Source organism: Amblyomma americanum, chromosome 3 (assembly GCF_052857255.1).
Source record: "Amblyomma americanum isolate KBUSLIRL-KWMA chromosome 3, ASM5285725v1, whole genome shotgun sequence".
In the NCBI taxonomy this organism is placed as follows: Eukaryota; Metazoa; Arthropoda; class Arachnida; order Ixodida; family Ixodidae; genus Amblyomma; species Amblyomma americanum.
Window position 1 is genome coordinate 143,745,889 of NC_135499.1, and position 72,089 is coordinate 143,817,977.

The window sequence follows — 72,089 nt, forward strand, 5'->3', positions numbered from 1 at the left end:
TCCGCCGCTGCGACTGCCGTTCACGCGGAAGGAGAATAACCCGCGCTCGCTCCCAGTTCGGCCTGCGTCAGTGGTAACCGTCAAGCCTTTATATTTTACCTCTTTACGCAAATACCGCGTAGTCAGCCCCTTTGCCATGGGAGAAATCTGAAACAATGGATTAACGATTGCGCGCTCTCTCGTTTAGCCCGACTGTGTATGGTCGAACGTACTGCTTCGAGCACGGATGTTAACGCGTTCTACCCTTATATTTGGCTAAAAAGCAAGGCTATCGGCTTACATAGTTCGTCTTCCGGCAGGTTCTTTATGAGTGTGTAGAATGATATGTGGCATGTAATACTTGGATAGCAAGTTTCAGAGAGTAAATGATTCTGCAGCGTAAATATAGCTCCTGAAATTTCAAGCGCAGCTGCCTTAATTTTGCACAACAGCGGTGTTAGCAAGAATTCATGGTGCTCCCCAGGAAAACGCATCATGTCATTCACGAAACGAACGGGTATATATAGACGGAACCCAACCCTGGCCGCAGGAGCAGAGCACGTTGCACGCACGCGACATCCAAGATCTCCTCTTGGAACAGCATTTTGAAGTTTGGCACAAAAATTAAGTCAGTAGTTGACAGTAACTGCAATCATGAACTAACTGCCAGCAAAGCAAAATTTTGTTCGGAACTGCGTTCTGTCAATAAAATCGGCCTTTACGAGCGAACAGACTTATCTGAGAGGCGATGACTACAAAAGCTTTGCATATACTCTTGCATTTGTGTAGCCTCGTCATCGCTTTCGATAAAACTCTTGAGGGCACGAACTTTCCTCACGTCACTCAGGAAACAAAGTAGCACCCCAAAAAATGGTTTTAAGCAACCTAACGGAGCTCCACTAAAACTCACAGCAATGCGCTTTATACCAGCTGGCTTAGCTTACAATGCAAGGAAATGAAAATTAACATTTGCGATGCTTACATCTTAATAAGAGTCCCCGAATTTAAGAGAATAACGGGCATTGGGCATTCAACTGCATAATCTGAGATCTTTGGCAAAGATATTTTAACCAATTTTTTTAGGCAGCTTCAGGACACGCCGCAGGTTGAATACACGTGGACAACAAAAAATGGCGCTCTTTATGGTGTCTGAAGTCAATCACTGGACATACATACTCTCTGAAATTGCAATATTAGTGCGTGTCAATATCTGTGGCAGCATACGCAGTTTGTACTGGTTGCTTTTGTTACGTTCTGGTAGCGTTAGTCAGGCCAGAATGACGACAAGGAAGCTTGCGTCCAAGTCGAAAATTGTTTATTGGGCGAACTCGTGTCCTCAAACAGGCGGCGCAGCGACAAAACAAGATTTAAAGGTGACAAGGCACTTGAAGCATTAGACGCCTAATACGCTTACAACAATATTGAACATGAAGAGAGACTTCTGCACGGTTACAGTCATTCCATAGAAATCTGGTGGCCTCTACAATAAAAGCCGAAAGGCCGCGTGCCATTGGCTTCGAGCACGGAACAATGCATTACAGTTTTTCTTGACACTTGCTCGCACATTAGTAATTAGCATTCTTTTGAGTTATCGATACAGGCCTCTCGTTCAAGGAAGTTGTGATCTATATGAGGGTGAAAATAGGTACATTCAGGACGTGCGAAAAGCGATATCGGCGAAATCGAGTACTATATACATCTCCCAGCAATTAGTTTATTTGACAGTTCAACGTTCAACCAGCTACGGCGCTCTCGGATTTGCGGTTCACGAGTGGTAGAGAATATTTTCCTCGATATAGTACATTTTTATGGGACGAGTGCGACAGTTTCGTTCTCCAAGATTTCATTCTTTTCCTCTTAGCATTAACTTGTCATTTAATCACACACCATGAGACATACGCGAGGAAGTGATCAGAATATTTCCTTCTGTATTTAAAACCACAAATGCTCGACATAGTTCTGAAAAATGTGAGTGATTCCTTATTATAAATGTTTTCATCGAGGAAAGTTTGTGACGAAGAATCTGTGCACAAGTGGATTGTGTTGAAGACACGCAGTTTAAGCATCTGCGTTTTGCTTTCTTTGATTTCGGTGCTGCGCTCACCATGAACCAACGGGCTGCAGCGCGAAACCAGGCAAAAGCCATTCGCCGCCGCAGATGCAGGCGTGGAGCCAGCGGTAGGGCCGTCGCGCCTCTAGCGGCGGCGGGCGGTGTAACTCTCGGAGAAAAACTCGCATTGCTTCCGCGGCGAATGCGAAGGCCGTATGAAAGAGCGCACGCGCCTACCTCGAGACCGGCCGTGTCGTCCCTCGCCGGACTCGGAGCACTCCACCTGGGAGGAATGGGGACCTCCCTGTGCGCGACAGACCCGCTGGCAGAAGACCGCCACAACGCGGGCCTCAAATGTGCTGCAGCGACATGGACTGTAAGGCATCTAGTGCAGTGAGGCTGTGCCTGGCCCGGGCTAGCAGCCCACACGAGTGGACAATAGTTTTGTCTCTCTTCGTGCATAGCCTATATTCGTGTCACGAGCAGTTTACCCAAGCCTCCGCTTCTCTATGAGAAACTAGTTTGCGCGAACTAAGTGCCGGTTCACGGCATTTCCCGGAACTGCCCTTACAAATTTTGCCACGGAAAACATGAATTATGAAGCGCAGGGCTGTCCTACCAAATGTAAGTGACGGCCGGGTTCAGTGCAACATGCGGGTATTTCCGTTAATTAATTCATCAAGTGAGAATCGTTCCTGCGTGCAATGCGCAGTCACCGGAAGTCTTCGTAATGAACCAAACGGAATCCTCGGCGAGTACGGTTGACATAAGTAGCGCTTGTCGAAGTATTTTGTGCTTTTAAGGTGTCTCCGAGACTCCTACGAGAAATGTGCAGACTGTTAACGGCACCAGATTACTGAGTTCTCAGTTAAACCCTGTTTTTTTCTTCCACATTTCAATGCACAAGTGGCACAGGTTCGTGCAAGGCAAACCCCAGCTTCCTACGTAAATGGCACACAGCGAGCGCGAAACTGACTTTAGACCTATAGCAAGCACCAAACCCTGTGCTCAGCTCATTTCGAGTCAAGCGCCGTCGGATGCTTCCGGTCTCAAATGAACAGCGTGCGTAGCTGCACTACACAACCACAAAGCGCACGAAACATCAGTAACAACTGCAGTGGTGAAAACGTAACTGAACAACCAAACAAATCTATACCGTAGCACAGTCCAGAAGCCAATAGACGTCAATCTAGAGCGCTGTCTTCCCGGAGTGTCTCGAGCGTCTATAGTGGATGAAGTGAAAGCCACCAGCTTTCCATCTAGTGCACAGTAAGAAAATTTACGGCCAGCTCCACTGGCTAAATATAAAACCGCCAGCCGTTGGTGACAGACGTATGCGACAGATGCCGGCAGCTGTCTCCTCGTCGAACCAGATCGCGTCTGCGTCTCCCAGCTGCGTTTGTTTTTAACCAGTAGCAGACGAATTTTCGCTACTTCCGGAATGTGTCACATCTTGTGAAAAAGCCGTGCCACGCAGAATTTTCCGTCCCGATTGTTGTAAAGCCTGGACTCCGTGTACGCGAAAACTCACGCGAACGCGAAGGCGACGGCGGCAAGCGACGAGCGACGCCGTCGCGCGAAGCAAAATGCATGTGTCGCTTGCCGTGTCGCTCGGATCTGCACCCACAGAAAATTTCGCTCGTCGCCCGGAAGTCCCCCACGCGACTGGCCAATCATAGCCCCCCAAAGCCGTTTCCGGTTTGTCTACGGTTTCTCACGGGTACATCTCACGAAACCCGCCCGTCGTCTTGGTCATCGCCACCGTCGATAAAATATTTGGTTTTGTAGCTGAGAGGCAGACCCGCATGATTTAAATAATTAAAACAATCTACTTGTTGAGTGCGGAGGGCTAACAGCATTTGGAGCGGGCTACGCAAGCGGGCGTACTGCAGGGAGAGATGCGTTTCAAGCCGCGGGTACCGGCGCTCGATCCACCGTGCCGCGGCGCTCCAACTGTGCAGAAACACTCGCGGCGCGCATTCTCACTGGTAAATTATAGTTTTCTCACTTACAATCAAACTGCGGTGACAGTTCATGGGAGTGTTTTTACTAAGCCGGAGTGCACAGGCACCAAACGAAAGCACACCTCCCCCGTGAACCCGTGATGTGACTTCGTCTCCGCAAGCACGCCGTTGGTTATCTCCAGTGCCGCTACACCGCTGCCGTAGAGGAAATATTCCTTTGGCCCTGACTATGAGGCACACTCACAAAATTTTAAGAGAGAGAACAGGTTACGGGCGTGTTTCTAAGCTTGAGTGCGCAAAGCACGGAGTCCGCTGCGCACGTCGCGGGTTCGCGTCGCCTGCCGCCTTCGCTTGCATGGAGGTTGCCCACAAGCGACGGAGCGAGCGCCAGCCGTCGCCGCCGCCGTCGCCTTCGCGTTCGCGTGAGTTTTCGCGTACATGGAGTCCAGGCTTAAACCAGAACCGGCTTCCGACGCGTACGCAAGCGCCCATGCGCTGGCGCCGATATCTAGCACGTTCAGATATCGGCGCTTCGTTGAGGTTCGCTGGCGTCTTCTGCAGCGCGCATGCGCAGACCAGTTCTGGCGGACGCCAAGAGCGCCGTCGCTAGGCTCGTACGGCCAGGAAGAACCCATGGAGTTGGCACTCTACGCACTGAGAAAGCAACGCTTATCCATTGTGCCGCTGAAGCACCAGGACAAAGATTTCTGGCCGCAATACCTCAACCGCCGAACATCAAAGAAGACGGCGCGGGAGAAACGCACTATGCTGGTTGGCTGTCCGAGAATTCCTTGGCTCATATCTGCGTACGCTCGCACACACAAGCAAAACCCAAGAAAAAATCGACACCTGTTTCTTGCAGCGAGTGGTAGCGGAGCACTCCAGTGTTGCACCCGAAAGGTCGGGACCGCGTAGCCGCACAGTGGCAAAGCTCTCAAGGAGTGCGGCTGCTGAAACCACACTCGTTCTCTGACACATGTAAAAACACTGTCGCACGGGCGTTTTCTGTCCTAACTGCCTGCGGTGGCGATTAAACTATCGAGCATGTCCAACTTGCAACTCTCTAAACATTCATATTGGATCCTGGTCAACCAGCTGGCCTGCTAATCAGTGAGGTTGTAAAGCATAAATAGCTCAATCCCAAAGTTGTTTCTTCCAAGAGCAAAGAAAAACCGTTTTGATCGCGACACGGGCATGTAAATTTTCGTAAGGACCATTTTCCAGTAGTGCAACCCTCTAGCGACTGCCAGGCGAAGTGCAGCCACGGCCGGACTCGACTGGCGGAGGTGGCGACAAACAATTCGAGTTGGGCTCCCTGCCGCTGCAAGAGGAACGATCCTCCGGCCTGCCTGCCTCTCTAGCGACGAAGGCGCCTAGATCGGCTTATCTAGGGACATTAGAAGCGATGGTTATTGCGCGCCAGGATTCGTGCCTTCGCGCCCACATTCGCGTGAGGCAGCGTGCTCTGCAGAGGTTGCTTTGGCTGCAAGCTTCTCTAAAGGAAATTTATTTTAGTGCTCAATCATCTCTGCATCTCTTGCTTCATCTCCGTCGCAGCCCTGGGTATACGCCATCCCCGCTTTGTACAGCATATCTAGGCTATACACACAACTCCTGTCAGTCCTTGGCAAGTACATCTGGCCATATAATCCCCCGAAGTTCCAGTCATTTTTCTGGGAAATGGCTTCATTGCTGCTTGCAAAGGTTTTTGTCTCGGGAACTTACCGGGCGCAAAAAGTGAATTTTGAAGCTTCGAAATTCCGACTGGTCCAATCCGCGAATGTGACTGCGCATACCATCATGGCGGTTGTTGCCAGCCTAGACTGTACATGCCGTCACCTCACCAAGATGGTGGCGTCCTTGATTAAAGGTTATCCGTTTTCTCATTCTAACAGGACCACCTGATCAATCCTCAAGAAGAAAGGCACTGTAGTCGTGGCCTGCCCGCCACAGATTCCAGCGAGCATGAGTGACCTCTGAGGTCGCATGATTTGGAACCGCAGCAAAGCATACCTTGTTCTAACTCTCACCTGAGATTCACCAAAAAGCTGGGATTCTGTTTCGCGAGGCCGAATCGGGCGTCGTAGCAAGGAAGCGTAAAGGCCGGGATACATGGAGCGTTTTTACGGCGGCAAGTCGGCGATTTTCGCTCGACGGCGCGCACTCGATGCCCGGGGTCAAAAAATGCGCCCGCCGCCGTCGATCCGTACAAGCCAGATTTTTGACGCGCGGCGTCCGACGGCCGCCGGAAGCGGCCAGCAGGAGCAGCCAATCGGCGCTCAGACTGCCTCCGCCACTTCCGTCTTCCCGCCTGCTTGGTCTGTTTTGTGTTCCACGGTGTGCTTGTGTTGTGCTTCGCGCGCGCGAGTTCTACACAACCATCCTGCATCAAAATGGCCACGTTCTCAAAGGCAGCTCGTCTCGAATATAACGACAGATTGATCACCGCCGTCCAAAAGCATCCCATATTGTGGGACTCATCGTGGATGGATTACAAGGATCACAGAAAAAAGGCCGTGGCGTGGGCCGAAGTCGTCACCGAACTAGGATGCGACTCAGACGGTATGTTTACATTGCTATGAATGTTCATATTTCAATGCTCGTTATGCTCGCTAGAAACGAATTTCGTGCCGGCAGTGGTCGGAAACCTAGCTCGCCGCCGAGCGCAGAGCGAGCACGTGAGTAGCACGTTGTAGAGGGAACGCTTCGACGGTTCAATGAATCAACAGCGACATGCTTGCGCGCTACGGCGCTTATTTTCATGACATATTTTTTTACATACGCTGGTGAGCACGTTTGTTTCGAATGCTGAAGCGGGGGTCCTTTAAGCTAGCGAATGGAATCTGAGGTACCGTGCTTCTCAGACACAATGCTGGCACTCGATCGAAGCCGCAAATACATGCGAGAGATGAAGCCCGAGAATCGTGCAGCAAGGAAAGCAGCTACAAAAAGGTTTTTCTTCCATGGCGCATCACTCGCTGTCTGAACAGACCAGCTCATAGGTGCACTACTCGGCCGCACGTAGTTTGCGCGCAAACGTCTAGGCATTCGATTTGGTACACCAGCTTTGCACTAAATGCATTTTATTTCAGACTGTAGCATGATGAGGCGAAGGTCAGCTAGCCGCATGTTAGTGAGACAGCTATTGTTGAAAGTGGTGCGAGAAATATTCACTATAGCATTTGCACTTTTGATGGCATTGTGGTGACCAGCTGGGTTTAATCTGTGAAACTTGCATACAAATTGCTCATCTCACATGTAACGTATTGTCACCTTGTATGGGACTGCAAGCAACCTAAAAAGAATTGATGTGCTTGAAAGAGAGCTATACTGAGTATTGTTTTGTTTTTCTGCAACCAAAGTACAAAAAGAAGCATTCTAATGATGCACGCATAATCACTATTTCTTTTGTCACAGTTTTCGACCCATTTCCATAAACAGCTCTTTCAGCGCATACGTTTTGAAACATTAGCCTATAGAACACCGAACAGAACACTGATATTAGACATAATCTTCATGGCATATGAAAACTGCTAGGACCAATTATTGCCACCAAATGGTTGCTTATCGGCTACCCACACAAACATGTTACATGAAAATAATGTTGGTGTAGTGACTGTGTCGACCCACTAGCTTTTCGATCATTTTCTGCATTTACACGAGGAGCTTGGCTGCATTTCATTTTCTTGAAATGTATCACTCACTCTGTACTTCTTTTCTATCAATGTGACGTCGCCTTATTGTATCTGTAACTAATTCTCGTCTGTTGTATGTGTACTTGTGTCAACGGCTGGTCAAGCCCTTGAGGCTTTTTTCCTCAGCCCTCTTCACCCTCTCAGGTGAATAAGTGTGGTATTCTTAAACCCTACTTGCAGGCTCCAATGTCCAGGCGCGGTGGAAGAGTCTGAGAGACACATTCATAAAAAAACACCGCGCCTGGAAGGATGGCGCTCCGAGCGGCTCGGGAGCTGACGCGGCGAAGCAGGTGCGATGGCCGTATTTCCACCTGCTCATGTTTTTGAAAGATCAGGTGGATATCGGCAGGTATGTCTCCATTGCTTCATGCTTACAGTTCACTTTTCAAAACCATTTATTCTCTCATCGGGGCCCATAGGAGAGTGTTACATAGGGGGGATTCACATGGCAACAACCAGATGATGTAAAAGGAGTTTCAAAAATACAAAGTTACAGTAGTTGCAGTAATAAGGCAAAAATATATTCACCAGTTTGAGGTTTTACACTGTAGTGAGTGCAATCCCTCCTTTTAGGCTTGAATGGCATTGAAAAATGGTGCGAAACGTGTTATTGAACTTATGCTTGTGTGAAACTGTGAGGACGATGACTAGGCTAAACAATAACAAAACACCGCACAGTACTGGAGCTGCTGTTTCCAAACATTCATGAAGGAATGTTTGCAAAGCTAAGGTGTTAAAAAGCTGCAAGCACTGATTAACCTTACGGAACATACATTTCTTTTTTCAGCACCTTCTCCAACAGCCACCAGTCAAATGAAGCAGCGTGTGGAGCAACAGCTGAGGCAGTGCTAAATGCAATGTTCACCGACTGTGACGGTAAGAACGTGCATTCAAGTTCCTTACCGCCTGTTTACAAAGGTATATACAACATCCAAAGGTACATACATACAGCAGATCCAGGAAGTACTAAAGCCATACAGAGACATAAAGTGCGCTCGAGATTTTCACAAGGATCATCCAGAAACATCACAAGCTGGTCTTTTAAGAGGAGGAAAATACCATTGAATGTAGTGCAGTCAGCAGGGTCGGACTTTATCTTTGCTCATGTGCGTTCATGTCTGGAATGCATGTTCATTATAGACATTTTGCTTCAGACATTTTGCTCTCCTTAACTATGTCGCATAATATAAAATGCTTTGCAATGATTCAGTTCTACATTTCTATTTTTTTTCTATACGCATTGGTAGAGCCGACACAAGAGAGCTGCGTCCTTGGCAGAGTCGAAAGTCCAGAACCAGGCACATCTTACGGCTGCCCAAAGACCGCCCCAGCAACCCCTCTGCGAGTGCAACGCGCTGCAAAAAGGAAGCGCCGGAACGATGAGAGGGCACGACTAGAAGACGACATGGAAAAAGTGGACCAACTAATCAAGGACGACAGAGACCAGGCCTCTTTGTATGGCCAAATTGTGGCACACAAGCTGCGCAATTGCCCGACACAACACAAACAAGAAATGGAACTGGAGCTCCTGCAATTCATTGCCAAATACACGTTCAATGAAACGGAGTGAAGTTGAATAAACACATTTTCAGTAGCACGAGCACAGAGCACTAAGGCGTGAAGACAAAACAGGCATTGCACTTCAACTTAATTCGGAGAATTGCCAAGCCACTGCACATACACCCCCTGAAACATACAAAACACCCACCAGGGTTTGAAGAAAAATTTTGTAACCCTGGAAGGCATTTTGTTTTTTCTGGGAGTATATATGCATTGTTTTGGCAGTTCTCTGAATTAAAATTGAAGTTCAGCGCTGGTTTTGTCTTCATGTCTTCAGGTTCTGTCCTCGTGCTACTACATGCTGCTGAAAATGATGCAACACCAATTACTTAGATAGCTTGTTTCATTCAATAAATGATGGTTTATGGGGGTTTAACGTCCCAAAGCGACTAAGGCCATGGGAGACGCCGTAGTGAAGGGCTCCGGAAATTTCGACCACGTGGGGTTCTTTAACGTGAACTGACATCGCACAGTACACGGGCCTCTAGAATTTCTCCTTCATCGAAATTCGTCCGCCGCGGCCGGGATCAAACCCGCGTCTTTCGGGCCAGCAGCTGAGCGCCATAACCACTCAGCCACCACGGCGGCCATTGAATAAATGAATATTTCGTCGAACCGAGCACATTTTGTCAGAGCGGACAGAATAGCAGGCAGCAAAGAGCGACTGTGGTTCATTGTCTTGCGTTTCAGTTTGATATGGTACACCACCTAACCCTTTCGAAGCCTGACAGTGTAGCAGTAGGTGCATTCTGTATTTGTATTTAGTAGAAAGTGGGTACATATCATGAACAAGAAAGGTTAAAAGAATATTGTACCAAGGTAGATGAGGCAAAAGGCACTCCAGACACACCTGACAAGGCCTCGCCTCCTGGCACAGTGAACACTTAATTCTAAGGGATATTACTATACAAAACAAATTTTATACAAACAACAACACAGATAATCAAAGGGCACACAGTAAAGTGCATAAAATAGAGTGGCAACCAGAGTTAAATGTATTTGAAGCATACAAAATTCAAGAAAACAGTAACAAATAGTATTATAGAGTACAAAGGCTCCCAAGCAAGTTATAAGTAAATTGATGGTAGCACCTGCTAAATAAATATTGTTGCGGGAAAGAATATATTTACAGTTATTTACAAAAACGAATGAACAGCTACGGGCGGAACTCAGAACACAGCCAGAGATGAGTTCTCGTCTTCTTCCTCGTTCACTCGCTCAATGTCGTCGTCGTCGTCGTCTACCCGCTGCAGGACCCCCGGCTGATGAAACGCCGTCTCGGCGTTAGAGTGGTGGCGTAGGAGCGTCGTGATAAGGTTTAAGGCGGCATACATGGACGACGTCTGTAGAGGGGCCAGAGGACGATGGAGAGGACGCAAGGGGAGCAATTTCATAGTTCACGTCGGTGACTCTGCGCACCACACGGTAAGGGCCACGGTAGTGAGAAAGGAGCTTCTCGGAGAGACCGACGCTGCACGACAGCGTCCAGAGAAGGACGAGTGATCCGGGGTGATATTCGACGGCCCGGTGCCGGCGGTCGTAGGCGGACTTCTGGGAAGCTTGAGAGGCACGGAGCCGACTACGGGCTATTTGGCGAGCCAGCGTGGCCTGGGCGATGGCGTCCTGAGCGTAAGCAGTGGTGGGGACTGAAGAAGGCGGCATGAGTGTGTCCAAAGGCAATAGGGGGTGCCTACCAAACAAAAGGTAGAAAGGGGAATATCCTGTTGTGTCATGCCGTGAAGAGTTGTACGCAAATGTCACATAAGGCAAGGCTGCGTCCCAATCGCGGTGGTCCGGTGAGACGTACATTGCTAACATATCGGTGAGCGTGCGGTTGAACCGTTCCGTAAGCCCGTTGGTTTGTGGATGGTAAGCTGTCGCGAGCTGGTGCTGCGTGGCACATGAACGAAGAGTGTCATCAATCACTCTGGACAGAAAATAACGACCGCGGTCGGTGAGCAGTTGACGAGGGGCGCCATGGTGAAGAATTACGTCTTGGAGAAGAAAATCGGCGACATCGGCAGCGCAGCTGGTGGGCAAAGCACGCGTGATGGCGTACCGAGTCGTATAATCAGTTGCGACAGCGATCCACTTGTTACCGGAGAGGGACGTGGGAAAAGGGCCAAGAAGGTCGAGGCCAACACGGTGAAAAGGTTCCGAAGGTACGTCGATGGGTTGTAGAAGACCAGCAGGCAAAGTGGAGGGCCTTTTCCGGCGTTGACACAGGTCGCAAGCGGCAACGTAACGCTTGACGGAACGATACAGACCAGGCCAAAAGAAGCGGTGCCGCACTCGAGCGTACGTGCGGGACACGCCAAGGTGGCCGGCTGTCGGCAGATCGTGCAATTCCTCAAGGACAGAAGAACGTAGATGTTGGGGTATGACGAGGAGCAGCGGAGGACCGTCGGAGCGTAGGTTGCGGCGATACAAAATGCCATTCTGGAGCACATAAAGTTGCAGAGACGGAGATCGGTTTGCAGAGCGGAGGCCATCAAAGATAGGTTGTAAAGATGAGTCGTTGCGCTGTTCGTTGGCGATATCGGTGAGAGCAGTGATAGCTAAGAGGCAGGGTTGGGTCTCAGCTTCTTCGAGGTCAGGTGGCTCCACAAGGTATCGGGATAAACAGTCAGCATCCTGGTGGTGACGACCGGACTTGTACACGACAGAGTATGAATACTCTTGAAGGCGCAAAGCCCAGCGACCAAGGCGACCGGTGGGATCTTTTAGTGAAGACAGCCAACAGAGAGCGTGGTGATCAGTGACGACAGTGAATGAGCGGCCGAACAGGTACGGGCGGAATTTAGCGACAGCCCAGACAAGGGCGAGACACTCGCGCTCAGTAATGGAGTAATTTTGCTCTGCGGCGGAAAGTAGGCGGCTGTCATAAGCGATGACGCGATCTTGGCCCTGTTGACGTTGGGCTAGCACGGCACCGATCCCATATCCGGAGGCGTCGGTGCGAATCTCTGTGGGAGACGACGGGTCAAAATGGGCTAAGATGGGCGGAGAGGTTAGCAAATGAACAAGGGAGGAAAATGAGTTTTCTTGAGCAGGGCCCCAGATAAAGGGGGTGTCGTTCTTAAGAAGGTCGGTGAGGGGGCGAGCAATGCTGGCGAAATCTTTGATAAAACGTCGAAAATACGAGCACAAGCCGACAAAGCTGCGCACATCTTTCGACGACCTAGGAAGAGGAAACTCCTTCACGGCTTGAATTTTGACTGGATCTGGGCGTATGCCAGAAGCATCAACCAGGTGTCCGAGAATAGTGAGTTGGCGGCGACCGAATTTGCATTTCGATGAGTTCAGCTGGAGTCCGGCGTTACGAAACACTGTCAAAATACTGGAGAGGCGTTCGAGGTGCGTGGCAAAAGTAGGCGAGAAAACCACAACATCGTCTAGGTAGCAGAGGCAGGTAGACCACTGAAAGCCGCGAAGAAGGGAGTCCATCATTCGTTCAAAGGTAGCCGGCGCGTTACAGAGTCCGAATGGCACGACTTTAAATTGGTATAAGCCATCAGGCGTCACGAAGGCGGTCTTTTCACGGTCTTTTTCATCTACGGCAATTTGCCAGTACCCCGATCGAAGATCAATTGAAGAGAAATATTTGGCGCCGTGGAGGCAATCTAATGCATCATCGATCCTCGGGAGAGGATATACGTCTGTTTTGTGATGCGGTTTAGGTGCCGGTAATCAACGCAGAAGCGCCAGCTGCCGTCATTCTTTTTTACCAGGACAACTGGAGAAGCCCAAGGGTTTGACGAGGGCTCGATGATATCTTTTGCGAGCATCTTATCGACCTCTTGATTTATGGCGGTGCGTTCAGCGCTGGACACGCGGTACGGACGTCTGTGGAGAGGAGCGGCATCACCGGTGTTTATCCGATGCGTCACCACAGAGGTACGAGTCAAAACACAGGCATCAAAGTCGAAGATGTCGCGAAAAGATGATAAGAGGCACCTAAGATCGTGAGCTTGCATCGCTGGTAGGTCAGAACAGATCATGTCGGCGTAGTCATCCGTTGGTTTCTCTGGTGATGTTGCCGCAGGCAACAGGCATTGATGAGTGGAAGGTAAGCAGCTGTCCACCACTGATATGACACATTCGGCAGCAGGGCACAGCGCGGCGAGTGAGATGCCTTGCGGGAGCGGTTGGATAGACGAGCCAAAGTTCAGAACCGGAAGGTACGCACGGTTTTCCAACATTGTAAAGACAGTGTGCGCAAGCGCAATACTTCGCGTGAGGGCAACGTCAAGGTCCGGAGTGACTACGTAGGGGCCATCAGGGACAGGGGAACAGATGCGCGCCCGTGTCGATCCCGTGCGCCCCCGTGTCGATCAGGGCTCTCACAGGGACTCCATCGACATGAATATCGAGCAAATTTTGGTGTGCGCGAAGGGCTAAGCGAGGATTTTGGGACTGGGGCTGTACTGCAGCATCACCTCCAGACACTGCAGCGTCTAGTTTTCCGCTTGCGAGCGTCCGTAGGGGCCAGGAGAGGAGCGACGGCGTAGAAGCGAACGAGACTGCCGACGCAGGGGGGACGGGGAGCGGCTGGAGCGGGAAATCTGGCCGTCAACGGTAGCACTCTGCTGGGCTGGAGGGGGCGTGAAGTGGCGGGGCTGGTAATCGTTGCGGTGAGAGCTTAGATGACTGTATGTGCTACGACGAGACCAATAATTGCGACAGTGACGGGAGATGTGGCCAATGCGGTGGCAGAGGAAACAAATGGGTCTGTCGTCGGGTGTCCGCCAGTCGTTAGGGTTACGGCGACGTGGAGCAAAGTAGGAAGGTCGTTCAGGAGCAATCGCAGTGATGTCGGGTGGTGATGAAGGACGCACAGGGCTGACGGCCTGGAGACCAAGGTTTGCAAGCTCTTGACGGACGACGGCTTGTACCATCGAGATGGTGGGCAAGTGGTTGTCGCCATTACGTAGAGGCAGGGAGGCAGGGGACATAGCTTCGAGTTCGCGTCGAATGATGCGGGTCACATTTTCTGGAGGCGCAGGGGTTTGCCGGTGCAGCAGGTCTTCACATGAGGAAGTCGCAGCCGTGTTGGGGAGGCGTGTGTACGGCTGACTAATACGTCTGCTTTTAGCTTCCTCGAAGCGGCGACATTCCTTAATAATGCCGTCGACTGTAGTGCAGTTCTTGCAGATGAGCAGGTTGAAGGCGTCGTCGGCGATCCCCTTCAACACGTGACCCACTTTGTCAGATTCGGGCATGTTATTGTCAACTTTGTGGCAGAGGGCCAACACGTCCTGAATGTAGGAAACATAGGATTCCGTAGACGTTTGTGCTCTGGACGCAAGCTCCCTCTTAGCGGCGAGTGTTCGGCCGAGCGGCCGTCCAAACAGCTCGCGCAGTTTCTGCTTGCAGACGTCCCAGCTGGTCAAATCATCTTCGTGAGTCTCGTACCAGACGCGGGCGGTGTCTTTGAGATAGAAGATGACATTCGCGAGCATAAGAGTCGGATCCCAGCGGTTGTACGTACTCACGCATTCATACATGATGATCCAGTCGTCCACGTCAACGTTGTTGGTGCCAGAAAATGTCCCAGGGTCACGAGGGGAAGAAACAACGAGCGATGGCATTGCCGATTGTGATGTTTGCTGGGAGGCGTCTTGGGTCATGGTGAGCGAAGTCAGCTGGCGGCGCTGCGGAGCTCCGTCTTCGGTAGGCGTAGAGGAAAGCCGCACCTCCACCAAATATGTTGCGGGAAAGAATATATTTACAGTTATTTACAAAAACGAATGAACAGCTACGGGCGGCACTCAGAACACAGCCAGAGATGAGTTCTCGTCTTCTTCCTCGTCCACTCGTTCACTCGCTCAATGTTGTCGTCGTCGTCTACCCGCTGCAATACGACAGAATTGAACAAGATAGGCATGGCCACGGTTGCATACCGAGATCCAAAATGTGTGAAAACCTTCACATATTCCGAGGTGCTGGAAGCCCGGTGTGTGCCCACTGCCATGGTACAGCACCTTCTTTCATAAAGTATTGTGCAAAAATGTTTCTGGTTTCGGCAGCAGCTGCTTTATGGTTCCTTGACTGTGTGGGTTCCAAGTCGAGGAGGGCACCAGATTCACCTTCTGACCTCCACTGGCCTAGGACATTTCCATAATCATCTTCTTCGTCTGCATAGCCCGGTGGACAATATGGTGCGTTCTTTGTCGCAGACAGAAAGTTATGCAGAGCACAGCATGCTAAAACAGCAAATGTTGCATTACGAGGCAGGAGGTTTAACGGGCCCAGAAGAACTCTCCACCGAGCAGTCAAGATGCCAAAGGCGTTTTCCACAATGCGTCTGCAACAAACACGGTAAATCCATGGTAATCATCTGTCAACTTGCCATAGAGGTTTGCATAGTCATTGCGCTCCGGGTAGAAGTATCAAACATTACTAAATTTCACTGGATAAAGTAACTAGCATTATATATTGCAGCCACCAGTTGTACAGACCAGGTGTAGCATATCTGACTTGGTGAAGGCCTTTATCTTCACCGATCTGCTTCTTCTTTGAGACAAATTCTTTTTCCTCTCAAGTACTATGCAAAATACTGGAGTAAATTTAGCTATTGAGACAAATATCCCTCATGAAACAATGCCTGCAATTATGTAGTTCATAGTTCAGGTGAGCATTTTGTTTTCTTTTCTCGTAACAGATAAAGGCATGCCCAGCTTACAGAATGTCATTCAATACCTTGCTCTGCTCAGCCTGTAGTTGAAAACCCTCTTGGTAGGCTCCACGTTCTTGCCGGGGTAAGGACGCAAGAAATCTTGCCTCAGCTGAAAAGCTTCATCCCCGACGAAGACGTGTGGCGCAACTATTTCGGTCTTTGGAAGGCGTGCTGGTGCTGGCAAGTTGACATCGTTATGGGCAAGCTTTTTTCCGAACGTGCACTCCTTGAAGACGCCTCCATCGCTGTGTCGCCCAGGAGCGCCAACGTCAACCATCAAAAACCGGTACTTTGCGTCAACTATAGCCATAAGCACGATGGAAAAGGTGCCCTGAAAAATGCATAACACAACATACGCATCAACAAACCCTGTATGGGTTTACAGAGTTTGGACAAGTTATAATAATAACTGCACTGAATGAACCGTACCTTATAGTTGAAAAAATTGCTACCGGAGAGCGGTGGTGCTGTTATCTGTACGTGCTTCCCGTCAACTGCACCAACACAGTTGGGAAAGTTCCAGCGCCTTCCAAAATCATCCGCAGTTTCTTGCCATTGCTCAGGCCCTGGCTCCTAGATAGCAGAGAGAACAAAAGATTTGTGGAGGATCTAGTTTTGCATGCTAATGAAATGCAATAACTCGTTTTACTTTTCACACTACTTCACTTCAGCCCCTACAATACTTTTCACGTGGCTCTTTAGAATGGCAGACTGTGTCGTATTGGGTTTAATGGCGCATAAGCAACTAAGGCTATCATACGCCAAGCTCAAGGTGTAAGGAATTGTTTTCTGCATATTTTTACAAAGATAAGAATGGCAGACTGAATTGATGGCTTTCCGGAATGGTTGATATATGCAATATTTTCTACTTAAGCTCCACAACAAAAGGCACCAATAAAACAAGGCAAGCACTCACCGCAACATACAGTGGCTCCAAATACTTCCAGATAATTCTGCAAGTGTCATGGATCACTTTTCTGCATGTCGATGGCGCAACTCTAAACACCATGGCCACCTGCTTGATGGCCATTCCTGAGGAAAGGTACCTGCATACAATGAAAAATTATAACATGCATGAGAACATAGGAGTTGTCACAAGCGCTGCAAGTACCTGAGGGTGATGGCCAGCCTCTCTTCAGAACACAGAGGCTCCCTGCAAAGGAACTAGTGTTTGGATGATCCTATGCAGCTCATCGAACTGCTGCAGGGTCATTCTGTAGTATTGGAAGAACATCTGCGGGTCCTTCCTCATGAGTTTATACTGAAATCACGACAGAAAACAAAAGTAAACTGTCAGCAGTATACCTCTATTTCAAGAAAAAGTTACAATTTCTGTCCTACTCTTTTATTCCACTTCACTGGGCTCTTGGCAAGGAAAAGCACACGAAGACCTACGGCTTTTTTTTTATGCCCGTTTTTCTAAGGGTTGTATAGTTAGTCTCCACTACAAGCAAAACATTTCCTTCACTATTCTCGTTGTCAGTAGCCCGGTATCGGGAGCGGTGCGCAGCAAACACGTGCCGCTTGTTAAATAATAAACACCTTCCCGGAGAATCCTGGGCTCCCGACTGCGTTTCATGGCCCATGCGGAACGGAGGCTGACGTAACTGACGGTACTATGACGCGCGGCAATATTTCTCGATATACGTGGGACGACACCAGAATAGAACCGCTCACGGTGATGAACTTAAACGTTCCTTATTTCGAGCACAACCACGGGCCACACGAGACTACAATCGCATTTTTTACGCCTACTTAAATGTAATCAACGTATATTCACGACGTCCAGCTGATACCCTGACCGTGCAATTAATTGAAAACATGCTGCAAGCGCTGCATGATCTATGTTCTCCGAACCGTGGAAAATCTGATGCTCATGGCACGCGCAAGCAGGTAAAGGTAAATTTTTTAAAGCGGAGATGTCGGCTACTTGAGGATTCCGCCTGCACCGGAGCATATTACACGATAAGCAGAAGAGAGGTCAATCGCTAGCAATAGCCAAAACGTACTTACCGAGGTGTGGTACTCGCCCTCCTTTTTTCGCGCCTCCCATACTGGATGGACCCAGAATCTCCTTTTTCTATTCCTCTTCTCTTCAAGTTCTCTCATCTTCATGAGGAGTAACTTCTTCTTCAGCAGAAGTAGGCCACCCCCATGGAGAGACGAGTCTAAAAGCGTAGCGAAAGGCTCAACCACAGCACAAACAAAAACGAAGTCGACGGGACGAAGGATGCGGCCAAAAAGAGCTGCTCGCATCTGTACCTTGTTTACCTCGTCTGCACACAGTGTAGCCATCCAGCGTGCGCGCTCCGCTTAAACAAGCACAAAAATACCGAAACATTCTTAAAAGTTGCTAAAGTATATCGTAAACGAATGTTTAGAACGTTTCTTTTGTATTTAATTGCAATAAGCAAAGAAGAATGGTTTCTAAAGCTTATTTGTATAATTTCTTTTTGCGAAAATATTTTTATCTCGTCTGGCCACACTGACGCGGCGTCCGCTGGTTCTTCGCTCCATGTATCCGCAACCAGCGAACTCTCCGCGCCGCGCAACCGCGGTGCTTTCTGCCGCGCGTTTTTCGCAAACAAAATCATCGCATGTATCCCGCCCTTAAAGCACTCGCACGGGCCAGGCACGCGACGAAACAACTGAGGTGCCCAGCGGCACGGTGGCAAGCCTCAAAAGTTCACAGCTTTTCTGTTCCACGGACCGCAGACAAGAGAACTTAACTACACACTCCAAGACTTTTGGAAAACGACTGCTGTTTCGCTCTGGGCCGGGGAAGTAGTTCTGACAGGGGAGGAACGAAGCAGGAACCGCCTTGCTTCTGCTGATGGTTGATTGGCTCGTGTCGAGATGACTCTCTCACATAGGCTCACGTCACTGTTCAGGTGTACGACAAGTATCGCGCGAGGGTGAATCCTCCCCCAGAGTAGGCTGTGGAGAGGGCCAGGTGGTAACAACTTGAGCATGGCCTACTTTGTTATCCCTCTGAAGGGGTATTTTGTAGCCACCTCAGGGAAGGGAGGAGAGGCGACCCCAAATTTGTTTCTAGTCGGAGCAGCTCCTCGCTCGTGCATTCACCAAACTCTGAATGCTTACCTTGCTTCGCACTCTTTCTTAACTAATGCGAAGCCTACTTTCCGAGAATTTAGGATGTATGGAGGCAGCTTACTCTGAAAGCTAAGGCGCCTCGATGCGCGCGACCCCTCCGCTGTGTCATGTTAGTACCGACTCCCGCCTTCGTCAGTTGCACGTTTGACTGCAATTTTTCTTGGTTTCGAGGCGGGGTCTGGTCTGGGAGCAGCCCAAGCCCGCCGTGAGCCAGGCAGCAATTAGTTCCCACAGTGGCAACCGAGGAGCAGACGTCCGTGGAACCAGTAGCGTTTAGCGACTCTAGGGCAGACGACCAGAGCGCACATACCGTCTCCCCACTCTGTTGTCCAGTTCGTGTTGTCTCAGAAAAAAATGTAGCCAAGCATCGCGTGTTATGAAGATAGTCCTCGTAAAGTGAGGGCACTAGCTTTGAGAGCTTGTTCCCGCACGCCAATTATATGATCTCCTTTGATGCGGTTGTCCTCTAACTTTGTACATTGATAAGGAGCGCTAACCGATTGTTATTTGAGCATAACATGCACTATTTTGGCAATGAATTTTCCTCTGCTTCAGCAAATCATGTTTTGAGCTTGTATCGGTTATACAAGAGTAACTAAATAGAGGCATTTTATTTAATGACTCTACAGAATGCTGCTTCGCTGAAGCCCCGTTTACCCCTCCAAACCGTGTGTGCCGATGGTGCAAATGACTGTTTTTCTCGCTCCAGATTATGCTTTCTGGCCGCTAGAAAATCTAATTTTCTTGCTCCAAAAGGACTCGAGGAAATCGCATCACTGTGCACTGTAATTACAGCCCTCCTAGCTGCACTACAAGCACGCTGCTACAGTCAGTGCCTCACGCGGACCAAGATCCAAATGGAGTTTAAAATCAGATGCTCACCAACAACACATTCAAGCTGTGTTTCCAGCTTCCTGATATGCTTCTGTAGCAAATCCACTTAGCGCTTCAAGTGTTCAACGGTGTCCTGATGGATGCACTGATGAAAACTGCACGCCGCTTCCTGGAATTTGAGCAGGGTTTCAAAGCACTTTAATGGACTTAGATGCCTAATACTGCATAGCTTTTTTTACATATCTAGGATGTCAATAACTATGTACATGGCTTGAAACCAGTCAGCAAGCATAAACATACATCTTTTACAGCCCAGTTTTAACCAGTGGATTACAAATCCTAGTCACAATACCGAACTTTTAGAATGCATCATCACAATGGAGTGGCACTGTGCACCCACGGAATTTATGGCACAGTGCCAAAGGCCAAGCAACATGCTGCAACTATCGAACCACCAGTTAAAATGAACTTAGCTTTTTTCTTAGTGACTGCAGAGTGCGCTCCACGATACACATATTTTAGTAAAAATTGTCTGGGCTAGTTGGTTAAGCATTTCTTTGAAACAAGTGTTTCAAACAGGTTTTTCGACGTGTGTTTGTCTTTTTTTTAGCCCTGACCTGTTTCAAAGAGATGTACATGTTCTCTAGGTATTTGCAGCACATGCTCTGCAACTGCCTTATCAATTCTGCTGCTTTCAGGAAACGCAAATCTTAGGTCGCCGCTGATATGTTCTCCATGCTTTTGTACTCTTCTTGATTGTTAATAATGGCCGCGCTATTTTTTAGCTGAAAAAGTTTAGCTAAATCCGTGGCACTCGCACGCAAGAACCAACCGTGTGCACTGTAAAAAAAGTGTGTAAAATTACAGGCGTTTTTGCAGAAATTTACTGTTGCCGCACGGAAAAAATCTGTTACTGGAAAAAACAGAAAGGTGATCAAGCAAAAAAACAGACATTTTCTGTTTTTGACCGCCGTGGTCTAGTCACGTGCGTCTCTATTAAGAAGTAAGCTACGAATAATGCACCTGAACACCTTAAAAACATCCGTTTATTTTTTAAGGCCTAGAGTGTAGTAAACTAAATTTTTCGCACAACTAGTACTATGTGGTTGCTTTTGATGCGGAGCTGCACTTCGCATGATGACTTCCGCATGAAGAGGGGCTTGGTGTCTTCGTGCATCGATTTATTCGTTTCATTTGGAAAGGTGAGTGAACAAACAATCTCTGCCACTTGATACAGACAGTGTGATTTGCTTTGTGTCACCGGTGGAAATCTCTAAACTATATTGTAGATGTTGCGTGCGATGGAGGTGGATTACTGTAGCGAAATATTAAGGCATGGGCACATAGCTCGCATCTCACTAAATAGCGGGAAAGCCCTAGCCCTGCGTAACTTTCATCCTCCGCCTTGCGGTTTCAAGCTGCCTACGCTCCGTAAACTGTTCATGGTGAAGGTGCAGCTTTGACACGCAGTTAAAAGTTAAAACGAACAGGACGAGCGTTCACGCGCGAATCACTTGCCGCCGCGGACGCCGCCGTATCGGCAAGCGTCGTGTCTTCCATATTTCATTGTGCTAGCTTCTAAATCGTGCCGCGGCCTCGCTACCGCAACCACGCAGCCCTTAATTTTCATCGCATTCACGATTGCCTCTAAAGGCTATCTGAAATCTTTGCAGCGTGTTTTAACGTGGTGTGTGCGTTAAATTTGAGATCTGCCAGGGCCCGGGTTCTCGCTTGAGCTTCGACTCGCGGCATTGGCCGCCGCGCCGACTGTCGTCATTCGGCCGGCGCACCGGCCACTCGCGCGAGCCGAACCAGTCTCGCGAGATTCCAGCCCTGCGCCAGCTTGTCGTTTCGAATGCAGCGGCATCGCATCTTGCTCACGCGGAGCTACGGCTGAGCGGAGGCCGTTCGGCTCACGGTATCTTTGAACTCACGAGTGTTCAGACTCTGCATGCGTACGCGAACTTTCTCGAGTAAACAAAGCTGCGGTCTTGGCCCTTGCCTAGCTGTCGACAAGCAACGTCGACCCGGAGGTGGATCGTTCGTTTCCAGCTTTGCGGTTGCTACGCGGCCTGCGCTCCCCCGTGTATTGCGGTGGAGCATGTCTTCGCCTCAGTAGGCTCGGCGGCCTGGTCGCCGCCGCTGTATCGGCATAAGCGTCAAATAGATTCCACACGGCTTTTGCTATGGCTGTGAAATATAATCTGAAAATTTTAATGTTGAATATGCTGTTTGATCTGTTTGTCGGCTAATGAGGCTACCATATTGGACTATATCACGTATTACGGACAGTTCTCGACGGTGAGATGCATGTTATGCGGGGAACGGGTCGTCGGTCACCCGCACGTGTCAGTTCTCTTCGGAGGCTGGCGCAGAATTGCAAACGGCGTAGATGCTTGACAGCATGCTTAAATTACAATGAAATGAACACTACCTGAACTCGAGGTAGTAAAGGACTAAATACTGACACTTAATTACCGACCCTTAATTAGCGATAAACAATTAGTGAATAAAATGGCTATAAATGCTCCGAATGTAATCAGACGAACGGTATTTGACCTGGAGGTAGTAAAGGAGAAATGGTGACCTCTGATAAGTGACCCTTCATTAGTCAAAAGCAATTAGGGAATTAAATTACCAGAAAATCAACCAAATCAACAGTACTTGAACTTGACATAATAATTTAACAATTAGTAGTACCTGACTAGTGACCGCTAATTAGTGAAGAGTAATTAGTGACTTAAATAACCAAAATTCTCCGAATGTAATCAAATTAACAGTACTTGAACTGGACATTGCAGAGAACTAAATATACTTGTATTGAATAAAACTGATTACTTATAATCAGTTTTGGTCCAGTTTGGCCGAGGTCAATTTTTGGGTGAACCATGCTGAAATTTGGCGGTGGCCCGGGCACCAAATTCCAAGTTAACTCATGTTCGGGTCATGGTTGACCCTGGTTATGGCTATCATGTATAGGCACAGTGTCATCACTATGCTTGGCTAACTGTTATAGTGTTCCTATGCAGCTGCTGCTATGCAGCTGCTTCACAAGTAAGCAAGAGCAGAATTTTCTTGGGGTAGGAACCTCCGGATTAGTGCTTTCGCGCTAAAAAACTGGCAGAAATGCATTCACAACCTGAGCGGAAGGCTCCCGGCCTTTGTAAAGTAGTAGATACTAACTTAAGGCATCCGCAATCACGCTGCAGCTCAGTCAAGAGAGCCTGTAACTAAGCCAAAATAAAACCGCAATCATCACGCACTAGTGCATGGCCGCGGTATTCAAAGCAAATGCGACGATAGAAGTACAACGTGGACTAGCTAACACTGATCATCCATTTACTTTGCGTGACAGATGCATATATCAGAGAACAAGCCTAAATAACAGCTCCTATGTAAGGCACTGTTTGGGTTTCAGTATAAAAAAAGAAAACGACTTCTACCATGTTCAGGACAGGTGTGTTCAAGCTTATGTATTCAAATGCATGCTGTTCACAGTACAAATTAGTATCTACGGTGCTGCTATACTAATTGGTTGAAAGTCAGCATGCGAGGCGTCTCCCAATGAATGATTAATCATACTGAGCTCAAGGCAATTTTTATCTAACGTATGTACAATCGTGGTAGCGCAGGAAGGATGAGCATCACGATCGACAAAAAATGTACAATTAAGGCGACGCGTTAAAGCTGAAAAATAAGAAAGGTGGCTTACTTCCTGCTGTGGCGGCAAGAACTAGTGGCGCAGGTTAAGTGCACATCTCCCGTACTCCCATACTCTCCCAGTTTCTATCCTTGTATAGCTAACAATCTTAAAGTTATGTGGATAATAATTTATTATTTCCATTCTGGTTTTTTCAGCGATGTACTCCTGCAGCATATGCAGCAACATTACTTCGTCCCTCTCTTCCTTCTACAAGCACATCGCCTTGCACAAAAATGTGAACCAGTTCCGCGTCAAGTGCCCTTTTCGAAGTTGTTGCAAGACGTTCCGTAAAGTCGGCAGCGTGTACAGCCACATATGCCGTGAACACAGACAAGCACGACGTGCAGAAGGCGAAAGCCGCAGTGCTATAACTGTTCACAGATGTGACTTCGTGTGCTCTGTGGATGCCTGCATTCAGCTCTGCAAAGATTATAAATCTCTTGTGGCACACTTGAAATGTCACATTACCGAAGGGACAGAGGTGAAGTGCCCATTTCAGAACTGCAGCAAAGCGTACAAGAACAAGGCTTCTTTCTCCTCCCACCTTTCACGCTACCACGTAAAGGCCACAAACTCAGCTCCACAATCGCAGGTTCAAACTATGGTCAGTGCAATTGCTTCAGAAGCTGTCACAGGAAATATTCAGTCTGCTGAGAACTCCTGGGACAACGAGCTTGAAGAAGCTCCAATTGCAAGTACTCATGAAGGTTCCCCCAGAGACTGCCTGGAAACATGCAGTGACGAAGTTACTGATGCTTTCGCTCATCTATACCTGAGATTGCTGTCAGAGCGTCACGTTCCTTCATCCACTGTGCAGCTGATAGCAGAGGCTATATATGACATTCAGACTGCTAATGTTTCGATGATGACTTCCATTCTTAAAGCTAGGCTCAAACATGTTGTGTGCAGTGAAGAAGTTGACAAGATAATCGACGAAGCTTTTGAAGCAGATCTTGTCTTAGCTGTGCACAGAGATCCGGGTGGTGTGTTCCGCAGTAAGCACACCCGTAACTTGTATTTCAAGAAACGCTTTCTCTTTGTGGAGCCTGTTACAATACTACTGGGAAGAAACAAAAGAAATAGGGATGCAACATTCTACTACGTGCCAGTATTAAAAACACTGGAGGCCATGCTAGAAAATGAAGCTGTGGTTAAGCAGTGTGATGAACTCTTACCAAACACCAACGGAGTAATGAAAGACTTCACCGATGGCAGTGTTTTCAAGTCTATTTTACTTTACAAGGATCATCCAAAAGCGTTAAAGCTAATTCTTTTCCAGGATGCTTTCGAAGTCGTAAACCCACTCGGTTCTGCGAAGAAGAAGCACAAGCTGCTTGCAGTTTATTTAATTCTTGGCAATCTTTATTCATGGAAGAGATGCTCAACTGACTCCATCAAGCTCTGCTTGCTTTGCAGTGAGACTTACTTTAAATACTTTGGTCAAGACAAAATATTTGCACCCCTGATTGATGATCTGAAAAAGCTCGAAGCAGGCACAGTCGTCACTACAAAGGGCACACGTCTGATTGGCACAGTGTGCGCAATCCTCGGTGACAATCTTGGAAGCCATGGAATTGGTGGCTTTGTTGAAAACTTTAGCAATGCAACACACATCTGCAGGTTTTGTTTGGCGGAAAGAAGAGACCTCTTCTCTCCACTTGCATTGTCAGGTGTATTCGAGCTGAGAACACCAGACAATTACAACAGTGCTGTCCTAACCTTAGCAGCCGATAGCTCCTTAAGTGCAGAAAAGGGAGTAAAGTTTAGGTCTTTGTTCAACGATCTGAAGTATTTCGACGTTTGTGCACCAGGGCTTCCCCCTTGTTTGGCACACGATCTTTTTGAAGGCATAGTGTCATTCGACCTTTCTTTGTATATACAATATTTTGTCACGGTTTGTGAGTGGATTTCTCTAGAGGATCTCAATAACCGTATAGGTGGCTTTCCTTTTAAGCACAGCGACCTCAATGACAGACCATGTGAGGTTCCTGTAAAGAAATCACTTGGAGGCCATGCTATTCAGAACTGGAATATGGTTCGTTTTCTTCCCCTCTTCCTCGTCGGTTCCGTTCAGTCTACAGAGAATGAGGTCTGGAAGCAGGTTCTGTTGCTGTCAGAAATTGTTCTTTTAGTTACTGCACCAGCAGTTACAAGTGCAATGGCTATGAGGCTCCAAGATATCATCGAAGATTACATGACAAGCAGAGCAGCTCTGTTCCCAAATATTCCATTGAGGCCAAAACACCATTACCTTCTTCACTATCCAATGCTTATTATGCAGTTTGGTCCCCTGATCAGATTGTGGACAATGCGATGCGAGAGCAAACACAGCTACTTCAAGAAATGTGCTAGAAATTGTCAAAATTTCAAGAATTTGACGTTGACTTTATCTCAGCGGCATCAGCTTTTCCAAGCTTACAAGAACACAGGAAGCAGTACTGACGTTCTCGACAATGCATCTACTTTCATGATCAGCCTTTGCAGTCCTGAAATTCAGAACGAAGTTCGGGAAGTTGTTTCTGATGAAGGGGAAATTTTCTCAACACAGCAAGCAACTATTCGGGGTCTGTTGTATGAGTGCAAAATGCTAGTTGTAATGTCACGGCAGAACGGCGAACTAAAGTTTGGGGAAATACAGCTGATCCTGTCGAAAGATGCCCGGCATTTTTTTCTTGTAAAAACTGTTAGTACATCGTATGAACCAGGAATGCAGTATTTTAACATCTTAAGTAATGACGGTCCAATCAAGTGCATTGAGCTCGACAGCTTGCTTGACAACACACCATTAATCAAGTACAACCTTGCCCGCTGCAGTTATCCTGTTTTTGTTTTGAAGCATGGATTACTTGATGGAGTTTGAACTGTGTTTCAGATAGCTGCAATGGAGTTGGAACAACGAATTTCCAACTGGCTGCCAGCCCTGGACAAGGAGATTGTAGAGCTGACAGTCCAGAAGCTGCAGCAATGTGGTATAGAGTCCCTGGAACATCTGAAGTATGTGGTTGAAGAGGATTTGCAATTTTTAAAGCCCATCAGCAGAAGGATTCTTCTTGAAAGGTTTCACTCAGCGGCTACGCCCAACCCACCAGTGTCACTTTCTCCCAACGACATTCAATCGCCTACAAGCACACAGTGTGCAAGCTTTTCTACACCTTGGGAGGTTTTCCCACCACAGCTTATGAAGGCTTGCCAAGAAGGGAAGCGTCCAGTAAAGAGCGACTTGAATGAAATGGTACGACTTGTGAGTGACCATATTCTTGCCATAAACAGGAAGCCAGGTCGCAAGATCTTGAGGGCCATCGCAGCTGAAATTGTGAGCCATTACCCGAAAACATTCGAGGACACCCTAAATGGGGCAGTAATTGGCTCGGGTATTGAGACACTCTTGTGGAAACTTGAAAACTGTGTTAACAACAAACGAAGGCCAAGCTCTGAGCAGCCACATCAGTTCGAACCGGACGATGAACTGGACTTGAGTGTCAAACGAGTGAAGATTCAGAGAGACTCATATGGGTGTGTGGCATGGCAACCAAAGCTTCCATCTGACGAGTCTGCTGACTCACAGGAGAAGAAAAAAGACGACTTGCTGTCGCAGTTCAGGCTTGCGTTTCCAGATGAGACCATGGTTGCACAGCTCATGTCAGAGACTTATGCATCACAACGTCAGCTTATCAATGCATCCAAAAATATTCGAGACATTGAGCGAAGCTGGCCATTTCTGTTTCAGGCAAAGCACCTGACCAACCACGTAAACATCTTGCTAGGCTCAAATGTTGCAAAGACTTTCGATGACCGACTAAAGACTGTTGGACGGCAAGTTTTTCGTTACGCACACAGCCAAGTAAAAAAAGAATGTGTGAAGTCTTGTCTCCAAGAAATAGAAGCTGCCAAAACTAACAGGAAGTCAATGGCAGTTGAATATGAAGCCATGCCACTACTACTGCTCGCAATCTTCGGAGAAGACAAAGAGCTGTTTTACAAGCTAACAGAGGTAAAAACTGATAAATGTAGTTTGCATTATTTCCTTGCAGTCGTTGCACGTTAATGCACAATGTGAAGTGTCCCATTAATTTATTCCTCCCAATAATCAAGTCAGCACTGCCTTTTATAACAGTAGTGCAGTGATTGTTTTACCCACGTCTCTAACATTTGTACTGAGATAACAAAAAAATCTGGAAGTTTTATGTCAACCTTGCCCATAAACAAAAATTTATCCTCAAAGCCAGCAGACTTGCTGCGGTGTGTTTTAGCGTGCGACGCAATGGTAACTCATATTTAAGTGAAATGGCGTCTGTGTTGAGGACTTAAGGCAACATTTTTCTTTTATTACATGCCATTGACTGATCCTAATGCTAATGCACATGTGAATTGGATTTTTCATATAAGGAGATGGCCAGCGACGATGACTTGGGGGATCTGCCAAGCTGTCCTTTCATCTGCACGAAAGGTAAGATACTGATGACTGACTAAAGGGGCAGTTCTTTAAAAAAATTGCTGAAAAATGCACTAAATGGTGCTACCTTGTCCGAAATGCAAATCTTTATTTTATTAGACAAATGTATGCAATTTATTAAAAGACACTTCCCGCTGATTGAAATGCTTAATGAGTATTGCTGGCTCGATGTGCCTATCATATATAGGTCAATGCAATCTTCGTCGTTATCCCTTCCTCGTTATTCACTTATCCTCCTAAACCTAATGGTGATGGACCCACCCCTCTGAATAAAGACTTTACGTGTAACTGAAAGACATAATAAAAAAAGGACAAAGCGAATAATAATGCTTCCTTCCAATTTTTTTCCAGGATGGACTTTTCTCACTGCTAATTCATACACAATCTGCGTGGACACCCATCCAGTGCTTCATGCATCAAAGCCAGACGAGGCCTTCAAGCTGCTGTTCTTTGCCCATTTTGCTTTTAACATCCAGTACCAGAAGGAGACGAGCCTGTGCTTGGAATTCACACAGAGGTAAGAACTGAAGCCAATGTTCACTCACCTGTACACTTGCCTGACGTCACAGCACGCCCTGTGCAAATGCATACTGCAGTCTGCCAATCTTCCAGAACCTTATTTAGAAAAGCGGTTACTACGCTGCTAAACTGAGTGTACGCGAAGAAAATGCACTTCAAATGAAAAGTTTTTTGAACAGTGTGCGTGTTCATCGAGAATATCATACTGTCAATGAAGTTTGCTTATAGAGGTGAAAGTTGGCATTTCTTCAGTTTGGCATTGAACTAGCACTGGGACGCAATAACGCTAAATATATTTGGTAGTGTGCTGTAGTATAGGAGCAGCAGCGAAGAAAATTTGCTTTAAGGTAGGGAGTTTTAGCAACATTGTAGTACAAGAAATTAATAATTGATTTACCATTGACTGACGTAATAACATGCCCTCATTATCCAGTCTCATTTTTGAAACTATGTGTCAAACAGCAAGACGTCATAAAGAAACCTTTTATCTCTATAGTTAACAGTACAGCAGCAGCTTGGGATCATGCCTGTGTGCTGTCTATTAGTTCTGCTGGAAGGCTAAAGCAAGAGCATACAGACAAGGATGCATTCTAGTAAATGTGAAGGTCTGAGATCAGGTATTTTGTTTGTTTTGTTATAATAAAGCACAACACCAAAAACAAAGCAAGTGACAAGCACGCAACTGTATTATAAACGTTAATTTTTTTTTAAACTTTGCAGCCTTCTATTTTAAAAAGTGTGAGAAATGCGCCGGTGCTTTCTATTGTGCTGGATTGTACTGCAAAGTGGACATTATGTACCTCATAAGGATGAATAATTAGACGATTAATCAGCTTAAATTAGCTAACAAACTTTACTAATTCTGCTTTTTAAAGGGAAGGTTGTATTGCAAAATTTATCTGGCAACATCGAAGGTTAGGCTTATTTTTAAATTTTGTTACTCGGCAATGTATTTCGAAGTATCGAAGGAAAGCTTGTTCAATTGGCTGGCCCACTTTACCTATCTATACAATGCCGTAACTGCGCATCGTATTCTTGCCGAAATCTAGTTAACTTATACATCATAAAAATACACTAACTGTGCCTGTACTTGCTGCATGCATTAGAAGTGCGAGAAGCGATTTTTCTATGAATATGCAATGGTGGAAAGCCGACTCAACGAGCTTTCGTATGTGTATTTTTGTTGGTCGATGTCTGGAATGATACTGCCATTTAGGAGTATTTAAAAACAGCTCATATTCAAAGTTGACGACCATCAATTTTGCAACATAACCTACCTTGCTTCTGAGATGAAAAATAGAAAAGTCAGTCAAAGTTAATTATGTAACTACAGATACATTTGAGGCACCTAATGTCTGCCTTGCTGTACAGTCCAGCTCAGAAGACCACACCGACATAGCTAAGTATTTAAAACATATCTTCAAAAGTGACAAAAATCACCCTGTATATAAAATATCAATCGGAAGGAAAAAAATGTCTCTCCCGCTCTTTTTCTGCCGCATCTCACACACACACACTTAAGGTAATGGAATCGGGGTACGGATTTCAGGCTGTTTTTTATGAGAGAGGGGTGCGTCCTGACATGGCAAACCGTTGTAGTAAGGTAGGCAAAAGAGACCTAACGTTTTATTAAAGCACGTTTCTCCTCGTTTTATCCGTTCAATCCTCCTCATTTCATAGGGCCACATGTACTGTAGTGGCTATGAGTTCCTAGGGCGCATAAGCTACGAACTAGTCCGACACTTTTATCATTACCCACTGGATCAAAACCTCACTTGTGGAGATGAAAGTCGATCTCAAGTAATTCAATATGTGGTAGTAAAATGAGGTGATCACTGAGAAGCAAGGTGCTTAAATGACTTCAGTAGCATCCTAGATACTTCTGTTTCCAATGGTACCTGTATGACCGGAAACTCCAACACATGCCTCGTAAACAATGACATTGTAGAAGCATCGTATGCTCTTTCCGCCCAGCACTGCCTGTGAGTCATGCTGATCTGTGGTTGTTGATAAAACGAATCTTGCTACTTTATCGCTATGAGGAGCTTGAAAAGAAGGTTTGAGCAGCAAAGTGATGCCTCACAAAGCTAGAGTTTTATTTCTGGGTGGGAACAGGTAAGATATTAGTGTTTTTTTTTACTTAGCTTTTACCCCTCACAACGTAGCGGATCATATATGAGACCTGATTTTTTTAACACATCCGCCCTTGTCAGAGTGGTTGTGCAAAGTGTAGAACGAATATATTTTTGGCTTCAACTATAAAAATTAAGTTTTTGTGCCTGGTCGTTAGTGATAGCTCGTGGCTCTTTGTTTCAGGGCTATTGCAGGTATTAATCCTGCAAGAGGAACAAAGGTGCGAAAGAATGGCGGGAAGCAGCACTGCCTGTCACCAAGAGTGGCTGCACTCGCAACGGCTTTGAAAGACTATGACTTTTAGATTTTTAGTTTCTGTTGCTTGTGTTGTATAACATTTTATTATGTTGGGCTCAGAAATAGTCTTAGAGCTATAGAAGACTGCTGATGCTGATGTGACTTTCGATTTAATAAAGTGTTCATTCATATCAAGCTGCTTGGCTTTTGGTTCTCAGGCAATGCTATACTGATGAAAATCAGTGTTGTGCAAACGTTTCATATTTAGATATTCTTAAATTACTTCACGCAACTTCCCTCGAGCAACGAATTATGTAATATCACACTTTCATTGGCATAAACGACGCAAAGATCGTATTTGTAATTTAATGAGCCCTTGTGCTTGCACAGAAACCGTATTTTGTGCGGGGAAAAAATTGTAATAAAAGAACAACTAATAGTAAACAGAACATTGCAAGAATTTGAAATATATTTTCTGCAAACCAATAAGAAAATTGTGTGTAAATTAACAGGGCAGCCAAAAACAGACAACTAAACTCAATTTGCAGTCACAGATTTTCTGTACATGATAGAAAAGAAACATTGTAAAATAACAGAATAACTGAAAACAGAAAAGTGAATTTCACAGATTTTCTGTACATGACAGAAAAGAAACACTGTAAAATAACAGAATAACTGAAAACAGAAAAATGAATTTCACAGACATTTTACAAGCTTTCAGTAAATAATGAGAAAGAAAAACCTGAAAATCACAGACTTGCTTTGAAACAGAAAATGAAATTTCACAGAAATTTTACAGGGATTTTCGGTAAATGATAAAAATCTAACATTGTAAAATAACCGAAAAACTGAAAAACGGAAAACAGAACTGTACAGACATTTTCTGGCAGGACAGCTGCCAGAAAATGTCTGTTTTTTTTGGAAAAAATTTTTTACAGTGTGCGTCATGAAGAGGCCCACTCAACAGCAGCCGAGATGAGGAATAAAAAAATCGGCAGAGAAACTTAACGCTACTTACGTGTATGAATGCGAAAGCATTAGCATACTGTCTCGACACCGTGGCGTATACGCAGACACCGGTTACGGAGTGCCGCAACCAAATTGCCAGCGCACTGGTTAACCGATCCACTACTGCCCTGGCAGGCGGCTTTTTCCGAGGGATTGTTGGAGCCCAGGTTGTTCGCAACTATTTTTTGTACCATTTCCGAGTATACACACGCACACGGACAGACACACACACAGACACACATTCAGACATTTTGCTTAATGGGGCTAGTAATCCTTTCGCATTAATACGAAATTTCCAGTTGCCAGGGCAGCAAAAAACAATCACATTATTCGGTTACGAACTTTATGTCTGCAAACATGCTTGTTTTTATTACTGTTTGGGTGCCTTAGTGCATCTTCAAGACTGCCTGCTGCTTCTCAGTTGTGGCACAGCTGCACTGCCTTCCGCTCGGTGAAAGTATACAGTGCATGTACAATAGCTCGAGGCAGGAATTTACCTATGCAATACAGAAGCAATGACACCAAATTTCAGGCCTTAGTCATTTAGAGGCATTCAGGATATGGCTGCAGAACAGAAATTCAGCTTCAACTGAGAAAGATTATCTTCATATTGATACAATGAACGATAATCTGACACCTATCATTGCGGAGTGCGCAATAGAAGTAGGCGATAGGACGGCTTGACAGGATACCCGCAAGGTTTCTCAGGAGACGGAAGATCTGATTAAGAAACGTCAAAGCATGAGGGAGTCAAACCCTACAGACAGAATAGAACTCTGCTATCGAAGTTAATAAATAAGCGCGAGGTGGCCGACATAATAGGGAAGAAAATATGGAGAGAATGGAGCATGCTCTAAAGAACGAATGTAGCCTAAAAGCGGTGAAGAGGAAACTAGGCATAGGTTAAAACTAGATGTATGTGTTAATAGAAAAGGAGGGCAATGTTATTAGCAATATGGATAAGATAGTTAAAACAGTCAAATATTTCTACAAAAATCTATACAGTATCCAATATAATCAGAACGTTAATGATAGACCCAGTAGCGCGCAGCTATGCGTCATCCCGCCAGTAACGAAAGAGGAAATAAAGAAAGCCTTAGAAGCAATGCAAAGGGGAAAACCAGCTGGGGAGGATCAGGTTACAGCAGATCTGTTGAAACACGGAGGGAATATTCTGCTAGACGAACTAGCCACCCTGTATACGCAATTCCTTATGACCCCGACCGTACCAGAAGTTTGGAAGAACGCAAATATAATATTAATTCATAAGAAAGTAGACGCCAAGGACGTGAAAAAATACAGACCGATCAGCTTATTGTCCGTTGCCTACAAGTAATTTAATAATGTATTCGCTAATAGAGTCAGGGCAACCTTAGGCTTTAATCAACCAAAGGATCAGGCAGGCTTTCATAAAGGATATTCCACAATATATCATATTCACACTATCAATCAGATGATAGGTTTGGTTTATAAAGGTTTAATGTCCCAAAGCGACTCAGGCTAAGAGAGACGCCGTAGTGAAGGGCTCCGGGAATTTCGACCACCTGGGGTTCTTTAACGTGCACTGACATTGCACAGTACACGGGCCTCTAGAATTTCGCCTGCATCGAAATTCGACCGCCGCGAATGGGATCGAACCCGCGTCTTTCGGGCCAGCAGCCGAGCGCCATAACCACACAGCCTTCGCGATGGCAACAATCAGATGATAGAGAAATGCGCAGAATATAACCAACCCCTATATATAACCTTCATTTATTATGAGAAAGCATTCGACTCAGTGGAAATCTCAGCAGTTATACAGGCAAGATATATAAATATAGGAACTGTGCAGCTACCACAGTCCTCCATAAAGTTAGCAATAAAATTCAAATAAGGAAGGGCGTCAGGCAAGGAGACACGATCTCGCCTATGGCATTGAGAGCATGTTCAGAGAAGGTACTCCGAGGCCTTAATTGGAAACAGTTGGGGATAACAGTTATTGGAGAATACGTAAACAATCTGTGATTCGCTGATGACATTGCTTTTCTGAGTCACTCGCAAGATGAACTGAAAATCGTGATCAATGAGTTAGACAGAAAGAGAAGTACGGTGGGTCTAAAAATTAACATGCAGAAAACCAAGGTAATGCTCAAGAGTCTAGCAAGAGAGCAGCAGTTCACAATTGGCAATGAGGTGCTAGAAGTGGCAAAGGAGTACGTCTATTTAGGGCAAGTAGTGACAGCAGATCCGGATCATGAGAGGGAAATAATTAGAAGGATAGGAATGAGGTGGAGTGCACCAAAAATGCCAAACATAGGGGAGTTAAGCATAGGTCTCTACCAGTTCTAAATTTTAACCCCCGTTTAGATTCTGGTCGACATCAGAGGGAAGCCAAGCACTCACCCACACATGTGATCTTGTCCCGAGAAAGCTGCTCTCTCGCTGGCCGAAGTTGTTGCCGCTTGCAGATTCCGACCCTACCGCGCTGGCCACCACTTGTCGTGGGGCAGGGGTTCACTTGAACTCGGGTTCCGTGGGGTAACGCGGCCGAGCCTTCGGGTTGAGGAAAAATGGAACTTGAAGTTTGGGAAGACGAAAACAAGCAGGTTCAATGGCCCTTTGGCGAATTTATTTACATATTTAAGAAACAAAGCGAACAGTCAAAATTCAACCGGTCATACGTCGTGCGACTGTAAAAATCTTGTCGCCAGGGCCAAGAGCGTCCTTCTCCCTTAAATCTCCTAAGAATCCGCCGCTTTATTCGGCGGCGGTGCATACAACACGTGGCACATTTCTCCAGCACATGCTCCTACTGCAGTTGTATTTGCGATTGCCGCTGCAGATGGCGGCTTCGGCGCCGATGGCGTGCGGATGTTACCTTCGTATACTAGGCCGGAGTGAAGGACCGCTGTAAATAAACTGCCAAATATTTTGCTGAAGCTTAAACCAGCTTCCGTTCAGAAAGACCAATGGATTTTGCAACTGTATCTTTTCGCGGCTAATGTGCCGCCTCAAAGAACATTCCTGTAGCTCAGAAAACCGTCAACTTCAACTACCACCCAGTTTTTTTTTCTTTCGACAACAATGCAATATAAATTACAACAATCATTTCACATCCTTCCATACCCCCTTCCCAAACAGGCCAAGTACCGTTTCAGTCTGTCCTGATGAACCTGTGAGCGCTGCTGTGGACAAAAATCCCCAATATCAGCTTTTGCCACGCTAGGAAATACACGGCACCGTCGTCCTCGGCGAAAGGACAAAGATTTAAAAACAATGCATGAGGCCCGCGGCAGTTTAAGAAACCTTTAGTGTAACAATTATTAACCTGACTATTCAAAATAAACCAGGCAGAGCAGTTGTCCTGTGGACATCGGTGTCATTTACTTTGGGTATTGTGCTTGTCCTCTTTGGGCCAAAGGAAATCTCCAACGTGTATTTGCAATCGGCAACAGGGTACATACATAATCCCTTTCGAAAGACGAAATAGACACCAAGCGCATCACAGTCGCAGCTACGCGCCTCCAAATAACCATTCAGAAGAAACAAAGCATTCATATGAAGTTGCTGTACAAGTACACGACGCTGCATACCAACGTATATGCTTCAATCGCCATGATTTTATCTTTGTTTACAGCAGTGGAGAGCTATATTGCATGCCGCCATCTTCCCAAGAGCTACGTAGTCAGGACGCAACTCAGTTCATTGCCCATACTTAGCAAGAGTCTAAACATCCGGCAACAAAAACAGAAATCGTTGGATCACGGCGGCGTTCGTGCGTTGCCCACTTAATGGCTTGTATGGGCCCCAACGCGCAGGTTTTCCTCTATAGCCACTGTATCAACTCTACTCTTGCGCCAAACTAAAAGTGTCTATTTACAGCGTTGCGAAAACGAAATGGGGAATTGATGAAGAGGACCCGCAGCTTACCGCCTTAGTTGTCCAATCTTGGGTACGGTGGTGGGGGCTCAATTAAGCCCCGTCCGCGCCACTCCTGAGCGCCACTCCTGCCGAGGAATTCTGGTGTTAATGCCTGGTGCTGCGGCCACTGTGCCCCTCGCAAGACTCCTATGGAGGAAGAAAATGATCCTACTCTAGTGGTATTCGCTATTGCCGCTGTCGATGGCGAGTTCGGTGCCGACAGCGTGTGGATATTACCTTCGGATACTGGGCCGCAGCGAAGGACCCCTGTAAATAAACCGCAAATAATTTTGCTGCAGCTTAAACCAGGTTCGCTTGAGTAAGAACAGTGCATTTTGGAACTATCGTTTTTCTTCGCTTATGTGTCCTCGTAGAACATTTGTGCAGCTTAGAAAACCCTCAATTTCACCTGCCGTCCAACTTCTTTGAGGCAGCAGCAATCAGAAGAATCATTCTGCATCTTTTCAAGTGTCAAAGTAAATTTTAAGATAAAAAAATGCTGGAGTTTCAGAATTGCTTAGCACTACTTGTTTGGCGAAAGTATCGTTATTTTGTTTTTTTGAAGGGGAACTCTACCGCCTCGTACCTTGAAGCTCGATTGAGGTGTCTAACGACCAGGTAACCACTGAGCAGTCTGTTCAATTTTTTACCACAAGTTCCAATTTGCCCGATGTACTCCGGCGGCCTATGCCCCAGTTCCGCGTTTCTGCCACAACGTTGTCCACGCCAGCGCATGCAGCGCACATCTCTCTCACTAGAACCACATTGCTCAAAGCGGGAATATTGGTTTGATGGTATGGTATTAGTTGATGAAGACGACGGTCTGCAACGCATAGCGCGAGAGTGTGTTGCAGGTTAACACAATGCGTGTTCGGCTGCGGCGATAGCCTATAGTGCCCTCGCGCAGTGGCCAGCAATTATGTTCGCTCCGTCGCGGACTTCGAGCTGTGGATACTTATTTGGTTAATGTTTATTTATGGCTCACTTGGCACAAACCTACAAACATCCAAAGAACTTGCTCAGGGTTTATCTACAGGAAAAGTGCTTTCTCACTAAAACATATTGATGTGAGCAGAGCGCTAGAGGTGGTAGGCAACAGCAGTGATCCCCGTTAAAAGAGGACCTGTGTCGCAGTTGCAACGAGGACGGCTGTAGCAATGCTGCTCTCGCTTGGCGTATTCAGTCATGCACTGTGTTACGAAAACGAAACGGAGAATTTATGAAGAGGACCGACAGCTTACCAGTTGAGGTCTTCTGGGTTGGGCCCTGCGGTGGGCACTCTGCAGTTAACCCCCATTCGGATGGAAACCGGTTGGTGGATTCTGGCATAGATGTCCGCCGCTGCGGAAGCTGCGGATTTTGTGCAACTCCCGTGGTGGAATAAAATGGTCCTCTTGTGCCATTTGTCCCTGGCTCTGAGGATGGCGGAATGCAGCTGTTGCCATCGGATTCCGGGCCGCAGCGACGGCACCCTGAAGATAAACAGCGAATAAGTTCTGGTGCAGTTGAAACCAGCTTCGAATCGGCAGGAACAATGCATTTTGCAACTGTAGCTTTTCGCTGCTTATGCACCATTTAAAGAACATTCCTTGTAGCTGATAAAACCCAAAATCTTCTCTCACATCGAGGTTATTTGAGGTAAGAGCAATGCAACATAAATTACGAGAACCATTTTACATCTTTTCAAGTACTTTAAAAAGTTTGACTAGACCAGAGATCATGCGGTGGTAGTCTGCGCCAGAGATTCATAGTACACATTTATTATGAAGACATGTCCTCGGATCTATATTGAAGGGACCGAAAACTGACCAAAACATGTCTTGAGATTATAGAGGAACTGAAAAGATCCTGCCTGAAACTATAACAATTGAGCACTGCAATAGCTTTGAAACGAGGAGTTGTAAGTTTAATTTGACATTGAAAGTCGCACAAAAAGCCATCTAGCGGCGAAACCAGCCATTATCACAGCAGTCCACCACGTGAGCACATCTCGGTAAAATATCGCTTATTTGTTTTAAGTGCAGTGTCTTTTTTCTTTCAGGAGTGCTCGTCATGGTTCATAGTTGTTTACCCTGTCCATTGCATTATTCGATGAAAATCAACGCTCCCTTCGAATCGTTGGCCATGCGCTTTTAGCTTGTGTAACTAGATGGCTCGACAGTGTCTTGAATTTCTTGGATGGATCGGCAATCTCGGTATGCTAAACCTTTCGTTGGAACAGCTGTACCTCCCTCTGATGTAGCACCTTTTGGTATGGAAACCGAAATGGGCGCTACTCCATATACTAAAGATAACTCATTACTGGTTGGCGACTAAAATTTCTATTAGTTTTTGTTACAGAGCTTTTGCCAACATCCATTCGGCATCGCGCTCGCTGATCATTGTTCCCGGCATCGGGATACATAATGATGGTCGAATTCACTGATTTAAAGATTCTCGTTAAAAAGTTCCTACTGCATTCCAAATAAAACCGTTGAGTAAAATCCGTTTGACAGGAAGCGGTCCGCTGGGCCGAAAAAAAGGGCCCTTAAAGTTCAGTGTTTTGTCCTTTCAATGGAAACATCATGTTGCAGTTTCCCCAAGCTTTTCACCTCGATAGCCGTGTAACCTGTGGAGTTGGCTTCGCTGCAATAATAGTGTCGTGTAGAGCTTTGGTACATAACCTCCGAGAGGTTTTTGTGTAGAGAGCGCTGTCGCCTGCTCGGTTGGGTTCGCAACAAGATGGGAACGTTGCGTTTAGATTGAGTACTGTTATGCCCGGTGTGCCTTCCAGTCCAAATGAATAAAGACACGGACTCCCCCACCACCAGGATTTCCAGCAAACCAACGTGAAGGCTATTGAGACTTCTGAAGAAACGTGTCTGCAAGGACTGGGGTTGGCCGAAGGCATGGCGGAAGCAGCGACGACAATGGCGTCTCTATGTGGTCGAGTCAAGCTGGGGTTGACAATTGATGGAGAGCCGCGCCTTGGACAGAGGTTCCGCGTTTCGGACAACAGGCGTGGAAGTGCAATGTCTTTCACTCCCTGTTTGGAAACGGCTTGATATGCCGGTGTCAAGAGGACGCATGCCTGTGCCACGAGGACGCAAGCCGGTGCCACGAGGACGCGTGCCGGTGCCACGAGGACGCATGCCGGTGCCACGAGGACACATGCCTGTGCCACGAGGACGCGTGCCTGTGCCACGAGGACGTATGCCGGACTAACGCGCGAGCCCACAGGCAGATGTCAGTAGTGGGATTTTGGTGATCGGTGAGATGACATTTAGGCAGTTTTGTGTTTTGTTTGCTTCAAGGTGAAGCTTGTGTTTTAGCGGGGTTAGCGGCACGAGGTGTAATCCGCGATGGAGAAGTTCACGGTAAAAACCTCCTTGAAATTCTAGAGGAATTTGGGGCTTCAGTAGACCCCACTAAAACGAGAGAAGCGATCATGGATGGTATACGGACGAAGGAGGTGACAGTCGAGGAGGCAGACGAGGCATGGGAGACTATTTTGGAACGAAAAGATGAGTTAGAAAAGCGAAGGCTCTGCGAGGAGAAAGAGAAGCGAGAGCTCCTTGAAAAACACGAAAGGCGAAAACTTCGCGAGCAGCAAGAAAAGCACAGGGAGGCGGAGTATCTCGAGAGACTGGCTAAGCTAGAAGAACAACGCAGACGAGAGCAGTAGGAGCTCACGCTTCTAGTTCAGTGGCGTAGAGCTCGAGACCGTTGCGGTCTGTCCGAAGAGGCGAGAGCTTCAGAACTTACCTGAGAAATTTCGAGCGGATCTGTACGGAAGAGGAGCTAGACCAGGGCGAATGGGCAGTGATGTTGGTTGCTATCCCCCTTTGTGATGTCGGCGCCGAATTAGCGCGGCTCTCCGACGAGGACGCCGACAACTATGAGAAAGCGAAAAGTGCCCTCTTCTGCTTCCTGGGGATACGTATTAAGGCAGACCCTAAAGGTCGAAATGATGGCAGCGGGCAGCGCTCCATTCAGTGTGTCAGCGACAAGCACAGGGAAACAGTTGTTGCTCAGAAGAAGAGAGACAAGGCCGGTTCTAGCCGACAAGGACGCCTCTATGGCAAATGAGGCAGAGGTTCCGCGCCAGAAAGACTGCAGTGAGCTTGTGTGCCATCGCACCGAAAGACAGCCTTCTGGGAAAGGGCGTCGCGGAAAGTCACATGACAGCAACGTTGAAGCGCCAAGTCAGAGTGAAGCGTTGGCTGAAAGGGGCGATGGTCCTCAGATTGGTGTTGCCTGGAATGGCAATGACGCTGCTCCGAAATCCAGAATTCAGAGCAGCGAACTGTTATGCTCTGCGGACGTTCGAATGCAGGCAGATTTTTTTTAGTTTCCGGCGGGCAGTGGCCCACCGACAGCTCCCGCTGGCAGGTCTATAGTAAGCGCGGAATGCGGCTCAGCGCTGCCTCGCAACAAAAAGAATCCCAGAAAAAGGAAATTCATTGCGGCTGGGGACAGGCCGCGGGAAAATGAGCCACCATGATCGTAAGAAATGGCAGCGGCCGGTTGGTCAGGTAAGCCGTCGCCTGGCACTGAGAGCCAGGCGCAAATGATGTCGTTACGCGAGAAGCCTTTGCGAAATTCTAGGTCAGCTGTTGATGCTGAGACGAGGTCCGGAAGCCACACACAGCGCGCTGAAGAGACGCGCTAGGGCAGCTTCAAAAAGGCGGCGGCGCGCAAACCAAAGTAATTTCGAGAGTTGCGCTAAAGGGGAAAGAGTACACGACGAGAAGCTAGTACGTTTACGGGCCAGCCAGCCGCGTGCCTGCCCGAAGCTGTCACCGCGGCCCTCAAGAGTTCGCAGATGTCGCAAGATAGCCAAATCATGTGGTGTCGCAGCAAGAAAAAAGCACGGGTCATAGGGAGAGTGAGTTTGAGGTCTGTTTATCCCTATGGCACCCTGCAGTTATTCCCACGGTGCCTAGCGTTCGCATAAAGCCCAGCTGACTCATCAGGTGCATGCAGGGCGAAAGCCACCTGTTCCACTGTGGGACTATTGCCCTAGGAAACGTGGCAATTGCGATGTGCTACACAGAAGGGCGCACGGCCACGGAACGCGCGCAAGTTGGAGGGGGACAGAATATGCAGGGAAGAGAGAGAGGAGTAAGCGCCTCTCCCAATTTAATCTTTCCAGGAACTACCCAGGCTCTAGACACACATCGCACCGAGGAAATTCTCTAGAAAGTGTTGACAGAGGCTTAACTAACCAGCCTCTCAACTTCTGGGAAGCCTTGACCTAGAGTCACTAAATAAAAATATAGATCACCGGCACACTTTTCTCTTATTGTTATGTGACGCCGCAACGATCATTGGTGAGTTTGCCTCACGTGATGTTTGTTTACACTGCGACGGTTCATGGGGGCTGCCATGTTGTGGATTATGCGCTTTCAGTCGGCCAACTGTGGTAGTCCTAGTGCTGCGACGCTGCGAGTGCTGTCAGTGACCGACGCATTCACCAGAGATCCCGCGCTTCGCAGCATTTCAGATGCACATGAGCATACGAGTATGCCTTTTTGCTGCGTTGTTGGCTGTTTCAACTCGCAAAATGACGGAAAACGCTTCATGCGCTTTCCGTTGGGGAAAAAGGACGGTGCTCGACTACGCGCATGGCTGCAACCCGTGATCCGCGATGACCTCGAGCCCACTCCGTACTCCACAATTTCTGAGGTGAGGCTGTTTGTGGTGCATTTATGGTTGAAATAATCTTTGTTTAAAATTTAATTACCGCATGCTGTTTAAATTTTTCTCCGCGTTTGCAAGCAGTTGTGCGGACGTCTAAACTCGCAAGGAACTCTGATTAACGCTGGTGCATTCAGTGTGAGCCTTTACCCTTTGTTTTGGGGACTTTGGAATTGCTTGATAGATTTCATGACGGCAATTTTTCATGACAGCAATGTTTTTGAGCAGCGTACGTGAAGTGTATAGTTGTCAACAAAATTTGGCCGAGAGTTGTGTAAAAGATATGTAATATAAAAAATTTCAAAGCGTTCGAGCTTTCCCGAAGCCCGCATAACAAAATAATTACGTTGTATTTGTCTTCGAACCTGTCATTCTATTAGTGTAACTTCTTGATTGTATAAGAAGCATTTCCTTATTCGACCACGTGATATTTACATTTTAGGTGTGTGTGTGTGCACGCCGGCAGTCAGTGAAGGACAGCGTTTATTGCCGATAGGAAACGGGTTTATGAAGGGACAGGAGGGTGACGTAATAGGTCACGATGCTAAGTCACTGTCAGCGTAACGTCAGAGTGACTCAGCTCTGCTACAGTGTGTTTAAGTGCAATCGAATGTTAATCGAATCAATCGGATCAAAGCTGCTTTGCTGAGTGATAATAATGTAAACAGTTGCGGTAAAGATGTATTTCTGCTTATTAGCACTGCCATGCACCACTGCAGTGGTTGGTTACGCGAGGGTGTCATCTCCACTGGGAATGGAAGTAGAGGTGGAAACAAGTAAGTATTACGCTATAGAGTTTACTGATTTTCTACATCTTAGAAATAGGAACTCTGACGGCACTCTTTTGGTAGGAGCACTTGTCCGGGAAAACAATACACGAATGCTTGGACACCATGCCTGATGAGCAAGGTGAGGTAACTACCATAGTATGAAAGACCTGTGGCCGTAATACCAGAATGGTTGTGTGCAAAATGTGGCAATAAATGTTTCATCATCAACAGCCTGACTACACCCACTGCAGGGCAAATGCGTCTCTCATGTATCTCCAATTAACCCTGTCCTTTGCCAGCTGCGCCGACCCTATGCCTGCAAACTTCCTAATCTCATCCGCCACCTAGCCTCCTGCCGCCCCCTGCTACTCTTGCCTTCTCTTGAAGGCCACTCCGTTACCCTTCAGCACCAGCGGTTATCTTGCCTTCGCAGTACATGCCCTGCCCAATCCCATTTCTTCCTCTTTATTTCGACTAGGATGTCATTAACACGCATTTGTTCCCTTACCCATTCTGCCCGCTTCCGAACTCTTAACGTTACACCTATCATTTTCCTTTCCATGGCTCGCTGTGCTGTCCTTAACTTAAGCTGAACCCTTTACGTTAGCCTCAACGTTTCTGCCCCGTAGATGAGTACCGGTAAGATACAGCTGTTGTACACTTTTGTCTTGAGGGATATTGGATAGTAATCCCATCTTTGTCGTTGGTCTCTTCGGATCTCTTCATATCTTAATTATCGATGATAACATAGCGTCGCGGAAGGAAGGAAGGAATGAAACCAGTCCGACTTCTGAGGCTCAAGCTGACGAAGAGTGCTCTCAAGGGTAGATTTCATTATTGGATAAATAATAAAGTTAGTCCTATCGTATGAGCGGATTTGGCTCATTTACATCCGTGCGCATCAGTAGGGTCTGACTCTTTTTATTCGACTTAGGATTTGTGCCAGGTTTTCTAAGCGTTTCTAGCCACCTTTCGTTCTCACATCTTGTGTAAAAATAAAAGCTGAGGATGAGCTTTCAATTACAGAAGAAAATTGTGTTCGTTTTGGTTTCTGAATTTTTCTCACTTTGATAAAAAACACTCAACTTCAATTCATGCTCGTTACGCACTAAAATGTGTTTAAAAACTATTACGCGACGATCGGGGATCGTTTGAATGCGTTAGCAGCCCAAAAATTCCTTCTATCCGAGATAATTACGCAGTTAATTCAAATCACCGTTAACACACAAAATTTCGTTGTACCTGACGTAACACACGAAAGTTTGTGATATCCGAGATGAACCCACAGAAGTTCATTGTATCCGAGGTAAACGCACAAAAGTTCGTTCTATCCGAGTTGGCATACTAAGGTTCGTCATATCCGAGGTAGTATACTAACTTCTTTGGCTGAATCACTCGGTTCAAACAACTATTTATACGAGCTAATTTTCTGCCGTTTTTGTTCGAATTATTGCTGTTCTACTTCAGAAACAAACAAAAAGCTCGGACGTTGGCGGCGCAATTCCAGCGAGCGCAAATTTGGTTCGTGACATTGCGCCGCCACCGTCCGAGCTTGCGGTTTGTTTGTGCAGCAGAACAGCAATAATTCGAACTAAAAGGGCAGAAAATTTGCTCGTATAAATAGGAGTTTGAACCGAGGTTGAATTGCGCGATCACCTTAAACGCATCCAAAACGCTACTCGCGGTTGTAAATTTTACCCTATAGGGTGCGTGACGGGGCTCCGCAGGAGTGAAATGCAGTTAATTTTTTCCTTTGCTTGTTCGCTCGCCGCGTTCGTTGCGGACGGTGTTGCCAACGCCGTCGAGATAGACGTGCAGAACTTGTGCAGAGTATGCACTAACAGTAGGCGCACACCGGCCAGACGTTAGAAATTTGTCGCGGGCCGCTGCCAGGTTGGCAGTCAGCATCGACGTACCAGCGAGTTGGGCCTGACCCATTCTATATACCGGCCTGTGCAGACCTCTAGCACCGAGTGTAAACTTATGTTTCGTAGCTTTCCTCGAATCTAAAGCCTTCGTTGGGCCGTCTAAGCATTCCAATTTGTGCTATTTCTACAGCATTTTCTACAGCTATTTCTATCGCATTCCATCCCCATAAACGCAGCCTCCATGCTTTATTTTTGACGCATACGAGGTCTAGGCCCGACCTCGTGGAAGGAAAATTCGGAATTTTTTAATCGTGCCGGCATTTTTAAGAAACGGAGTGACGGTGGTAGACATTGCTCAATGTTTTCCTCATTTGCTTATTTTTGTCTTTTAAATAGAGATGGCTAGCTGATATGGAGCAGTTTCATGCATGACTCCAAGGCGAGAGGTCGCGTCTGTCAGCGCTTTAATAGTCATCTATTACAACGCTCACCAGATGCGACCAAGAGAAAAACCCGGAAAAAAGTTTCGAGAGTTTTTGCGGTGCCGACCCTCGAAAGCGCAGGAGTACCCTTTAACATCTGCCTCAAAAGCAGATGAACTCAAATGGAGAAAACCAGTGACTTGAATTAACAGTAGAAGCAATCACACGCAATCATGGCACGTCATTTGTTGGTAGTCCCTAATTATGACAGCTTTATTTTTTGCACGTCTGATTCTGCTGAGCCATTCTGTGGAAGAGAAGAGGCCTTCTCGCTCCCGCTGTTTCCCCTTGTTGCATATACTGCGCCGTCGGTGTAGCCGAGCGCGAGGGGAGGGGGAAAGAGCGAGAGGAGCGCGAGCGCGCTCTCCACGAGACCGGCCGTGGGCGAGCGAACGAAAGTACCGCCGCTCGCTAATAGACGGCGCCAGAGCGGTGGTAGGGGGGATTGGACACGGGAGGCCTGTCTGGGGCAGCATGCGCGATTATGCGCTGCCTCCTTGCAGTTGCGCCCCTCTCCGCTCCGTTTTCGGCGCATTTTTTTAAAATACCGATTGGAACCATTTTAAAACAGCTAAAATAGCACACTGAAAGCGGAGCTCAGTCCATGGCCACGGACCATGCTTCCTTTGACGCAGCGGTGGCATCACGATCAATACTAGAAAAACACCCGTGCGCGCTTTGAATTACTACAGTGGCGACAGGCAACTGCGAATCATTTCCTAAAATGACTGCGACGTCCTAACGCAAGCCTCAAAATTCCGTCAGTGAAGCGACGAGCGGGTATTATAGCGCGGTGAACGTTTGTGACGACAAAATTGGAGTATTACCAGTCAAACTAATCTAAACTGGTGCCACAGAAACAATAAATTTTGAAATTCATTTGCGCAGGAATTAAAGTCGCGCCACTCCCAGGTTTGGTGGAAGTAATCAGGAACGAGAGGAAAGCCTCAATCCATTATAAGGTTAATTAGAATATGGCAACCTCGAAAAAAGTCCGCGGCTTCCGTTTAGCCTGGGTACGTTAATACATAATTTCCTGCGTCGCAGACGTAATGAGAACGGCTGAAGCGGTACTGCCCTCAGTCACATATCGCATTCAGTCACATACTGTGTTGCGGAAACGTAATGACCAATATGTGAAAAAAAGGGCGACTTACAGTCCGCAGTGAATATTTTAGTCACCGACTCGTCGCTGAGTATGAAATCCAGCATGGTCTCCTCTCGCTGCGGATTCTGGGCCACCTGGCCTGCTGTGGGCCTCTGTGCTGCAGTTGCAGCGCTGTTTGCTAGCGGTGCTGTGGCAGCCGGGCCCGGCACCGGCCCCACAGGTGGGTTTTCAATGGCTAATTCGCGTTCCAGGGAAAGCACTGCAAATAAACAGACAATCAGTTTTTCTTCAGGGAAAGCAGGTTAGATTCAGTTAAAACAATGTGTCTCAGCTCAGCAAACCCTTGACTTCATCTGCCGTGGAGATTTCTAAGGCAGCAGCAGTCCAACACAAATCACAAAAAGCCCATGATTTTGCTTTGTCGGGTTGTCGGCACGTCTGGCGACGGTATTAGACGCAGGTTAAGCTCTCATCGAGATTAAGCTGATCTGATCTCTTCGCGCCGCAGATGGAAGTAGAGGAAGACGACGATGTGCAATGCACAGCGGGAGAGGGTGTTGCAGTTTAACACCAGGCGCGATCGGTAGCAGCGATAGCATAGTTCCCTCGTTCAGTGGTCAGTGAAGCTGACCTTTTCGCGCCACCGCGGATTCGGAACAAAGTTGCGGCAATATTTATTTTTGTTCTGCATGGGCAGTTATTATACTGGGTTCCGCGAAGGTCACCTTCAAGGTCGAACTTCACACAAAGCAGGTGAGCCGGTTAGACCCCGATATGTACTACTTTCGCAGTAAAACGCTTCACAAGCATCTAAGTTTCAAGGTTCATTTTAAACATTGAACATGTTGGCTCTCCGCATACAAGGAAAGCAGCAACCAACAGCTTTGAGCGTCCGGAGAGAAGGTGGTTGGCAGCTGCAACGGTTCAGAATAAAAATGTGATATCAAAAGACTCCAGTGAACAAAAATGCTCTGAGGCGTTTTTTTAACGAACGTAGCACTGAACATCAAGGTGCAACCTTCCATGTATTTCGCCTTGGTTGCGCAGTCACCTGCTAAGTGGGCTTTGCCGCAACATAAGAGTGTCATGTGAAGAACGGACAACTGACATCGCACATAGGCTTTTGTGTTGACAGCGTAGCGCTAACGACTGCTTGGTTGATTTTGCTGCATGACAGTTTTGTAGTGTGAAGTAGAGCACTGCATGGGCCAAATTCTGAGGCCCGAGCACGACCCGAGACACAAAGCCGGGCTCATGCCTTTGCCATCAGACCCGAACCCGGCCCACCAGGCTCGATGTGCGGCCCGTTCCGGCCTGGGCTCCTACCCGCAGCAGCTTAGGTGGTAAATTGTTCACCGAGTGCAAATTGTAGACAGTTTTAGCGGAGCAGGACAGCCGTCCGGTAAATACGGCAACGCATCGACGTTGCTACTGTTGCAAAGTTTGTCCAGCCACATTTGCCGTACGGTAGCAGTTACTTAGTTGCCGCGTACGGTGCTAAACCTCTCTGTTCTCATGCTTTGCAAGTAAACAAGTGGCCGGTAAAGGCATTCATACCTCAAGTAACACCGAAAAAAAATTTGGCTTTGCAAATGCAAAAAGAGAACATAAGCCGGGTTCCCCGCTTGGCTCTTTCAACAGAGATTTCGTCTGTGAATAGCCACGAATATCCGAAAGTCGGATAGTAAATGTTGCATAAGTGCGCAATAAACTTCGTGTAACGTCTGTATTATTAATCAGTCATTTTTAACTGCCCGCGCTGTCCAAATATTAAAGCATGTTCAAAGTTACGCCGTAGCAATTAGAGCTTCCCTTTAATGAGCACGATTTCTTGGTTTGAATTATGGCCTCATTGGGCGCACATCTGTCGCCTATTTTATTTGGTAGTGCGAGCTTGTATACCCGACGTTCCGTAAACCAATGTGCTCTTCTCTAAGGCGTTTCTCGTAGCGTAGAGAGGTGGTTTTGGGAGGCGAAGGGAAAGAAGAGAGTCAAAGATTGTCTTGGAACAGACGACACTTGACCGTCGACTGTCGAACGAAGGCCCTTCTCCAGCGCTTCTTATGAGATTTCAATCGCCCAAAAGTGAGCGGCCACATAAAAATAAGCAGATGGGGAGCGCGTTCTGACATATCTGACGGATTGGGCTGCTGATAGCAGAAGCAGCCAAGTCAGAGGTGCCGGTTACTTTTGGGAGGTGAGCGTACTCGTGAAAGGAAATGGCGCAGTACCTGTCTCACATCTCGGCGGACACCTGAACTGCGCCGTAAGGGAAGGGATAAAGGAGGGAATTAGAGAAGAAAGGAAGAAAGAGGGGCCGTAGTGGAGGGCTCCGGAATAATTTCGAGCACTTGGGGATCTTTAACGTGCACTGACATCGCACAGCACACGAACGCCTTAGCGTTTTTCCTCCATAAAAACGCACCGCCGCGGTCGTGTTCGAACCCGGGAACTCCGGATCAGTTGTCTAGCGCCCTAACCACTGAGCCATCGCGGCGGGTCATTTTCTTTCCTCAAATACAATTTTCAATTTTCAGCTGGGGGCAGTTTTCATGACCTTTCGAAATAGCGATTGTGGAAAGGGGACAGTTGCTTTTTTTTTTCTCCCAGTACCTGCTTTGCCTCGCTTCTCTAAAGTAAAGCTCTTTAATTGCTTGTAGGTGGTGGTTGTCAGAAGTATGTGCTTGCCAGTGTGAAAAGCCGCTGTAGAGATGGTTTCCAGGCTGGTCGCCGCAATCAAAACTAGACGGACTGGAAATGGGACATCACGTGACACGCGGAGTTTATCGCTTCTGCGACGATCGTTTTGCGAATTGGTAGGGCGGGATTTTTTTCGCAGGCCTGAGAGCAGTGCTGGCATCGTATAACCGGATCTGAAATGCGTTGCTCACACTTTGCACTTGACCTGTTTAATAACGATACTAAAGGAATCTGGGGAACCTTTCGCCCCATCTATATGCTTGATGCCGGTGCATGAGGGGACCACCCGTGCATTGAGGGAACGTCCTTCGTGCAAGAGCACGCGCAGCGAACTCATCTATTTTTATACCTAACATACCCGGCAAAAATGGCGGACGGGAGGCCTTAGCAGTTTCACCACGTACTTTGGTATGAATTTTAATGTTTTCCGAGCACTAGGGTAGCAGACGGCGCAACTGGATTCAAATAAAATAATCATACTCAACCGCGGCTTGACGGCAAGCAGGATCAGGATCCATAGCGATTGAAATTGGCCGTGACGTAGCACCAAATATTCGATGAGTCCTTATCGAGAGCGCCCATTGCAACACCGACATGGAACACTTTACTACTGCGCATTCAAAACGAGCAATCTCCCCAAATTACGAGTGAACTCTCATTACGCATGTCACGTACCGTATACATACAAACACCTGGCAGATGCGCCCAAAAAACAAACTAAAGGAAATGGCATTAACGTAAAATAAACAGGAAACTTACCGCAATCTGTGATCTCTCCGACCAGGAAATCACTGGGCACACGATCGGGTCTGCCGTGCAAATCAGCGGCGCCGGTTCCTGGCTGGGCGATGGCGGGCTCTGTACTGAGGGACACTCCACTTGGCCGGCCGCTGTTGCCCGGCGGTGGAGCGGGCATTGCCGCCGGTCCGCTGCTGTCTGTGATGCGAATTTGTGAGCCTAAGTAATTCCCACGTGTCAAAGCAAAACATGTGACCGGATTTCAGTATATATCTGTAAGCCGACATGATACTGTTTGCACTTGTACGCTGAGCACTTCGATGTCCTGTATCGTCTTGCGTGCGTTAACTAGTAAACTAGCCGTCGCTAGTTTGCACACTAACGTAATTGTCGGTCAGCGTCCGCTTCTTGCCAACAAATGCTTGTCGAGAAAATTCATTCGCAAGAGTCCGAAAAACATGCCTGCTTGACACATTTTTTTACCTTTCAAGAGTAACGACTGAAGTAGGGCGCTCGTGGAGACCGGCCTTCGAAAGGCTGTTTTCATTTTAGTTCGATTATTTTTCTGCGCAAACTGCCAACATACACGACGCACCGCGTGATATATTAAGAGGTTACCGACATAATTTGCAGCCCGCACAACGGCAGTTAGGAACAAATGGGTGGTGCAAAATATCCTCAAGACCTTCGGGTCCTTCTATCGTCCGCTAGCGCATTAGGCTGTTGCGGATGTCTCGACAAGTAAACTGACGACACTCTCTGTAACAAGTGGGGAAAAAAATTATGCCGCCACCGCTCGAAGACGCTTAAGTAACATGGATTAGCTGCTTGGAAGCGCAATCTATCGTCCATGCGATATATTACCACGCGATTAGGTTAGTTTTCCAAAATTCACGGCGAGAGGACGCCTACCGCCTTGTGATCTGCCGAGTGCTGATTTTACGGCCGCCATGTAAAGCCTAACAATAACTAAATATTACCGTAATTAGGCGATATTGGTGTCTAACATGTTAGATCATGACTTCACAGGTTATTTTTAAGCGATCAAATTTAAGCCTACCTTTAACAACTTATTCACTTTATTAGTTAATATTGGCGTCTAACGTGTCCTGCTCATCTAGAGTATTCAAAGTATTTAATTCCTTTTATGAAGACCTCCTTAATTACTTACTTATATGCGTTTAAGCATAGTCACGTGATTAGGTGTGACATCACCAATCACCTATAGGGTTGCTATACCGATTTACTATGGGGGCCGTTATTTCGAATTCCTCGGACTTACAAAATTTCGCTCCGAAGGGAGGTGGTAGAAGAACCCAAGAAATTGAGAAACGTGATGAATAAGAGCTAACGCTCCTTAAAAAAGAGCCAGAAAAGTGGAAAGAGATATCAGTTTTCTGGGAAATAGATCAATACAACAAAAAATTCTCGCGGAAAGATAACCTCTTTGCTTTTGGTGTGCTGATTATGTGGCGCAAGCTACAAACCGGATTATTCCCAAACCTACAGCTTGCAATCGACCATTCCATTTTCAGTCCGGGGTGAAAATGTCGCGAGGTCATTGCGCACGTGATCAATATGATACTGACGTGTCCTTCCTTTCGAGAACCTGACAGAATAAATTAGTCCTAGCTGGGAGGCACTGTTTCGCAAACAGTAAGAAAAGGGACAACACGAAGACATCCCTTGCGCCCAGGCCGCTGCTGAGATCCCGATCGATGGCCAAGGGAGGGGAGGTCATGGTTGGGACCGAGATGCGCCTCTCATCCCGGACAACCTTATGACGGGTGCTAATAAATGTTATATCTCTCTCGCGCGAGCGGATGCATGCTCCTGAAGCGGCGTCCTTTAACACCACCGGCATATAGGAACTTTTATTAGAGCCCCTTTAAGAGAAGCCATATAACAACTAGGCGCCTAAATTCCTACACTCGGTTGCGCATGTATCTCCACGCCTCCGTTAAGCTCACTACAGACTGTAAATTTAAGGCGTATCCGGCGTCTACAGATTTCAAGCGCTGCACACATGGACCCGTGCAGCAAATAAGTTTTTCAATTCTTATAAAGTTACTGTGCGGTCAAGTGATTGCCGCTGAAAACTGTTGCCCTCAAGGGCGTTTCATAATTTACGTAAGCCAAGATCGCTGTTCGCAGGTGATGCTTTACAAAATAAATCATTTAGGTAGAAATGCATACCGAAAACTGTCCCAACCTTGGCCATATGATTTTGATTGAGAAAATTTATTATGTTGCAAATTTAAAGCAATGTGGAATAACATTTCATCAAGCGGCTATAAATTTTCACGATGACTAACTGGCTTACTCACATTGAGATTTAAATTAACTGCACTGTGCACTCCTTCTTGAGCTTAGAGTGTAGATAGAATGTATGCGTGATATCTCGGTTTTGACCGCACAGTTAGAGCACTGCGACAGAAAGAAAGTGCGACTGCCATATTCTTGTCTGTTCATACTGTGTGGCTTACAGGCGCTCATGGGTGTTACATTAACTCGATGCAGTGATTGTGTGAAAACTATACTCGCAACGCAATATTATGGTAAAACCGCTGCGCCACCAAACTAAGCACAGAACGAACGCTTTCCGCAGGTGCCATGTCTGTGAAGGTTCCGGCGTCGGCAGCGTGGCGGCGACACCGTACGTGAAATTTGGAGTTCGTTGCATCGTCGTGTGCACCTCGCGCTATATTCTGATGCAACTCAGGAATGAAGCGACAGATTTCCTCAAAAGTGGCCCTCCAGTCACTGGCGTCGACGGAAATATTCGACGCAGTCGGTATGTCGCAGGGCGATTTCCGGTCAGTGCTTTCACATGCAGCGCATAACCAGCGATTCCGGTCGGAGAGACACGCATGGTTGCTTGCTGTTCGCATAGGCAACCCATGATCCAGCCCGACAGTAGCGCATCAGAGAATGTGTTGATGTTTTTTATAATGGGAGTATTTTTAGATCCAAGGAAATATTTATTTTGCAGGGGTTGGAATAAAGTTTTGCTTTCGCCGCGACATCTCCTCGTACGTAACCGCACGTCGACGGCGTTCCCCAGAGGTCAGAGCGAGCACACCGACGCTTCGATTTAATCCGCCTTTTTCGCAAGGCCGCTCTGCGCATGCGTTGGGCCAACTCGTCCACTTTCGCTTCTCAACCGGTTTTGCTTGGGACAAGCGCTACCCCGCCGCCTTTCGTCTCCCGATTAGCCGCTGCTGTACGCGACTGTACGCGCTGCTGTACGCGAGAGATACGGTTGAGGCCTTTGTCCTGCAGTGGGCGTAGTCAGGCCGATGATGATCGTTGCCCACTAGGTACACGGCACGTGCATAATTTTCTACCAGTTTTCACCCACTCCCCGGATGGCGTCACAAAGAATGGCGAACAATTAGACCAGAATACGACACCCTCGCACCGAGGCCGGCTCGCGCGCACTCTCACACCCAGGCATCTGCCGCCGGTCTGCCAAAACTCTGCGAAGTGCCTTTGAGCTATGGACAACAAGAGAGCTTTGTAATCTGTCAGAGGACTCAAGCATGTCCATGCCATCCTCGTGGAAGTACAGAAAATCATCTGGACGCCAATTCGACGTCTACGGATGCATTAATACCACGATTAAAAGCAGCACCTGGGTTGTGAAGGCCTGTGTGCGATGTGCGTGTAGTGTGTCGAGAGCTTTGCCGTTGCGGATTGTTGAGCTCGCATTGTTTCCAATGAGGCGCAAATATGCCTACCAGCGTCAGATAAGAATTGCTGCGATGCATAGCACGCCATACTAAGTCAGTACGACAGGACAAGTGCTGTGTGGGAAACTATCGACCTATAAGCGTGGCCATCGCCGTACATTTAGCGCTCATTCACGTTATGTTAACGTGCAGGCATGCTCGGAGAATTCAGGACAGGGTGAATAAACGTCTCCTTTGAGGACTCGGGAGCCTGTTTCCTTTCTACGAGCCGTTCTGCCACTCTCTTCCCTGCGGAGGTTGCTTGCGCCGCAGCGGTGCCCCACTGCATAGGTGTGGTGACGGCTGGTTGGGCGCCTTCGGCCCCGAAAGCCGCGTCCGCTGCTCCGCAAGCGAATGTCCCCTTCTCCGCAGCGCCCCCGCGCCACTGCGGTCTGCGCATCTACTAGAGGATGAACATGATCTGTGCGCGCTCTCCGCGAGGCGGTCGGTGTCAGCACCTAAATGACCTTACACCTTGATTTAAATTAAACGAGCTCACCAATAAATTTCAGGGGGGGGGGGGGGGCACTTTGTTGACCTAAAGTGCGGGGAGGCGAAAGCCTTTAGCGCGGTGTTGCTGCTTCTTTCGCTGCTGCTTCTTTCGCTGAAATGTAGTGAAGATGTCGACTGAAGACTACAAAGAACGTTTAGGCCACACCCTTCCCGGTCGGCATTCAGGAGGCATCTGGATGGGGACAGCGCGTTGCAGCTTTGCCAAGGGGTCCACGGAACGCTATCGCCCGTTCGGCACGAGGCCTTGCCCGTTGGACAATATAAGCGAAGGAAATGACGCCTGTCTCGCGTATCTCGGCAGGCACCCAAACCGCGCCCTAAAGGAAGGAGAACTACCAATTATTAATTAACGGTTGATTAAGTGCTAACGTCCAATTTGCAGTTGATTAAATACTAACTACTCATTAACGGACAATCAACTGCTAACAACTAATTTAACCGCTAACTAATTATTATTATTGGCTAATTACCTGCCAACAACTAATGAACGGTAAGCTAGCCATTAGCTACTAATGAATTGTTAATCAACTGCTCAATATATAATTAATAATTACAAACTATTCATTGGTGGTTGGTTAATCATTTCAAGTGACTATTTAGTAAAGATAAGTATTAGTTACGGCTAGTTAACTAGTTAGTTGCTGGATGTGACGCACGCCGGCCAGATCCATAACCGCGAGTATGAGCCACTAAAGGCTTTCGCTTTAAAATACAAATGAATTCAGATTACAAATGCCTCGCACAGTGTACGTGCATGCACCTGGCAGATACACGCAAAAAACAAATTAAAAGGAATTGTGCTTAACGCAAAATAATCTGGAAACTTACGTGCACTAATTGACGCTCGGTCCAACAAGCCCCAGTATGGATCGGGTGTTGCGTCCAAGACAGCGGCGCCGGTGTGTCGCTGGGCGAAGAACGGCGCTGTGCCGAGGTTCACGTTCCTTGGCCGGCCGTTGTTCACCGGCGCTCCTCGTGGAGCGGCCAATGCCGCCGGTCCGCTGTTGTCGACGGCACGAGTTTGTATGACTGTGCAATCCAGGCCTGTCAAAGCGAAACATGTTGCCAGATTTCAGCATCTAGCTATAATTTTACATGATACTGTTTGCACTTGTACGCTGAGCTCTTTGACGTACTGTATCGCCTTGCGTGCTTAAACTAGTAAAATAGCCGCCCTTAGTTTGCACAGTGACGTCTGCTTGACGCACTGAACCGCAGCAAAGCATTCGTTGTTTTGGCTCCCACTTCGGATGGTGTCAGAAGTTGGGATCCTGTTGAGCGGGGCCTAACCGACTAACCGGGCCTTGTAGCAAGGGTGCTAGAAACACTCGCATGGGCCAAGCACGTGACGAAGCAATGGAAGGGTCCACGCCGCACCGTCGCAAGCCGCAAGCGTCCCCAGTTTTCCTATTTCACGGACCCTAATGACGAGGACTGGGCTACGCTTCGGGACTTTTGGAAAATGACGCAAAAAAAGGTGAGAAGGTGATGGGCTTCCATTCATAGTGTTGAGCTGTTTCATCCCTGAGGGAAGCATTTTCTAGAATTTTCTGCAGGAGAGGAAAGAAGCGGGCAACCGTGTTGCAAGTATCAACTTGAGTGTGCCCTGTGTTGTATTGCGTCTGAGGGGGTATTAGACAGTTTTAGCTGTGCGAACGCAACGGCTTAGCGTACGCAAGGAGTTTGCGGGAACGGTAGTGCACATGCGAAGAAAGCAAGCGCAAGCCCTGCGTCTTGCGTACGTACGCTACCCAGCGGGCTTGTGTGGTTAACGTTGACAAGATCGCGGCGCCCTGCTCGCCCACTTCAGAATAAATACATGTTGGGGGCGCTGCAAGCAGCCGTCTCGAACTGACGCACGTTCGCATCGCTCCGACTTTTCGAAGCTTTTTGGCCCAGACGTTTTTGGGCTAGGCTCCCAAAAATGAATGGGCCAGTGCCATCGTGTTCCTTGTCACCTGTGGACAACAGTTTCAACGCTTCCTTGTCCAAGACTACCACAGGAAACCATCCGGATACATCCGATACGCCCACCGCCGATGCCGCCAACATGGCTCCCGGGGAGCCGCAGCAAGCCGCCGAGGCAACATCGCTTCGTAGCGGCACAGATAACGCGGCGCAATCTGTCGCTGTGCTTGACGCCGACGGAAGCATGACGGACGACGAATCCAGCCAAGTGGTTGCGGCGATACCGGTCTCCAATCCCTTCTCTGTTCTTTCCACGGAAAACATGCCTGGAAATAACCATTCTCAGGTAGGATCTTGCACTTTTCCATTTTCGAAATTTGCCAAGCAGCCTAGGATGGGGTTAGGCACTTCTAAGATAACTCAAGAAAACGCTCGCTTGGCGAACAAACGACACGGCGTAAAATTTGGCCGCTCGCAGACAGCAATAAATGGTTGCTACGCGGATACGCATTTTCAATCGCGGGGCCCTTCCTCGGCCCCCATGGTCACCACATTCGGCAGAACCGATCACTCGGCTGATAATGACCACTCTGAAGAGGATGACTGGCAGCCTGTTAGGCGAAAGAACAAAGCTACAGCTGCCGATCCAACCTGAGTTAAACATACTGTGATAATGAATCTAACTTCACCTGGACAACTAGGCTCACTCCCCGCACACTGGCTGCACAGAGCCATTGCCGATGAGCTTCAAAAAATCCATTTTCACTCAGGCTTTCAAGTACGGCCTCTTGAAAGATGCAATCAATTTGCGGTCGACATATCGCATACGCATGCCAGGGACCATCTTCTCGGACTGCAGTCTGTCTTAATTTCTGGAAAGCCTACATCTATACAAGCCTATGAAACCATTCGCTCCGGCCAGATCCGCGGGGTCATATATCGGGCCAACGGGCAAACAAGCGAAAAGCTCATGGCCAACCTCACGTGCTACTCGTGCAAGGTAATCAGTGCCAGACCAATGGGCAAGAACGCAGCAGCTCTCACAACATTTTAGGGCTCCAGCCTTCCCCGCAAAATCCATCTATACAGCATATTCCTGCCGGTCATACCTTATCACCCGAAATCTGTCATATGTGAGACCTGTCATAAAATCGGACATAGGACAAATTCGTGTCCACTAGTCGACCAACGTCGATGCTCGTTCTGCGGTCGCCCCGCACATGGCAACCTCGAGGTATGCCCGACAGAACCACTATGCCGTAATTGCGGAGGTCAACACGTAGCTACAGACCCGAAGTGCCCTGTTCGGAGACAGGCTACCAAAACCCTGAGGAACGGCATTGTCCGCCGAATCCGAGTATCGCGACGAAAGGAGCGCAAGCAACAAGCCGAGCATCTACATGGCAACGAAACGTTTTTGACGGCTGCGTACAAGAGCCCTGCCAGCGCACAGCGGTCACCCTCGGAGCAAATTGTGCTTGTTAAGGAGGACTTCCCTCCAATACAAAGTCAGCCGTTACCAAAGGAACGAGGCAGTGAACATAAAACTAGAGGAAAAAATGCGCACGGCCGCTCTACACAAACTGAGAGCACTAGTCTAAGGAATGCCACACCTCCATCCCTAACGAGATCTCTTGAGCATTCCGCGACGGCGCCAAAGCAAGCACACATACACCGTGCTTATGCTGAAACTCTCCGTGCTACACAGCGCGGTGCAGAAACACATCTGGCGCAAGATCGCTCACGCACGGTGCACTTAGATGAAGACCAACTCAAGCACATTATCGAAATGGTCATTGCTGAGGTGATCACGCGTATGCTTCCACTCTTAGGACTGTCGCAGGCTTCTCCGAATCAAGAGCCCGGAATTGGGCACACATCATCTTCTCTTCCGCGCACCTTCCAGTTTCAAAATGGCGGGCACTAGCGCGAAACCTCATGACATTTTTGCTTCGGACTCTCCTATATGGTTCTTACAATGGAACTGCCGGGGAATCCGTCGCAAACAAGCAGAACTTCAAAGGAGACTGTCCATCACGCCGACGCTTCCTCTAGCTATCCTGCTTCAGGAGACTGGTACTAATAGGCCCAATCTAATAGGGTACAAACCTTACTGCACCCCTTCCATAGAGCACCGACGTCCTGGGCCAGGATCGCGATCCGCGAATCCAGTAGCCTATGGGCAGGCATGCGTACTTGTTCTCTCTCGCGCTGCCCACACCGAGCTTGATACGTCCGCTTGGTGCACGCAGACGAAAGAGGTAGCGGGAGTGCGCCTTACATTAGAAGGGGACCAACAAGCATTGGTTTTTTCGGTTTATGCCAGATCCTTCGGTACTACGACATATCGAGTAGATATATCTCTTATAGAACACTTCTTAAGGATATATCCTCAGGATCGCGTTAGAGTTGGGGGTAATTTTAATGCCATGCGCACCAGCTGGGGATATCATCGCTCAGATACTAGGGGAAGGCATCTATGGCAGCACATTGTCAAAGACAAGCTGACCATCGTTAACTACCTTACGCTGCCCAGTCGCTGTGGCCAGCACAAAGGTCAACAAGACACTTCTCCAGACCTGACACTTGTTTCCCATCCTAATGAGATCATATGGTCACGGGCTGATGATGTCATGGGCAGTGATCCCTATCCCATGGTGGTGTCATGTTCCCCTCGAGGGCGAAAGTCACTAAAGCGGCAACAACGCCATCGAATAGAGGAGCACGTCTCATGGGACGATTTTCGCAGAATGCTCGGTGAGGTGAACGTTCCCACAGAATTAGACGAACTCATTACTCAGATCAACGGTGCCAAGAAGAAAGCCACAACGAAGCTTTCAGATAAATACGATGCCCCGAAGCCGGACTCCCACCTTTTGAGTCTGTGGAATCGTAGGCTACGTGCTCTCAAGGCATACCGCCGCTCTGGTCGGACATCCCACCGTAGGCGCGCCCTCACCCGCATTACTCAAGAGGTCGAGCAGTATACTATGCAGCTCGCTCTCCAAGATTGGCAGCTGCTGTGCCACTCGCTCAATGGAACAGTCAACTTGTCGAAGGTCTGGCACATATTTCGAGCTGTCCTTGGACGCAAAAGGCCGATTCCCCCTTCCCAAGGCATGGCCCTGAAATTGAAAGTCTCCCCGGCTGATCTAGCTATACAAGCAGGGAAGGTCTTTTTTCCCCAACCTGAAAAGGTGGATGCCTTGCCTGCGGACCCCGTCTCAGATACATCGAATGATTACGACGTTCCCTTCACATTAGACGAACTGGAGGCAGCCTTGTATGACTCAAACCATCAAAGTGCTCCGGGACCGGACTGTGTACGCTATTCAACACTTCTTAACCATTCCCAAATCACATAAACTTGCCCTGTTGAAAGTATTCAACGAATGCTGGACCAACGGTGCTCCTCCCCCTGCCTGGAAGGAGTTAGTTGTCAAGCCAAGTCGGACATTACAAGACCTCAGGCCGATATCGCTGACGTCCAACCTTTGTAAAGTCATGGAACGTATGGCTCTGAGAAGACTGGAATGTTACTTAGATAAGTTCAGCGTCCTGTCTCCTATGCAAGTAGGTTTTCGACGAGGACTCTGCGCGCAAGATATTCTCAGAAGACTTCATAACGACGTTCTCGCATACCCTAGCAGCGCACAGCTCCGTGTGGTTGTTGGGGTTGACGTCAAAAAGGCTTTTGATTCCGTGCCCCACTCTACCATACTTCAACGGCTCCAGGAAGTGGGGATACGCGGGAACCTCTACCGCTTCGTGAAAGCGTTTCTTGCGGACAGAACTTTCTCGGTAATGGTTGGGGATACTCAGGGTGCACGGCAACCTGACCGAACCGGCGTACCCCAAGGCGCCGTCATATCTCCGGCTCTTTTTAATATCGCGATGTCAGGTCTTCCGCCAATTCTAACACCGATACCCGGTCTTAATTTTGCCGTGTATGCGGACGATATAACGCTCTGAACCAATTCTGGGTCCCCTGCGGAGCAGGAATTAGCCTTGCAGACAGGCCTTATTGCCGTCCACGACTACATCAAGAAATGTGGCATGAAAACCTCTCCGGAAAAAACCGAGTACGTGGCTGTCATAAACGGTCCGCGGCTGCGAGCCGAGGCCGAACGAAATCTTATCTCTCTTCATTTAGGGGACTCGGTTATTTGCCGGAAACAAACAATCCGTATATTCGGAATGCTTATTGACGAGGATGGAGGAGCCAAAAGCTGGATTCATAACACGGTGCTTAGTTGCCATCAGGCTTTACATCTTATGCGCCGCGTCTCTGCTCGTGGGTGGGGAATCAAAGAGGTGGGACTCCGTCAGATAGCCCTGGCACTCATAACATCAAAAATACTGTATGCATATTCCTACATGCGGCTTAACGCGACCCAACGCCTTCAGCTTGAGCGAATCAATCGGAAGGTGATGCGCCTTGTTACTGGCCTACCACAGTTCTGCCCAGTAGAGGACCTACACGCATGCAGCAAAATCAATGCCCTACAGGATGTGGCAGAGCAGCACTTGCCAGCCCAGCGTGTCCGTCTCTCCACAACGGCGGCTGGCCGTCAGATCCTGCGGGCATTAGGCTACAACACTGACAAATTAGAGCTGCTGTCGTCTCCTGCCCCACCATGGGAACTAATCGATTTAGTAAAGGGTATGCCACTACCAAAGAACATGAGTTCAGCTAATCCCCAAAGGCGCAAAGCTGCCGCTAAACGTCACGAGATGTCATACAAGATAGCCCAGGAAGGGGCTATCCAACTATATACAGACGCCGCTCAGTTTCAACTTGGCGCCGCAATAGCTTGTCACGACTCTGAGTCAGATACCACAATAGTTGAACGGCTCTCCGAAGAACACACTGTCACTAATCTCGAACTCATTGCCATACGCCTTGCCATTACTCGAATAGTAGATCGACAGGATCCGGCTCCATGCACCTACCATGTTTACACTGATTCGCAAGCAGCGTACACCGCATGCCGCGCGGGGGGAGCAGACTATGCCGTTCTTAGCGCAATTCGAACGGAAGCCCGACGCCTGCGAGAGGAGGGCTACACTATTGTTATTAGATGGATTCCTGCACACGAAGGAATCACTGGAAACGAAGAGGCACACCAGGCAGCGCGCGCTGCAGCTCTTTCCGCACCTTTGCCTGGATGCACACTCGTTTCCGCTTCTTGGGCCCGTGATGACGTTGCACATCCGTCGTCACCTCCTATGGATAGGGCCGAGACATGACATCGCGCACAATGCTATCGCCGCCGCATCCTCCAGCACGTGGCGAACCCTGAGCAGTTATACCGCCGTCCACCTAGAACTTTTCGAAGGGTAGAGGCGGTACTCCTCCGCCGCGCCCAGACTGGCCAGCTTCTGTCGCCAGCAAAGCTCAACCTCATCAACCCGCACTCATACCCGACCCCTCAATGCCCGGCATGCCTGGCCAGAGGCACGGCCGAACACCTTTTGTGGCGCTGCCCTGCTTTTGACGTGGTGCGGGAGCGAGCACTTCAGTCCCTGGGCGGGCACCGACCTGGCACCTTGCAGGAATGGGTCGATCCACCATTACACATCGGATCATCCGACGCACTCCGGCGGGCTTTTCTCCTATACTTCAAGGAAGAAGAAGGGCCTGGCCGTTTCTTCGCAGAGCCGACCACAGGACCACCCCACTTCGAAGAAGTGGACACCGGCCCTCCTCACCCTCCCCCACCTCCACCCCCATGAAGCCCCTCATTTCTGCCGCAAGGCTAGGCCTATTATATGCAGAAATAAAGACGTATAAAAAAAAATACATGTCGCCGCTGGATACTCCGACGCAATAGCTCGCTCAGATGGTAGCGGTTCGCTTTTATTGCACCTACTCTTGCCCGCACGTAGCGGTATAAGGGACAACTAGCCCCTGTTTTTCGGATATTTTGGCGATTTTCAAGCTCCTAGCCCTTACTAAATGCTGTGTGTTTTCCTCCTAGAAATGACCCCTGGCGTCGCAGTTTTCTAGCTTTTAGTCAGTTCTTACATTGTCATCGGTATGCATAGTTTTTATTCCTGGAACAAACAAAAAATTCTCGCAATCCACTCACACTAGTTGCCCGTAATCAGGGATGAAATTTTCTTTAACCGAGCTTTGCTTTGACGTCTTGTCGATATATGGCGCTACTGTTTACGCGTGCGTTGGCAGCCGCTTGCTAACCGATGTGTTGCGATGCGACAGCATTTCGCAGAAACCGCGGGGTGCGACGCGCCCCTGAAAGGAGGCCCTCCAGCCAGTGGCGTTGATGGAAACATTCGAACCGGTCGGTGATGTCGAAGTGCGATTTCCGGCTAGCACTTTCACATGCTGCGCATAACCAGCGAATCCGGTCGGAGCGACACGCAGGGTTGCTTGCTGTTTGCATAGGCAACTCATGAACATGCGCGACAGTAGGACAGCACAGAATGTGTTGATGTTATAATTAGAGCACTTATAGAATAAACGGTTTTGCTTCCGCCGGGGCATCTCCTCTCACGTGGCCACACGTCGGACACCGTATCGGCGCTCCCAGTGGTCAGACCGAGAACACCTACGCTGCTATTTTAATCGGCCTTTTTCGCAAGGCCGTTTTGCGCATGCACGAGTTTCTTCCACCAGCTCCACTGGTTGAAAACTGCGACATCCCACTGCGCATGCGAAGGGCGAAAGTGCGCATTCTAACCGTGCGCATTCGAACTAGTGCGCATGCAAATCGTGCGAGTACACAAAAATACGAGTGAGCTCTCATTTCAGATGCGACGTACAACGTGCGTGCATGCGCCTTTCAGAAGCACGCAAAAAACAAACTAAAACATATTGTGCCTAACGCAAAATAATCAAGAACCTTACCTGCTTTCTTTAACGCTTGGTTCAACAAGTCCCGGTATAAATCGGGGCTGCCGTTAAAAACAGCTGGGCCGGTTGCACCCTGGGCGAACAACGGGGCAGTGCTGAGGTTCACCTGACTTGGCCAGCCTTTGTTCACCGGCGCTGTGGGTGGAGCGGGCATTGCCGCCGGTCCGCTGTTGTCCCTGGCAGGAATGCCTGCGAATAAGTAATCCGGGCCTGTAAAAGCACATGTAACCAGATTTCAGCATGTAGCTCTAAGTTTACATGGCTCTCTTCGTACTTGCACGTTGAGCCTATACTTCAGTGCGTAAGCTAGCCGCTGCTAGTTTGCACAGCGACGTACTTGTCAGTCAGCGTCCACTTGCTGCCAACAAATGCTTCTCGAGTAAATTCAAACACAAAACTATGAAAAGCACACCTCCTTGAGTGATTTTTTAACCTTTTGAATAGTACCGGCTGAGCCAGTGCATGCTCGTAGAGTCTGAATTTCGAAAGGCTGCTGTGTAAACACGTCGCAAGATTTCATTTTAGTTACTTTATATTTCTGCGCAAACTGCCAGCATACCCGACGCACCGCGTGAGGTTATTTACATGATTTGCAGCCCTGGCAACAGCAGTTACGAACGGGTCGGTGCTGCAAATTGTCGTCAAGACCTTCGAGTCCTTCTAGCGTCTGTTAGGTCAGGAGGCTCTTGCCGACATCTCGACAAGTAAACTCACAACACTCTGACAAGTTACCCGGAGACGAATTTTGGCGCTGTGCCACTTGCCACGTGACAATTTCTCCCCCCGTGGTGGACCCTCTTTTCTGCCCTGGAGAAGGGTGTGTCAAACACACAATGCGTAAGCTACCAAATGTCGAAATCATGGGCGCGTACTTTCACGGGAAATGAGTTTAGCTAGAATTTTTTTCTTTTTACGTGGAAGGGTTTGAGCCTGGGAGAGTATTTCTCTCTCGCATGTGGGGCAGTGAAGGCCTTCCTTGTATTCTCTCTTTCTTCCCTTTCTTGACGGCGTGGTTAGAGGAAACGCCATCTGCTGGATGTCACCCTTGCAGGTCCAAGGCAATAGTCCCCATGTCATAACTCTTTGGAGGGACATTTGTCGCTTCGTTCTCCGACCATATGCGCATGTTTTTTTTTCTCTTTAAAACCGGTTTCCTTTATTCCACTGTTCTATGTGGGTGAAATATGCAGGCCACAGCAAAAGGAAAACATTGTCACAAGCCTCCTTGATATGAATGCGACCGAAGTCGACTCGAGCCCACTTTTTGAGGGAACGTGCAAAAATGTCGGAAGAGAGTCGAGGACGAGTCACGCCGTTTCTACTAAATACGTCCTCAGAATAGGTTTCTCCCGCCTTCCCTGGTGAAAGATGGTGCTCTTCGTGCTTTAATTCGGAGAAACCATTGCTCTAGTCGGATGCAGCTTAAAAACGCAGCGGCTTCTCCTCGTCAAAGGACCCCCTTCAGGCGCGTTTATACGCCGTCGTAGCGCGCGCGCGGCAAGGCGACGTCACATTGGACAAAGCGAGAATATCTACACACCACCGGCGCTTGACCTACGACGCGTTCGGCGGCTTCGGCGTGCCCCTACCACATCGGCGGCAATTTGGAGCATGTGTCTTATTTCGCGCCTAGCGCGTCAGCCTCCGCCCGGCCACACCGGTTCCGACTCTCGCCAGTGCGGTGCTGCTTCGCACACTACGACAGATGGCGCGTCGAACGTTCTGCGCTTCATCTGCCCATGCGCTCCTCCTGGCGCAGTCGCTGCACCGCGTCAGGGTGATCGGTCTGTAGGAGGGCCGAATTCGCGCCTGCGTGGCGTCGCCAACCCGATGTGCTTTAACACCGGCGTCGCTCGCCTGTGACCCGAGGACGTCGGTGTAAAAACGCGGCTTTCCAGTCAATGGCGTCGGCCGATTCTCATGACCCTGCTAGTGTCACAAAGCAGGAAGTGGTAAAAGAAAGGGGATAATCTTTTCCCTCTAAAGTAGCTATGGTAGGGTATGGACCCTTTCTCCATTGTGACGCTGCTCCCTTTAGAGTGAAGGCCGCCGCTGTGGCACATAGGTTATGGCGCTCGACTGCTGACCCGAAAGTCTCGGATCGATCCCGGGCGCGGGGGTCGAATTTCGATGGAGGCTGAATTCCGGGCGCCCGTGTACTGTGCGATATCAGTGCAAGTTAAAGAACCCCAGGCTCTTGAAATTTTCATACCCCTTCACTGCGGCATCCTTCACAGCCTGAGTCGCTATGGGATGTTAGACCCCCATAAACCATAAAACCCTTTACAGTGAACGTAAATAAATAGGCACCCATCAAGCATCGAGATTAGAATTTTCAAGTGATGTTGTCAGAGTGATTTTCGCACGGAAATATATTATAGTGCAAATAAAACCGTCATCAGGCATGAAATGTCGCTTTTTTTGAAGAACGTGACCGATTGTGAAGTACAAATCGTTCCTGCATGCAATGCGCGGCCACCGCCAGTCTTCGAAATGAACCAAACGCAATCCCGGCATGTGAGAGTCAAGCGTCTTCGGATGCTTCGGATCTCAAATGAACTGCGTGCGTAGCTTCACTACACAACCTCAAAGAACACAAAAAATCAGTAAAAACTGGAGTGATGAATACGAAACTTAACAACAAAAAAAATCTAATCCATAGAACAGTCAATAAGCCACTAGGCGTCAATCCGGTGTTTGTATTTGCGGCATTCCTCGGGCGTCCATGGTGGATGAAGTGAAAAGCCGCCGGCTTTGCCTCTAGTGTAAACAAACACCACTGTCACGCGGCCAGTTTCAATGGCCATCTAGTCGAGGGCCTTCGAAATTCTCAATCGCCATCGAACTCGAAGGAGTTGTGTCGCTGCTACATGGCAAATCCCAATGGCCCTTGAAATGGTTCTTGTGTCTTACGCGAAGCTTGTGTGGCGCCACAATCGCTAGCTTAGATTTGGTAAAAATAACGAAAATATTTGATAAATGTATACTAAATGCTGAAATACACCCATACGCGCAAGTCGTTTAAGACCCTTTTAATTGCACGTACGCGACGGACAGATGCAGACACTGCTGTAGCCACTCTAATACAAGACGAGCCAAAACCAAGCCAGTCCAACTGCGTCGGAGCACTGCTTTGTCAGGCCTAACACCTGGAAAATCACCTTGATATCTGAAAAGCAAAAGCTTTTTGTCTCTTGAAACTTCATGCGAGGGTAAGAATGGGCACATCGAAGGCGAATGCAACAGTTTAGGACACGATATTGCTTTGAGGTATTAGCGACGAAGGTTTTATCGCTGTGAAGCGGGCGGTGTTGGGATTCAGGTTGCGTGGCTGGGCCAGAGAGGAGACGAGGACGATCGGAGGAAGAAAACTTGGAAAACTTTATGCAACGACTATTTGCATACTATACAGGTGAGAGCAACTGTGAGTGCTTCTCAGTAAAGAGAGCTTCTTAGCAGTCGGGTGTGTCTCCCAGCAAATTGTATCTCTCACGAGGGGCTCTCTTCTGGTGCCAAACTAGCAGCTCGTTAAATACTCTTCGTATTCCCCAGATCCCTAGCTGGGGAATACAGTTCGAAGAATGATGTCAAATCAAACGATGGCACTGATGGTACCACCCACGGCAGGGTGGTCCTGGTCTCTCGCAGCTCGGTCGAGGGAAAGGGAATAGAACCCGGTCACGTTGTCGTCCACACGGCCTCCAGGTGGGCGCGCACGTGGGTACGGGTGCACCCATGTGGAACAGGAAGACGCCTGCGTGACACAGGAATGCGGGCTGTCTCCCAGCAGGGGTTGAAAGATCTTGTACTTCGTCGTCTGATGACCGGAATGCGGAACCTCTGTCGAAGGTGCAGCTCTCGGGAAATTGTTCAACCCCAGCGTGACTTAAGAGGACAACACTCGGTTTGTCGACCCGAAGGTATGTTCGAACACGTGGGGACGCTATTATTGTCCCTGCTTCCGGCATTCCTGCAGCCACATTTCTTCCAGAGGGGCTCATTCACCTTCGCGGTGGTTTTCAGGAAATCCTCCCCAAGTCCAAATTCGCCGAACTCAACAGCAGGTAGGGAGCGCGAGCACAACACGGGGCTGGGTGCCGCCATATTGTCAACGCTAAGTACGCAAGCAACGCAGACACAGCAACACAAAATAATGCGCTGATTGAGCTTAAAACCAGACTGATACCATTTTAAAATTATAGTACAGACCTCTTGCATGAAAGTTTATGAGAATAACGTTTGTTCATGCTTTTGTACCGTGTACGAAAGTGCGCTTGGCGCCGCTCGAAGCAAAGCTAGCAACCTTGGCCAGCGCTCGAAGGCCCTCGAAATCTCGATGGCGTTCCGCGCTGCTCCATTGACTCGATAGACTATGACTCGATTGCCATTGAAACTGCCCGTGTAGCAGCGCTCGATCGCCTTTGAGTCGATATATCGGTGACAGGGGTATAAGAAGCCCTACGGCCAGCTCTACTGGTTGAATAGAGAACTGCCAGCCGCTGGTGACAGGCGCATGCGACAGATGGCGGCAGCTGTCTCCTTGTGGAACCAGATCATGCCTGCGTCTACCACCTGCATTTGTTTTCAACCAGTAGCAGATGAACTTTCGCCACTCCCCAGGGGGCGCCACATCTTGTGAGAGCCGCGCTGCGCCGAATTTTTCGCAGCGGGAATTTCTCAATGAAATTTCGTCCCTTGTAGGTCGGCCATTACGCGACGGAGCTTTCAATCGAGGCCCTGTTTTGTGCTGTGGCTCTAGGATATGCACGATATCGTATGTCACCATGCAAACCTCTTTAACGCGACAGCGTTAAGGGCCCCGTGTCGCAGAAAAGCCGGTGTCGTCGTAGGTGGCGTTGGCCGTAAGCGAAAAATCCCTTAGGCATTAGTAAACAAAACCGAGTAAAAAGATTGTCGAGTTGGGAAATCGAGCCAGCCCCTCGGGAGTTCGAAGTGAGCACGCTAACCACTCCGCCATGCCAGCTCTGGAAATTTTGACCACCTGGGGTTCTTTACCGTGCGCTGACATCGCACAATACACGGGCCTCTACAATTTCGCCTCCATCGAAATTCGACCGCCGCGGCCGGGATCGAACCCGCGTCTTTCGGGCCAGCAGCCGAGCGCCGTAACTACTCAGCCACGGCGGCGGCTGAGACATGCAATGAATTGGATATTAATAATTCTGAGCATGGAAAATACAGAACTTGCAGTTAAGCGAGGTGCAAAGTATATTTGCGCTTCTTGTCCCCTTCGCTTGGCGCGCACGTAGTGCCATCAGGCGGCGCCCCCTAAAACCACTCCCTCCTCCTCGCAATGCATCGCTGCCCTAACAGATAGCGCGCGACGACAGCGCCTCCCGCTCGTCTCGCTCGGGCCCGGTGGGGCCGTGCAGGCACGCATGAATCACGCGGTGAGCTGCGAACAACACGCGCACATCCAATGCGTGTTCACCACAAAGTTTGCAGCTTGCTGCCCGTTCGTTCGGCGCGGAAGCTATGCTGGCGTTCGTGGCCGAGAACGATGTGCCGATGAACTACGACTGTAACTTGAGTCCCGCGCGTTTCGGCAAGGCGCCTGGCAGCGCTTCTGCGTGGTTTGCCGCTCCGCGCGTCCGTTTCACGGTACGTACCATCAGCAGCATCAGGCCCAAGCGGCGCCGAAGGCGTCGGACGTGAGCGAAAAATTTCGGAACGATTAATACATAAAAAACAGTAGCAAGTGGGTCTAGGTAAGGATCTATGAATGTAGAGAATGACCTTCTGCGTATATGGTAATTAACCATTACGCTAACGCCTCATACACATTGTAAACAAGAATCAATCCAAATGGGAGTTTAAGTGGTTGGCGCTACACTTTATACGCCATATTCGAAAATATTTACTCAATCAGCATGGAGTAAAATGTGCTCAATAGCCTAATTTACTTCCTGCACTTAATAATATGATATAAATGAGGATTCTCCTCCTTATAACTACCATTTTAAATGGAGTTTCTTGGTCTCAATGGAGTAAAAAACACGATTTTGCGCCATCCAACCCGTCACCTAGCGTCTCGTCTGCTTCTGGTCAGTCGTCTGATAATGGCGGTGAGTGACGACCCCCTGGTTACCATCGTCGCTGGGCCTCTGCTCACTTCTGCGCCTTCACGGGCGCCTGCCGCGGTACAAGGTATCGGCTTGTCGACGTTTTCTGTTACAGTAAGCTACATAATTTAATTCCTCTTGAGAAGCCTTCAGTGCTCTAACCATACCTGTCCTTGTTTTGTTAGCGTCACCACCCCGTTAGAGAATCCGCTTAGCCATAATTCTCACTTTTTCATTGCGGTTCTGGCGTTGTGTTGCAGCAGATTATATTGCGTTGCATGAACATGGAACTGTTCAGTTTCAACGCTGAGCTCTTGATTGAGCTGATGAGGCTACATCTTTCCTCAGTCATATTGAAAAGCCAAGCATTAAACAAATGAATATGAAACCAAACACTGCCATACCTAACTACCTGCATTGGTGTTTTCATTTTCAACTTATTCTGCTCTGATTTTTAGTGAAATATAGCGTGGTGCAGACCGTGAAAACTACCCTGCGACTCCTATTAAGGTTTCAACTATTTTTTCCCATGTTACGTCCCTCTATCTACGAACATAGCCAACCAAACTTGATCGTGAAGCAAAAGCAGACGACACCTGCCGCATCAGCCAACGCCGCTGCTGGGCTTGCAGACCGCGAAAAGAACGCGTGACGCGGGGTCACTATACGGCGCTGGTGTATCCCAAGTTGGATTACCGGCAGCCCCCGCAGCTACTGCCCGTTCCCGCCGCTGGCACTGCTGTAAGAATGAGCCTGAGTGGGGATAAATAAAAATGACGCAATTTTCGGGCTTCATTTTCGTAGGTAGTAAAAAAATTACTCTCTTGTACTCCTAATACCTCCCTTGTATAAGGTAGTATGTGAAATACTCCATTTATAAGGAGTAAATTAATCCGTCTTTTGTGTGTGCGCTAGAGGGCAAGCCGTTTACTCCCATTTGGGCGTTTTTATTTGTTGTTAAGAGTGTACCCTCAAGGCGGAGCTTGAGTGTCTGCTGCAATTTTTGTCGGCACGCATCGCACGTGCAGCTGTTCTGGTATGCAAAACGTGCGGCTTCTGACAGCGTGGAGCGGCAAGTTCGGCATGTACCGAAACGGCTTTAATCGCAGCAAGAAAGATTGGGGGGGGGGGGGGGGTAGAAGGTACAGGTCTGTCGAGAGCAAACACGGATTCCGAGGACATTTCTGACTGATCGTACTCATGGAAGCTCGGTGACGCGAGAATTTCTGGCTGAAATGTACGTTCACACAGGTGGCACGTGTACGCCGAGTTCACAGTGAGTGACCGCATTGCAGCACATACACCGGCGCATCTGCCTGCCTTGATAATCGAAACAATAATCATGGTCTGGGGCCACCAAGAAACAAGGACACAAAGTACCAGTGATGGCCCGCAAGGCGCATTTCAGCTCCTCTGACTTCTTTTAGAGCAGCACCAGTAGGCAGCGATATTGACTCACGAAAATCGTGAATAAGCTCTGAATAAAATATTTTTAAGCGCGATCAGTTTATCCTGAAGCAGTTTTTACTGCTTGATCTTTAAAGCGTCCCTGAAACATGTTCCGACGAGAGCACATAAACTCGCTCAGTCACTGCATTGTGTCGTCATGAACATGTCAGCCAAACAAAACACTTCTACACTCAGCAGAGAGCCCGTAATCACGCGTGAAAGGTGACGAGCTCTTTCCGGAGGCTTATTCATGCTCGGGCGTTCCTGTGTGTGCCTGTCCATAGATGACTATTGGTTAGGTTTTTTGAGACATCAGGCAGTTTCCGCGGGCGCGGCCAACATGTGGCGTTGCTCCGGCGGGTCAGGAATCTCCGCCTCGGTCAATGGTGCCGGCGCAGGGCGCCTGCCTTTCAGAATGCAACAAGTGACGAGAGGAGAGGGAAAGGCACGAAGACACTTAAATTCAAATTTTGACTGCACATAACGCAGCTACAAAGCGCACAAAAAAAATTCTCGCGGAAGCATAACCTCTTCGCTCTAGGTTAGCTGGTTGTGTGGCGCAAGCTACAAATCGTGGTATCTCCAAACCCCCGGCTTCATAGCACCCCGAGATTTTTAGCGCCAAGTGCAAACACGGCATAGGCGTAAAGGCATACATGTAATTTTGATGGCATATAGCGGACATGATCCATATATGAACGTGTCCCAGCTTTGGAGAATCTGACAGAACAAATGAGTCCTGGGAGGCATTGCTTCTCAAACGGGAAGAAGGAAAATCAACGTGAAGTAATCCGTCTCGCGCTGACCGAATCTGAGATCCAGGAGATGCCGGTCGACAGCCGATGAGGAGGGCATGGCTGGAACCGAGGTGCGCCGCGGATTCCCGGACGTCGTTTAATATCACAGACATATAGCAACTTTATTAGAGCCCATTTAAGGGAAACCATATAGCAACCAGGTGCCTAAAATGCTACTAACGGTTGAGGATGTAGCTCTACGTCGCCGTAGAGTTCACTGTAGACCCCAAAATTAGTGCGTACCCCGCGTCTACAGGGTACAAGCTTTCCGCACATTGAACCCTGCAGCAAATAAGTTTTTCATTTCGTACAGAGTACATCTGCGGTCAAGTGATTGCCAATGAAATCTCTTGCGCTCAATGGCGGTTGCAAATCGATATATTCTTCCGGTTAACTAACAATGCCTTTCCTTCTCCTCCTTAAGGGCCACAACCAGCCGGGCAGATGGTGTTATCCTCAAGGGCGGTTCATGATTTACGCCAGTATAGATCATCACTCACCGATGGTGTTGTATAAAATAGATCCTTTAGGCAAAAATGCATACTGAAAATTCTCACAGGTTTGGTCACAGGATTTTCACTGCTAACCTTGATTATGTTGCAAATTTAAAGCAATGTCAAAAGACTCAGTTTCATCGTGCTGCAATAAATTTTCATGGTTAGAATACGGCTTGCCCACACCGAGATTCAAATTAGCTTGACTATGCACTCATTCTCCAGCTCAGAATGTAGAGGGAAACAATGCATGATGCCTCGCTTTTGACCGCACAGTTTGAGCACTGCGAATGAAAGAATATCAGATTTCTATATCCTTTTCTGTACGTATTGTGTGTCTTACGGGCTCTCAAGGGCGCTCAGAACGCAATACTATGCTAATTGCACTGCGCCACCAATCAAAGCACAGAAAATTACCTTGAGACACTGGCCCAAGACGACGCTTTTCCGCTGGTGTCACCTCTCCAGCGGTTCCCGGGCGGCTGTATGGAGGCGGCGGCGTACGCCTAACTTGAAGTTCGCTGCGTCCTCCGCTGCAATGCCCCAATGTGTAGGTGTGGTCATGGCTGGTTGGGGCCTTCGACTCGCACGAAGCTGGAAGCCACGGTGCATGATGGTCCATACCTGTCATTACCACAACACCAACCTTGTGAAAGCATACTACAATGCTAATGCTCGGCCATACAAGATGGACAAGTGCAGCCCGAAGCTTCAGCGTTTTTTTCTGTGTTTACGCTTAGCTGCATCAATCTATGTGCTCGCGCTTAAATATCGCGGTGGATTACAGCATGACCGATAGAAGGCATCGAATTTCGTCGACTGGGGTGACCCGCTATGAATTCCGGAATTTGTGCCGAGGCGGCTACGCACGTTCGTAATTCGTGGTACGCAAGAAGAGCCAGCTTCGGAAGGTTAAAGAAAGTGGCTTGACAAAACCATATCAGACCTGCTAACCGTACCCATACTCCTCGCATTAGCACGGAAAGGGCAGGCATGCTTTTTAGCAAGGCTCGCTGCACTACTGGACCCTGTCTTGTCGCTTCGCGGTCTTCTAAATGCACATG

At 48.2% G+C, this 72,089-nt stretch overlaps 1 protein-coding gene across 2 annotated transcripts; it reads left to right on the forward strand.

The window, feature by feature from the left end:
* The first annotated feature begins 21,014 nt into the window (after positions 1–21,014).
* Positions 21,015–31,308, forward strand: LOC144125055 (uncharacterized). 2 transcript variants are annotated; one of them, XM_077658112.1, is made up of 5 exons: positions 21,015–21,077; positions 23,734–27,569; positions 27,965–28,025; positions 28,383–28,548; positions 30,867–31,308. In XM_077658112.1, the coding sequence occupies exons 2-5, from the start codon at positions 26,460–26,462 to the stop codon at positions 30,985–30,987; spliced, it is 1,458 nt and encodes a 485-aa protein (XP_077514238.1). In that variant the 5' UTR covers positions 21,015–21,077; positions 23,734–26,459; the 3' UTR covers positions 30,988–31,308. The 2 variants fall into 2 exon arrangements, with proteins under 2 accessions (XP_077514238.1, XP_077514237.1); XM_077658111.1 differs by having other exon boundaries at positions 21,018–21,077; positions 26,451–27,569.
* The last annotated feature ends 40,781 nt before the right edge of the window (positions 31,309–72,089 follow it).

What these genes read in the sequence shown, in the direction of transcription:
- LOC144125055 (XM_077658111.1), top strand. Translation starts at nt 21,024, where the DNA reads ATGAAGAGGGGCTTGGTGTCTTCGTGCATCGATTTATTCGTTTCATTT. An exon ending in TGTTTTACAAGCTAACAGAG is followed by an intron (nt 27,570 to 27,964) that starts GTAAAAACTGAT and finishes TTTTCATATAAG; the next exon opens with GAGATGGCCAGCGACGATGA. An exon ending in TGCTTGGAATTCACACAGAG is followed by an intron (nt 28,549 to 30,866) that starts GTAAGAACTGAA and finishes TCTTTGTTTCAG; the next exon opens with GGCTATTGCAGGTATTAATC.